The sequence below is a fragment of the Phyllobates terribilis genome, unplaced genomic scaffold (assembly GCF_046119375.1).
Source record: "Phyllobates terribilis strain yellow unplaced genomic scaffold, ASM4611937v1 Scaffold_251__1_contigs__length_2838608, whole genome shotgun sequence".
In the NCBI taxonomy this organism is placed as follows: domain Eukaryota; kingdom Metazoa; phylum Chordata; class Amphibia; order Anura; family Dendrobatidae; genus Phyllobates; species Phyllobates terribilis.
In genome coordinates, this window is record NW_027363011.1 from 2,705,071 (window position 1) to 2,777,159 (window position 72,089).

The 72,089-nt window shown below is 45.1% G+C and overlaps 1 protein-coding gene and 2 long non-coding RNA genes across 3 annotated transcripts; 1 reads left to right on the forward strand and 2 right to left on the reverse strand.

The window, feature by feature from the left end:
• The first annotated feature begins 6,862 nt into the window (after window positions 1–6,862).
• LOC141218914 (uncharacterized) lies at window positions 6,863–7,508 on the forward strand. Its single transcript, XR_012287581.1, has 3 exons — window positions 6,863–6,964; window positions 7,163–7,253; window positions 7,445–7,508. It is a non-coding gene; the product is annotated as an uncharacterized lncRNA (long non-coding RNA).
• A 14,372-nt stretch (window positions 7,509–21,880) lies between these two features.
• LOC141218940 (uncharacterized) lies at window positions 21,881–31,143 on the reverse strand. The gene is made up of 2 exons (XM_073665994.1): window positions 31,062–31,143; window positions 21,881–23,017 (listed from the first exon to the last, which is right to left on the reverse strand). Exon 2 carries the CDS (start codon window positions 22,929–22,931, stop codon window positions 21,894–21,896), a length of 1,038 nt encoding a protein of 345 aa, XP_073522095.1. The 5' UTR covers window positions 22,932–23,017; window positions 31,062–31,143; the 3' UTR covers window positions 21,881–21,893.
• An 850-nt stretch (window positions 31,144–31,993) lies between these two features.
• LOC141218941 (uncharacterized) lies at window positions 31,994–44,138 on the reverse strand. Its single transcript, XR_012287583.1, has 3 exons — window positions 44,055–44,138; window positions 40,508–40,619; window positions 31,994–32,197 (listed from the first exon to the last, which is right to left on the reverse strand). It is a non-coding gene; the product is annotated as an uncharacterized lncRNA (long non-coding RNA).
• Window positions 44,139–72,089: the final 27,951 nt, after the last annotated feature.

The following is a 72,089-nucleotide window of genomic DNA, read 5'->3' on the forward strand; positions in this document are numbered from 1 at the left end:
TAATAATTTGGAACACAGTGTAATGCACAGCCCATGGTCCGTACATGTAGTATAATGCACAGCCCATGGTCCGTACATGTAGTATAATGCGCAGCCCATGGTCCGTACATGTAGTATAATGCGCAGCCCATGGTCCGTACATGTAGTATAATGCGCAGCCCATGGTCCGTACATGTAGTATAATGCGCAGCCCATGGGCCGTACATGTAGTATAATGCACAGCCCATAGTCCGTACATGTAGTATAATGCGCAGCCCATGGTCCGTACATGTAGTGTAATGCACAGCCCATAGTCCACACATGTAGTATAATGCACAGCCCATAGTCCACACATGTAGTATAATGCACAGCCCATAGTCCGTACATGTAGTGTAATGCACAGCCCATAGTCCGTACATGTAGTATAATGCACAGCCCATAGTCTGTACATGTAGTGTAATGCACAGCCCATAGTCCGTACATGTAGTGTAATGCGCAGCCCACAGTCCGTACATGTAGTATAATGCGCAGCCCATAGTCCGTACATGTAGTATAATGCACAGCCCATAGTCCGTACATGTAGTATAATGCACAGCCCATAGTCCGTACATGTAGTGTAATGCATAGCCCATAGTCCACACATGTAGTATAATGCACAGCCCATGGTCCGTACATGTAGTATAATGCACAGCCCATAGTCCACACATGTAGTGTAATGCACAGCCCATAGTCCGTACATGTAGTATAATGCACAGCCCATAGTCCGTACATGTAGTATAATGCACAGCCCATAGTCCGTACATGTAGTATAATGCACAGCCCATAGTCCGTACATGTAGTATAATGCACAGCCCATAGTCCGTACATGTAGTATAATGCACAGCCCATAGTCCGTACATGTAGTATAATGCACAGCCCACAGTCCGTACATGTAGTATAATGCGCAGCCCATAGTCCGTACATGTAGTATAATGCACAGCCCATAGTCCGTACATGTAGTATAATGCACAGCCCATAGTCATCCATGTAGTGTAATGCACAGCCCATAGTCCGTACATGTAGTATAATGCACAGCCCATAGTCGTACATGTAGTATAATGCACAGCCCATAGTCCATACATGTAGTGTAATGCACAGCCCATAGTCCGTACATGTAGTATAATGCACAGCCCACAGTCCGTACATGTAGTATAATGCACAGCCCATAGTCCGTACATGTAGTATAATGCACAGCCCATCCTCTTACATGTAGTGTTATGGCCCAGGGCACCGTGTACTCGCTGATTTAAAAAATACCAAACCATTATCCTCACCTTCTCTCCGCTCCCTCGCCGCGCGGTGTCTTTTTCTGGAGCTGCCGCTGACTTCAGCTGGAAGCGACAGGAGAGGATGATGTTACTTCCATGCGCCCCTAATGACGTACATGCCGATGTCAGCTGCTGGCCTCTGATTGGTCAGCAGCGTGTATTGTGGCACTAAGCTGAATGTCAGTCCAAGAACACACATCCAGCTGCAGCAGGGGTTGGTGGTGGCTGGGCCCGGTCACAGGAGCGACTGCGGTCATTAATCCTCTCAATATAATGCTCTCATAGTACCTCTATTTCCCCACACCGTATAATGTTCCCACAGTACCGCCATCTTCCCACATACAGTATAATGTTCCCACAGTACCGCCGTCTTCCCACATACAGTATAATGTTCTCACAGTACCGCAATCTTCCCACATACAGTATAATGTTCTCACAGTACCGCCATCTACCCACATACAGTATAATATTCCCACAGTACCGCCATCTACCCACATACACTATAATGTTCCCACAGTACCGCAATCTTCCCACATACAGTATAATGTTCTCACAGTACCGCCATCTTCCCACATACAGTATAATGTTCCCACAGTACCGCCATCTACCCACATACAGTATAATGTTCTCACAGTACCGCCATCTACCCACATACAGTATAATGTTCTCACAGTACCGCCATCTTCCCACATACAGTATAATGTTCTCACAGTACCGCCGTCTTCCCACATACAGTATAATGTTCTCACAGTACCGCCGTCTTCCCACATACAGTATAATGTTCTCACAGTACCGCCGTCTTCCCACATACAGTATAATGTTCTCACAGTACCGCCATCTACCCACATACAGTATAATGTTCCCACAGTACCGCCATCTTCCCACATACAGTATAATGTTCCCACAGTACCGCCATCTACCCACATACAGTATAATGTTCCCACAGTACCGCCATCTACACACATACAGTATAATGTTCCCACAGTACCGCCATCTACCCACATACAGTATAATGTTCTCACAGTACCGCCATCTACCCACATACACTATAATGTTCCCACAGTACCGCCATCTACCCACATACAGTATAATGTTCTCACAGTACCGCCATCTTCCCACATACAGTATAATGTTCCCACAGTACTGCCATCTACCCACATACAGTATAATGTTCCCACAGTACCGCCATCTACCCACATACAGTATAATGTTCCCACAGTACCGCCATCTACCCACATACAGTATAATGTTCTCACAGTACCGCCATCTTCCCACATACAGTATAATATTCCCACAGTACCGCCATCTACCCACATACAGTATAATGTTCCCACAGTACCGCCATCTACCCACATACACTATAATGTTCCCACAGTACCGCCATCTTCCCACATACAGTATAATGTTCCCACAGTACCGCCATCTACCCACATACAGTATAATGTTCTCACAGTACCGCCATCTATCCACATACAGTATAATGTTCCCACAGTACCGCCATCTACCCACATACAGTATAATGTTCCCACAGTACCGCCATCTACCCACATACAGTATAATGTTCCCACAGTACCGCCATCTACCCACATACAGTATAATGTTCCCACAGTACCGCCATCTACCCACATACAGTATAATGTTCCCACAGTACCGCCATCTACCCACATACAGTATAATGTTCCCACAGTACCGCCATCTACCCACATACAGTATAATGTTCTCACAGTACCGCCATCTACCCACATACACTATAATGTTCCAACAGTACCGCCATCTACCCACATACAGTATAATGTTCTCACAGTACCGCCATCTTCCCACATACACTATAATGTTCCAACAGTACTGCCATCTACCCACATACAGTATAATGTTCTCACAGTACCGCCATCTACCCACATACAGTATAATGTTCCCACAGTACCGCCATCTACCCACATACAGTATAATGTTCTCACAGTACCGCCATCTTCCCACATACAGTATAATATTCCCACAGTACCGCCATCTACCCACATACAGTATAATGTTCCCACAGTACCGCCATCTACCCACATACACTATAATGTTCCCACAGTACCGCCATCTTCCCACATACAGTATAATGTTCCCACAGTACCGCCATCTACCCACATACAGTATAATGTTCTCACAGTACCGCCATCTACCCACATACACTATAATGTTCCCACAGTACCGCCATCTACCCACATACAGTATAATGTTCCCAAAGTACCGCCATCTACCCACATACAGTATAATGTTCTCACAGTACCGCCATCTACCCACATACAGTATAATGTTCTCACAGTACCGCCATCTACCCACATACAGTATAATGTTCCCACAGTACCGCCATCTTCCCACATACAGTATAATGTTCCCACAGTACCGCCATCTACCCACATACAGTATAATGTTCTCACAGTACCGCCATCTTCCCACATACAGTATAATGTTCTCACAGTACCGCCATCTACCCACATACAGTATAATGTTCCCACAGTACCGCCATCTTCCCACATACAGTATAATGTTCCCACAGTACCGCCATCTACCCACATACAGTATAATGTTCTCACAGTACCGCCATCTTCCCACATACAGTATAATGTTCCCATAGTACCGCCATCTACCCACATACAGTATAATGTTATCACAGTACCGCCATCTTCCCACATACAGTATAATGTTCCCACAGTACTGCCATCTACCCACATACAGTATAATGTTCCCATAGTACCGCCATCTACCCACATACAGTGTAATGTTCTCACAGTACCGCCATCTTCCCACATACAGTGTAATGTTCTCACAGTACCGCCATCTTCCCACATACAGTATAATATTCCCACAGTACCGCCATCTACCCACATACAGTATAATGTTCCCACAGTACCGCCATCTACCCACATACAGTATAATGTTCCCACAGTACCGCCATCTACCCACATACAGTATAATGTTCCCACAGTACCGCCATCTACCCACATACAGTATAATGTTCTCACAGTACCGCCATCTTCCCACATACAGTATAATGTTCTCACAGTACCGCCATCTTCCCACATACAGTATAATGTTCCCATAGTACCGCCATCTTCCCACATACAGTATAATGTTCTCACAGTACCGCCATCTACCCACATACAGTATAATGTTCCCATAGTACCGCCATCTACCCACATACAGTGTAATGTTCTCACAGTACCGCCATCTTCCCACATACAGTGTAATGTTCTCACAGTACCGCCATCTTCCCACATACAGTATAATATTCCCACAGTACCGCCATCTACCCACATACAGTATAATGTTCCCACAGTACCGCCATCTACCCACATACAGTATAATGTTCCCACAGTACCGCCATCTACCCACATACAGTATAATGTTCCCACAGTACCGCCATCTTCCCACATACAGTATAATGTTCCCACAGTACCGCCATCTACCCACATACAGTATAATGTTCTCACAGTACCGCCATCTACCCACATACAGTATAATGTTCTCACAGTACCGCCATCTACCCACATACAGTATAATGTTGTCACAGTACCGCCATCTTCCCACATACAGTATAATGTTCCCACAGTACCGCCATCTTCCCACATACAGTATAATGTTCTCACAGTACCGCCGTCTTCCCACATACAGTATAATGTTCCCACAGTACCGCCATCTTCCCACATACAGTATAATGTTCTCACAGTACCGCCATCTTCCCACATACACTATAATGTTCCCACAGTACCGCCATCTACCCACATACAGTATAATGTTCCCACAGTACCGCCATCTACCCACATACAGTATAATGTTCTCACAGTACCGCCATCCCCCCCACATACAGTATAATGTTCCCACAGTACCGCCATCTTCCCACATACAGTATAATGTTCCCACAGTACCGCCATCTTCCCACATACAGTATAATGTTCCCACAGTACCGCAATCTTCCCACATACAGTATAATGTTCCCACAGTACCGCCATCTTCCCACATACAGTATAATGTTCCCACAGTACCGCAATCTTCCCACATACAGTATAATGTTGTCACAGTCCCGCCAACCCCAATTTTATTTTGTGTTTTAACACTTGGTTTTCTTTTTTTGGTGTTTTTCATGTAATATATGGAAACCTACAGGAAAATGCTAAAAGAAACATAATATCCAGGAAAAAAAACACTGTACATGGAGACATTAGCATCAAATAACTCCTGTCTGTGTTCTTACAAACAAGCTCTTATAAATGAGATCTAACGTGATAAAAGATTATAACCTGGGAAAGACGGGAAACATTCATGTAGACAGTCGGTGATGATGTAGTTAGTGACGGACTCTGGCCAAATTTGTTTCTAGAGCCATATTAGAAGATTAAGATGTCGTCGTCATTATGAAGTTGTTATTTCTCATGTCATGTGTAATGTATATGACGAGAATTAGCGTTATGGAAGATGAGTCTATAAGAAACGTATTCAGCTGCAGACTCCAAGGAAGAAACTGCTTGTTGTCTGTGGCCTAAAATATATAGGTTTTATTATTACGTCAGGGACAAAAGCAGAATGTTGTAAAATAATAAAAATACCATTGCTGCTTGGGTTTCTGGGTGATTCTTACTGCAGCAGTGGCCAACTTAGCCAGTGATTGGAAGTATGGAGGAGATGTCTAAGTCATCAATTCAACTTATGTTCCAGTCCATAAAAGACTAGAGAATACAACATCTACACCTTCTATCTACTGATATATTTCCCTTATTATCTCCAGTAATTGTATTATTACACAGAATTCTTTATGATTTTACATCAGCTCTTTTTCTCATTCAGGTCTCTACAATATCGGATCCTCTCAGTGAAGATCTTCTATATAAGAGAATTTTTCTAAATCACCTATCAAGGATGGATATGGACAGAGACAAGATGGCGGAGAGGATATTACACCTCACCCTAGAGATCCTCTTCCGGCTTACTGGAGAGGTGAGAGATTCTGATGACGTCACATTACATCATTCTTATCTATGGGAATAACAGATGAACAGAACTGGAGAGGTGAGGACTCTGGAAATGTCTGGAGGGAGATTTATTACTGTCTCTCTCCATAACCAGGATTACACAGTAGTGAAGAAGACCTCTAGTGAGCGCTGTCAGGACCCTGTGTCTGAGGGATGGGGAAGACCCCTGAGCCCAATCACGAGGCCTCTATCTCACCCCCTGATACATGAGGACATCAATGACCAGAAGATCCTAGAATTCACCTACAAGATGATTGAGCTGCTGACTGGAGAGGTGACACTGCTGGGAATGCTGGGACATTATACAGTAATGCTATGAAGGGATTGGGGAGATGACGGTATCATTGTATGTGTCAGGTTCCTATAAGGTGTCAGGATGTCGCCATCTATTTCTCCATGGAGGAGTGGAAGTATTTAGAAGGACACAAAGATCTGTACAAGGACGTCATGATGGAGGTTCCCCAGCCCCTCACATCACCAGGTAATAGGACAGGACTAAATACACACGACCTATAATTATCTGTATGTAAAGAATGAATTCAGTCCCTGTATGTGTTTCCTCCAGATCTATCCAGTAAGAGGACAACACCAGAGAGATGTCCCCATCCTCTTCTTCCACAGGACTGTAAACAAGAAGATCCCAATGTTCCTCAGGATCATCAGGTAGATGGAGAGAAGATATCATGAGATCTCCCCTATGATGTGTAGATGGCTGTGAAGGTCTTGTGTTGAGTTTTGTTTTATCCACCAGTATTATATGTTTTATACTTGTGTAATGAGAACGGTGGAGATGGCAGGATTAGAGCTGATTATAGATGTGACTTCTCCATCTGTCTGTGACTTTTACAATATTTGTTTCAGGGTGAAAATCTGACCCATATTAATACTACAGAGACATATGTGAGGGGTGATGAGCAGTGTAAGAAGGAGATTCCTACATATGACTACCCAGGTGAGTACTGGGTACTAAATGCTGACAAGTCACAGATTCTTCTCAGTCACGGGCTGTGGCTGCTTTATCAGTGGTGGAGTCCGGCCGTATCACAATCGTGTGATCATCATTTTACCGCTAGACCACAACATTTTCCTCCATCCGAAAATTTTCACATTACTATGTGTAATTGTAAAATATCTTTTCTGTAGAACTTACAACCTGGAGGATCCACCTCCCCCTGGGATTAGGAGACGCTGACCATTACCTGCCCAGATCTATAAACTACAAAGTCAAATGACAGCGTACATAGAATGTGCTGACAAGTGAGAAAATCAAAATTATGATGGACCTGTAAGAGAAAGCGAAGGGTAATGATGCTGTTGGCTTCCTAGATCCCTGATATCTTATTGGATGAATCTACCTTCTCTCCCTTCTGTGCTGCTGAATGTGCTCATATGGTCCCTACAAGACCAGGTCCAGTCTTTCTTGCCAAACTTCACTTTTATGATCTACAACATTAAATGTGCAGTGAGGCCAAGTGTGAATTTCTGTACAATAACAACAGAGTTTCCCTTTATCCTGACTGTTCAATTTCTTTTTAAACCAACTAACTTCAAACAGGATCTTGATAAACTATACAGAAAACATTACACCTGTGCCATGATATATCTCTAAGCTGTGCCTAGGTGATGGCAAAAATATACATTTATTCACACCTGCAGGAGATGTGTTGGCATGGCTCGAGCCCTGGTTTCATGGATTCACACCGCGTCATAAATTCCATTATGTTTTCAGTCCTAAGGAATTCAGATTACTGCACAATCTCTCCTGAAATGGGGGCACTAATACTTTCTCTACTCTTCTGGTCAGGACTCATAGTAGCTCCAATGGTCCACCATAAATGAGTGTGACTCCGGTTTAGTGTTGGAGCTCTCCCTTGTATAGATGTGGTTGTTGGGGATGAAACATATCTTTTATTCTGTCTTTTTTTACAGGTTCACTTTGTTTGATTTTGGTAGGATCGGCCTGACTCACTTATTTGACTCTGTAACTCCCTGGTAGTCTTTAAAAGAAGGTCTCCATTACCTCTTCCCAATGCCTGAGATCTAAATTTAAGACACCTCATCTCTGCACTATTATAAAAAGTTCTCTTTGAACGTCTAATATTTCTTCTTGACACTCATCTGACAGAAAATATTGTCCCTTACGATAGTTTAGATTGTCAAGAGCCACCGAGCCCCATACTCTAATTACCCCAGAGAGGTTTCACCACTAGTTACTCACTACTTACTGATGGAGACTGTTGAGTTTGATAATTTCAGTAGATGTGTTATTGTCTATACTCACAGTTTTTGACTACAGTAGTTAGTTCCCAAAATACTCCGATTTAACCCCTTCCTGCAGCCTGTTTTGTGTTCCTATCTGGGCCCATTTTCAAATCTGACGTGTGTCACTTTATGTGGTGATAATTTTGTAATTCTTCACAAAGGATAATAGGAAACAAATGGATCTTACAAATTATTTACCAACTTCTCTTGAATCCAACAATACCCTATATATGGTTATACACTACTGTCTGGGCACATGGCAGGATAAGAAGGGAAGGAGCGACATTTAGCTATTTGAATGCAGATCTTGCTGGAATAGTTTGCAGACACAATGTATTGGGGGCACTGTTCATGGTCACCTGGCAGCTTAAAAGATGGCTACCACGAACAGGCTTGGTGCTATCTACTCCATTTTCCTGATCCCAGGGATTGCCTTGCTCATCACCCTTTAACCCCAAGACGAATAGTCTGGTAGCCGGGTCATAACCAGGAGGACCGAGAAAATACTAAATCAGAAGAGTAGTCAGTAAACGGTCACAACAGGAAACAAATACACAAGCCGGGAGCTAAGCACAGAGGACTGAACCAGAGGAGAACAAGGCTGTATCTGGCAGCTTCCGGCAATATGCTCCGAGCTTTAGTAGGGTGCGGTGCTCTCCAATTGGCTGAAGCAGGGAGCAGATTACTCCAGCTGGACAGCACACACACCCATACTGCCAGACTGGATGGTACTACAGGTCCCAGGCACCCTAATCTTAGTGTTTGGACACAGCCTGCGCCGCCCAGAGCTTCTGGTTCTGACGTCTCCTCCATCACCAGCGCCGCCTGCAGAATGATTAAGGCGGCGCCTGGTGACAGAAGCAGACGTCGGGGGAGCAGATCCCAGGGGAGATTGGACACACTATTTACGGAAGCTTTAAAGAAGTTTTCTAGTACTTTTTACAATTGACCAATGTACCCCAATGTATTTACAATGTAGCCTGTGAGTGACGCTATCGGGGGTCACGTTGTGCCTGAGAGCGGCCAGCGATAGCAATGCGCACAGGCAAGAAGGACTGCAGAAGGTAATTGCAAAAAGACTTATGGGCACAGGGTAAAAACATTGGGGGAAATTGGGGCAATTGTAAAAAGTACTGGACAACTTCTTTAATATAACAAAGTGACTCCATTTTGGAAATTATAACCCGCAGTGAATTAATCTATAGACGTAGCGATTATTTTGATTCCAGAGGCACTTTCCGGAAATTAGCACGCAATGAATGGTGGAGAATGAAAATTGCACATTGGCCATTTTATTACCCAACACATAGTGTCCAGATTGTGCTCCAGGAGACACACACCGTAAATTAAGTGGGTTCTTCTCACTATAGTAATACCAAGTACATGGATGCTGAATATGGTTTGGGCACACTGCAAGGCTCAGAAGTGAGGGGGAGATTTGACTTTGAGAGAGCGAATATTGCTGGATTGATTTATGGATGAGAAGAAGTTTTTATTGGTATCATTTTTGCCTACATAACATTTTTTGATGGCTTCTTATTCCATATTTTGGAGACAGAATGAACAAACAGTTGAACACTACGCTCTACTGGTTCATCCTATGAGGTTTTCTATTAGACTGTGAACTGTCATTCTGTCAATAACTTGCCATTTCTACAGGCATTTTAAGTAGAAATGTTCAAAAATATAAATTTCAGGGATATTTTATTCAAAATATAATAATTTGTTTTATTCTTGGCAGATGACTGTACCAGGAGATCAGAGGAACAGCTGACATCTTCAGTTTTTAAATCTGATGATCTTGGGATCCCACAGGATACATATGAAGTGAATGCTATTACTCCAGATATACCATCATTCCTTCACAGCAAAGATCTGTCATCTGATTCATTACCGACTACTAAGGAAAATCAAAATAAAAAAATAAGCATTAAAAAACAAACTGCTCATAAAGGAACAAAGTCATTTTCATGTTCAGAAAATGGAAATAGTTTTACCCTTGAAAAGTATTTTCTTAAACATCAAAAAATACACACAGCGGACAATAAATTTTTTTGTTCCAAATATGGGAAATGTTTTAACCAGAAATCAGATTTTGTCAAGCACCAGAGAATTCACACAGGAGAGAAGCCTTTTTCCTGCTCAAAATGTGGAAAATGTTTCAACCAGAAAGCGCATCTTAATATCCACCAGAGAACTCACACAGGGGAGAAGCCTTTTTCATGTTCAGAATGTGGGAAATGTTTTAACGATAAATCATCTTTGGTTAAGCACCAGAGAATTCACACAGGGGAGAAGCCTTTTACCTGTTCAGAATGTGGAAAATGTTTCAACCAGAAGTCAGCTTTGGTCAATCACCAGAGAATTCACACAGGGGAGAAGCCTTTTACCTGTTCAGAATGTGGAAAATGTTTCAACCAGAAAGCACATCTTAATGTCCACCAGAGAAATCACACAGGGGAGAAGCCTTTTTCATGTTCAGAATGTAGGAAATGTTTTAACCAGAAATCAGATTTGATTAAGCACCAGAGAACCCACACAGGGGAGAAGCCTTTTTCATGTTCAGAATGTGGGAAATGTTTTAACGATAAATCATATTTGGTTAAGCACCAGAGAATTCACACAGGGGAGAAGAGAAGCCTTTTACCTGATCAGAATGTGAAAAATGTTTCAACCAGAAATCACATCTTAATATCCACCAGAGAATTCACACAGGGGAGAAGCCTTTTTCATGTTCAGAATGTGGGAAATGTTTTAACCAGAAATCAGATTTGATTAGGCACCAGAGAACCCACACAGTGGAGAAGACTTTTTCTTAGTCTTTTTTTTTAATCCAATACATTTGAGATTTTTTTCATTAGTTTTTTTTTTAACAAAACCAAGAAACCAGTACATACAATAATAAAGCAACATACCATAGGGATCACATACATTCGTCTCTCCTATATATCCTTTCAGCTTGCCCATTACTGCCTGATAACTTGCAGTTCCTAGATCTTCCACATTCTTGAAATCTCTTACAGTTGTGCTCAAAAGTTTACATACCCCAGCAGAATTTTTCCATTCTTGGCCTTGTTTGAGAGAATATGAATGATAACAAAAAAACTTTTTCTCCACTCATGGTTATTGGTTGGATGAAGCCATTTATTGTCAAACTACTGTTTTCTCTTTTTAAATCTTAATGACAACCAAAAACATCCAAATGACCCTGATCAAAAGTTCACATACCCCAGTTCTTAATAGCGTGTATTGCCCCCTTTTAACATCAATGACAGCTTGAAGTATTTTGTGGTAGTTGTAGATGAGGTTCTTTAATTTCTCAGATGGTAAAGCTGCCCATTCTTCTTGGCAAAAAGCCTCCAGTTCCTGTAAATTCCTGGGTTTTCTAGCATGAACTGCGCGCTTGATATCTCCCCAGAGTGGCTCAATGATATTGAGGTCAGGAGACTGAGATGACCACTCCAGATCCTTCACTTTGTTCTGCTGTAGCCAATGACAGGTCGACTTGGGCTTGTGTTTTGGATCATTGTTATGTTGGAACGTCCAAGTAGGTCCCCATGCGCAGCTTCCGGGCTGATGAGGGCAAATTTGCCTCCAGTATTTGCTGATAACGTGCGGCATTCATGTTTCCTTCAACTTTTACCAAGTTTCCTGTGCCATTGTAGCTCATACATCCCCAAAACATCAGCGATCCACCTCCGTGCTTTACTGTAGGAATGGTGTTCCTTTTTATCATAGGCCTTGTTGACCTCTTTCCAAATGTAACGTTTATGATTGTGGCCAAAAAGTTCAATTTTGGTCTCCTCATTCCAAATTACCTTGTTCCAGAAGTTTTGAGGCTTGTCTCTATGATGTTTGGCGTATTCTAGGTGAGATACTTTGTGGCATTTGCACAGTAATGGCTTTCTTCTGGCGACTTGACCATGCAGCCCATTTTTCTTCAAGTGCCTCCTTATTGTGCATCTTGAAACTGCCACATCAATAGTTTTCAGAAAGTCCTGATGTTCAGCTGATGTTATTTGTGGGTTTTTATTTGCATCCTAGACAATTTTCCTGGCAGTTGTGGCCGAAATTTTTGTTGGTCTGAGCGTGGTTTGGTTTTTACAGAGCCCCTGATTTTCCAATTGTTAATCATAGTTTGAATGCTGCTGACTGGCATTATCAATTCCTTGGATATTTTTTTTGTATCCCTTTCCTGTGTTATACAGGTCAACTACCATTTCCCGTAGATCCATTGACAATTCTTTTGCTTTCCCCATGACTCTCAATCCAGAAACGTCAGTGGCTGGATGAAAGATGCAAGAGTCTGTCTGGATCCCAGAAACTCACTCAGCTTTTATGCACACACTCTGATTGCAAGCAAACAGGTCACAGGTGAGGATGTTACCTTTAGTAGCCATTCAAACCCATTTGGGTCAAATTCTGTGCATGTTATCAGGCCAAAATCACCAGGGTATGTGAACTTTTGCTCAGGCTCATTTGAATGTTTTTGGTTGTCATTAAGATATAAAAAGAGAAAACTTAGTAGTTTGACAATAAATGGCTTCACCCAACCAATAACCATGAGTGGAGAAAACAAAAAAACTTTATCATTCATATTCTCTGAAACAAGGCCAAAACATGAAAAATTCTGCCGAGGTATGTAAACTTTTGAGTACAACTGCATGTGTGTGTATGTGTGTGTGTGTATATATATATATATATATATATATATATATATATATATATAAATATATGTGTGTGTGTGTGTGTATTCAGGAGCTTTGCTATGCTTTATAATTGTTAGTGCTGCACATGACCTAAATAACTTGTTAGCTCTGGTCACCCGGATGTTGTCATGATGACATCGAGTCACCATGGCAATGAGTGGCCCCTGAGGTGTGGGCTAACTAATTTCTGACGACATATGGGACATCACCGCTTTCAGGATATATTATTTAATAAATTATGGGGTTCAGTTTCACCTATTAACCCTTGTGTACCTGACATTTGTAGCAAATACAAAAATTGCATTTTTACCACTAAAATGTCATATTTCCATGACTCAATGTTATAAAATTCTGTAAGGCGCCTATGGGTTCAAACTACTTACTACACCCCTAGATTAATTCCTTAGGCAGTGAAGTTTCCAATATGGGGTCATCTGGGGGGGTGTTCTGCCACCTCAGGGGCTCAGCTAATGGAGCCCACAATCTATTCTAATGAAATTTGAGTTTTGCAAGCCAAAACCCAAAGCAGAAACACCGAACATGACGTCATGGAAGGCATATTACCTAAGTGGTCCAGGGTACAGAGTGTGGCGCATACTCGGTCGGTACCCTGGACCACGTAGAGCAGAAGTATAAGGCATATTACCTATCTTGTCTGCTTGTCTACAGGTTTTGACCTGGCCCTCATGTTGAACACGTCCTCTAACATCTAACCAGCATCTTCTGGGCACTTCTCTCCACAGCCGGTCATTAAGCCCCTTTCTTATATATAACGCTGTCTGCCATTGATCTGGTGTTGTGTCCATTGTTTCCCCTCCCCCCGTTCCCTCTCTTTGGAACACGCCGTACCTTACATTACACATCCTTCATTAGTCATTGACTCTATTTAAATTTTTACAAGAGGGATTCATTCCCTGGTCCCATCAGTTGACTGTGTGAGGCCACTTTATATCTACAATCATCTTATGCTATACAGTTAAGCTCACCTATATGTTATTATTTTTAGGCTGCGCCAGGATCATTGACATGCCGCACTAGGTATATTGCTTTATACGCTTGGCCTCATTCTACTTGTACATACTTGCTCCTTTGTGGTTCAGAATACATGTGTGTGTGTGTATGTATGTATGTATATATATATTATATATTTAACTACTTGTGTATTTATACAATCATTGTATTTTATGTAGTGTGGGCACCAGCTTCTGCAGTGCTACCATGTAACCAATTGCTTGTGAAATAAAGGTTTTTGACTGACCTCATGTTCGGTGTTTCAGGGTTCGGAAGGGAAGGAGCGCCATTTGACTTTTTGAAAGTAAAATTTGCTTGAATAATTAGTGGGACGCCATGTTGCATTTGGAGAGCCCCTGATTTGCCTAAACAGTGGAAACCCCCCCACAAGTGACCCTATTTTGGAAACTAGACCCTTCAGGGAACTTATCTAGATGTGTGGTGAGCATCCTAAACCCCCAGGTGCTTCACAGAAGTTTATAACATTGAGACGTAAAAATAAAATTTTCACATTTTTCCAGCAAAAATGTTTTTCAGCCATCAATTTTGCATTTTCATAAGGTTAGCAGGAGAAATTTCACCATACCATTTGTTGTGCAATTTCTCCCGAGTAAGCCGATACCCCATATGTGGGAGAAAACCACTGTTTGGGTGAACGGTAGGGTACGGAAGGAAAGAAGCGCCATTTGACTTTTTGAATGTAAAATTTGCTTGAATAATTAGCGGATGCCATGTCTCATTTGGGGAGCCCCTGATGGAGCTGTATGGCAGCTTGTCTTTTGCAGCCCAAGATGACGTTTTCAGCGGTATCATTTTTACTTATATTTGTCTTTTTGATCGCGTTTTATTCCACTTTTTGTTCGGCGGTATGATGATAAAGCACCATTTTTTGTTTAGTTTTTTATTTTTACTGTGTTCACTAAAGGGGTTAACTAGCAGGACAGTTTTATAGGTCAGGTCGTTCCGGATGCAGCTATACCAAATATGTGTACTTTTATTGTTGATTTTTTTCCCCACTTTTTTACTTAGTCCCGCTATGGGGACTACTTATAGTACCAGTCTGATCGCAGCTATAATAAACTGCTCAAAAAAATAAAGGGAACACTCAAATAACACATCCTAGATCTGAATGAATGAAATATTCTCATTGAATACTTTGTTCTGTACAAAGTTGAATGTGCTGACAACAAAATCACTCAAAAATAATCAATGGAAATCAAATTTATTAACCAATGGAGGCCTGGATTTGAAGTCACCCCCAAAATTAAAGTGGAAAAACACACTACAGGCTGATTCAACTTTGATGTAATGTCCTTAAAACAAGTCAAAGTGAGGCTCAGTATTGTGTGTGGCCTCCACTTGCCTGTATGACCTCCCTACAACACCTGGGCATGCTCCTGATGAAGTTGCGGATGGTCTCCTGTGGGATCTCCTCCCAGACCTGGACTAAAGCATCCACCAACTCCTGGACAGTCTGTGGTGCAACGTGACGTTGGTGGATGGAGCGAGACCTGATGTCCCAGATGTGCTCAACAGGATTCAGGTCTGGATAACGGGCGGCCATCTTGCAGGAACTGCTGACACACTCCAGCCACATGAGGTCTGGCATTGTCCTGCATTAAGAGGAACCCAGGGCCAACCGCACCAGCATATGGTCTCACAAGGGGTCTGAGGATCTCATCTCGGTACCTAATGGCAGTCAGGCTACCTCTGGCGAGCACATGGATGGCTGTGCGGCCCTCCAAAAAAATGCCACCCCACACCATTACTGACCCACTGCAAAACCCGTCATGCTGAAGGATGTTGCAGGTAGCAGATCGCTCTCCACGGCGTCTCCAGACTCTGTCACATGTGCTCAGTGTGAACCTGCTTTCATCTGTGAAGAGCACAGGGCGCCAGTGGTGACTTTGCCAATCCTGGTGTTCTGTGGCAAATGCCAAGCGTCCTGCACTGTGTTGGGCTGTGAGCACAACCTCCATCTGTGGACGTCGGGCCCTCATACCACCCTCATGGATTCGGTTTCTAACCGTTTGTGCAGAAACATGCACATTTGTGGCCTGCTGGAGGTCATTTTGCAGGGCTCTGGCAGTGCTCCTCCTGTTCCTTCTTGCACAAAGGCGGAGGTAGCGGTCCGGCTGCTGGGTTGTTGCCCTCCTATGGCTCCCTCCACATCTGGTATCTGCTCCATGCTCTTGATACTGTGCTGACAGACACAGCTACCCTTCTTGCCACAGCTCACACTGATGTGCCATCCTGGATGAACTGCACTAACCTGAGCAACTTCTGTGGGTTGTACTGTAGACATCGCAACATGCTACTGTATCTCTAGGGGTGAGAGCAATGGCAAAATGAAAAAGTGACCAAAACAACAGGCAAAAAGGATGAGAACAGAGAAATGGTCTGTGGTCACCACCTGCAGAACCGCTCCTTTATAAGGGGTATCTCGCTAATTGCCTATCATTTCTACCAGTTGTCTGTTCCATTTGCACAACAGCAGGAGAAATTGATTCACAATCAGTGTTTCTTCCTAACTGGACAGGTAGACTTCACAGAAGTGTTATTGACTTGGAGTTACATTGTGTTGTTTAAGTGTTCCTTATATATTATATAATCTCCAGCTTGGGTATAAATATATAATAATATGTGCAGTCATTTTTTTCAGAAAAATTAAAAAAAAGTTATGAAATGTCCTATAAATGTCTGTTCCATTTAGGCTTTTAGTTGAGATTAATCTGTGCTGCACTGTATGCACATGTCATAGAGTTGGGAGTCAGGGAAATTGAGGAGTCTAAGTTGGTGGCGTGGCTTACTGACTCCACAGCACTGATTAGTACACAGTTTTGTCTCAGTTAGTCGTCGTTCTTACAGATATAAGAATATTGAATAGCACAGTGGCTCAGTGGTTAGGACTGCAACCTTGCAGTGCTGGGGTCCTGGGTTCAAATCAAACGAAGGACAATATCTGCAAAGAGTTTGTATGATCTCCCCGTGTTTGCCTGCGTTTGCTCTGGTTTCATCCCACTGTCCTAAAGCCCCCTCTCACATAGCGAGATCGCTGCTGTGTCACGGTTTTGGTGACGCAACAGCGACCTCACCAGCGATGTCGCTATGTGTGACACTTTGCAGCGATCAGGCCCCTGCTGTGAGGTCGCTGATCGCTGCAAAGTGTCCTGGACCATTTTTTGGTCGTTGCCCTCCCGCTGGTCAGCACACATCGCTGTGTGTGACCAGCGATCAGGCTGGTAACCATGATAAACATCGGGTTACTAGGGGCACGCGCGCACCTAGTAACCCGTTGTTTATCATGGTTACGAGCCTGCTAAAGTGAGCGGTAACCTCCCGCTCACTGTAGCAGGCTCGTAACCATGATAAACATCAGGTTACTAGGGGGTACACGCGCACCTAGTAACCCATTGTTTATCATGGTTACGAGCCTGCTAAAGTGAGCGGTAACCTCCCGCTCACCGAAGCAGGCTCGTAACCATGATAAACATCGGGTTACTAGGGGCACACGCGCACCTAGTAACCCGTTGTTTATCATGGTTACGAGCCTGCTAAAGTGAGCGGTAAGCTCCCGCTCACCGTAGCAGGCTCGTAACCATGATAAACATCGGGTTACTAGGGGCACACGCGCACCTAGTAACCCGTTGTTTATCATGGTTACGAGCCTGCTAAAGTGAGCGGTAAGCTCCCGCTCACCGTAGCAGGCTCGTAACCATGATAAACAACGGGTTACTAGGTGCGCGTGTGCCCCTAGTAACCCAATGTTTATCATGGTTACCAGCCTGCTCCTGCTTCAGCAGGCTTGTAACCAGGAGCAGGACATCGTGGAAAGATTCTTTCCACGATGTCGCTGCTCCCCGATCGTTGGTGAGCCTGCCTGTTTGACAGCTCACCAGCGACCACACAGCGACGCAGCAACGATCCCTGACAGGTCGTATCGTTGGCGGGATCGCTGCAGCGTCGCTAAGTGTGACGGGGCCTTAAGACATACTGATAAGGAATCCAGATTGTGAGTAAAATAAATAAATATTTACATATATAAGGAATAGGAAGCGATAAAGCATCACTAATTTGTATAATAATTGTTACTAGTCAAAGCTGACCTTAATCATTAATATCAGACCTCAATAAAAGTGTAGGAGTACCCCTAATATTTTGGTGAGATTTCCCCGTTTTTCTGTTTATTTTCTCCTATCATCCTTTTTGAAAATTGAAAACTTGAAGCCAATATAACATTTTAGTGGAAAAAATGGTAATTTTCCATTCACTCAGCCCAATGTTATACAACTCTATGAATTGCTTGAGGGTTAGAAATGCTCACTACACTGCTATATGAATTCCTTAAGAGGTATAGTTTACAAAATGGGGTCACTTGTGGGGGTTTCTGATGTTTTAGCATGTTAGGGGCTCTTCAAATGTGACATAGCATCCACAATCTGTTCCAGCCAAAATTGTGCTCCAGAATTCATTTGGCGCTACTTCCCTTCCAAGCCCTGCTATACACCCAACAGTAGTTTTCCACCACAAATGCGGTATTGGAATACTCAGGCGAAATTGCACAACAAATTGTATGGTCCATTTTCTCCTGTTACCCTTGTGAAAATTAAAAATTTGTGGCAAAAGGAACATGTTTTTGGGAAAAATTTTATTTTTTAATTTTCAAGGCTCAACATTATAAAATAATGTGAAGCACCTGTGGGTTCAAGCTGCTCACTACTTCTCTAGATAAGTTTCTTTAGGGGTGTAGTTTTCAAAATGGGGTCACTTGTGGGAGGTTTGCTTCCACTGTTTAGGCACATCAGGAGTTCTGCAAATGCGACAAATGCGCTATCTATTCCAGCCAATTTTGTGTTCCAAAGTCAATTGGAGTAAGCCTTGTTAAAATGCAAAGTTTGGGGCTAAATTAAGATTTTTGTGTGAAAAATGAAAATGTTAATATTTTACCTTCCATATTGCTTTAATTCTTGTGAAGCACCTAAAGGGTTAACAAACTTCTTGAATGTGGTTTTGAGCACTTTGAGGTGTGCAGTTTTTAAAATGGTGTCACTTTTGGCCATTTTCTGTCTTATAGACCCCTCAAAGTCATTTCAAATGTGATGTGGTCCCTAAAAAAAAAAAACGGTTTTGTAAGTGTTTTTGGAAAAATAAGAAATTGCTGATAAACTTTTAATCCTTTTGACTTCCTAACAGAAAAAAAAAAAAAAAAAATGATGCAGATGTAAAGAAGACAGTTGGGAAATGTTATTTATAAATTATTTTCTACAGCATGACTAACTGGTTTAAAGGAGTTGTCCGGTCCAAATCGATAAGTCTGCAGAATTATAAATCCCCCCAGTGTGCACTGACTGTTTCAGACCCGGGACTGGAAGGTATGTTTGAGTTATACATACTTCCAGACAGTGGGCGTGGCCTTGCTCCATACACTTGTATTGAGCGAGGCCGCCCCCCCCACTTGTGAAACGTTCAGCTAGTAGGCATGGTTGACTAGTGGACGCCGCCTCACTCCATACAACTGTATGGAAGTGAGGTTATACCCACTGACCGGCAGTATGTATAGCTCATACATACCCTTCAGTACAGAGTCTGAAACCTACAAATTCTCACAGCGCACAGTGACTGTAGATTTATTGATTTGGACCAGAAAATCCCTTTACAGACATAAAAATGGAAAGTTTGAAAATTGCAAAATTTTCGCCAAAATTCCGATATTTTCACAAATAAACTCCACTAATAAACTTCACAAATTTTCCACTAACAAAGTACAATGTGCCTCGAAAAAATTATCTCAGAATCACTGGGATTTGTTAAAGTGTTTCAGAGTTATTACCACATAAAGTGACACTGATCAGAATTGTAAAACAAATTCGGGGGTGAAGGGGTTAACAAGATACAATTTCCGGATAAAACATTTCCAACATTCTGAACATGAAAAAGGTTTTCTTCCCTGTGTGACTTCTCTGATGTGTATTAAGAGTATTTCGGTGTAAAACATTTCCCACATTAAGAACATGAAAAAGGCTTCTCCCCTGTGTGACTGCTTTGGTAACTAAGAAGAAATGATTTCTTCACAAAACATTTCCCACATTCTAAACAAGAAAAAGACTTCTCCCCTGTGTGAGTTCTCGGATGTTTAATAAGCTTAAGCTGCGATTTCTCTACGAAACATTTATCACATTCTAAACATGAAAAAGGCTTCTTCCCTGTGTGGGTTCTCTGGTGTCTATCAAGATGCGATTTCTGTGTAAAACATTTCCCACATTCTAAACATGAAAAAGGCTTCTTCCCTGTGTGGGTTCTCTGGTGTCTATCAAGATGCGATTTCTGTGTAAAACATTTCCCACATTCTGAACATGAAAAAGGCTTCTCCTCTGTGTGGGTTCTCTTGTGCTTAACAAAATTGAATTTTTGGTTAAAACATTTTCCACATTCTGAACAGGAAAACGGCTTCTCCTCTGTGTGAGTTCTCTGGTACTGAACAAAACTTGATTTCTGTGTAAAACATTTCCCACATTCTGAACATGGAAAAGGCTTCTTTTCTGTGTGACTGCTCTGGCGTCTAGCAAGATGTAATCTCCAGTTAAAAAAATGTCCCACATTCTAAACAAGAATACAGTTTATCCCCTGTGTAAGTTCCTTGATGTGTGATAATATTTTATTTCTGTATAAAACTGTCATGCCTCGGGATTTGATCGGCGGTCCTGTTCTTTTCTGTTGCCGTCTTTGTCCACGAAGCCACAGCAGGTTCTGTACCTGTATGGGTGCTGATTACCATTTGCCTTTGTCCATTCATTTTGAATAGCAATTGTTTTTCATTTGTTATCTTGCCTGTCCTACTAGTTAAATCTTCCCCCTGCTGGTCTTCGCTGCTGGTGATAGTCTATAGTGGATTCTGCTTGGAGTTCTGGTCCTACTTCTGAATATCTAGGCCAGTCCAATAAGTGTACTGCTTGGGTTTCTTCCTATGCTGCACGGTTCCTTAGGAGGTACATGATACACTCAACAGCCTTTCAGGGAGCCAGGTCTCAGTTGTCTTCTCTAGTTTTACCTTCAAGATTTATACAGGTCTCCCCTGTGTGAAGTCTGTGGTGTTTAACAAGGTGTGACTTTACTACAAAACATTTTCCACATTCTGAACATGAAAAAGGCTTCTCCCCTATGTGAGTTTGCTGATGTTTAATAAGCTGTGATTTCTTTGCAAAACAATTCTCACATTCTAAAAAGGCTTCTCTTTTGTGTGGGTTCTCTGGTGTCTATCAAGATGCGATTTCTGGTTATAACATTTCCCACAATCTGAACATGAAAAAGGCTTCTCCCCTGTGTGAGTTCTTTGGTGGCTAACAAGATATGATTTATGGATAAAACATTTTCCGCATTCTGAACATGAAAAAGGCTTCTCCCCTGTGTGGGTTCTTTGGTGTCTATCAAGATGCGATTTCTGGTTAAAACATTTCCCACAATCTGAACATGAAAAAGGCTTTTCCCCTGTGTGAGTTCTTTTGTGACTAACAAGATACGATTTATGGTTAAAACATTTTCCACATTCTGAACATGAAAAAGGCTTCTCCCTTTTGTGGGTTCTCTGGTGTCTATCAAGATGCGATTTCTGGTTAAAACATTTCCCACAATCTGAACATGAAAAAGGCTTTTTCCCCTGTGTGAGTTCTTTTGTGACTAACAAGATACGATTTATGGTTAAAACATTTTCCACATTCTGAACATGAAAAAGGCTTCTCCCTTTTGTGGGTTCTCTGGTGTCTATCAAGATGCGATTTCTGGTTAAAACATTTTCCACAATCTGAACATGAAAAAGGCTTCTCCCCTGTGTGAGTTCTTTGGTGACTAACAAGATATGATTTATAGTTAAAACATTTCCCACATTCTGAACAGGAAAAAGGCTTCTCCCCTGTGTGACTTCTCTGGTGCAGAACCAAACTTGATTTCTGTGTAAAATATTTCCCACATTCTGAACAGGAAAAAGGCCTCTCCCCTGTGTGACTTCTCTGGTGACTAATAAGAGATGATGTATTCACAAAACATTTTCCACATTCTGAACATGAAAATGGCTTAACCCCTGTGTGAATTCTCTGGTGTTTAACAAGATATGATTTCCAGATAAAACATTTCCCACATTCTAAACAAGAATACAGTTCCTCCCCAGTGTGAATTCTCTGATGTGCGAGAAGAACTGATTTACCTACAAAACATTTCCCACATTCTGAACATGAATATGGCTTCTCCCCTGTGTGAAGTCTCTGGTGTCTAACAAGGTGTGATTTCTCTACAAAACATTTTCCACATTCTGAACATGAAAAAGGCTTCTTCCTTGTGTGACTTCTTTGATGTGTAGCAAGAGTTGATTTATCTACAAAACATTTACTGCACTCTGAACATGAAAAGAGCTTCTCCCCTGTGTGAGTTCTCTGGTAACTAATAAGTTGCGATTTCTTGTTAAAAAATCTCACACGTTCTGAACATGAAAATGGTTTCTTTGCTTTAAGAGCAGTTCGTTTTTTAATGGTTCTTTCATGGCTTGGATTTTCCTTAGTTGTCAGCAATGAATCAGAAGACAGGAGCTGTTTCGAAGGATCAGATGACAGATCGTTGCTGCAAAGGGATGATTGTATTTCAGGAGTAATGTCATTCATTTCAATTGTATCTTGTGGGATCTCAAGCTCAACTGATTTAAAAATTGAAGATGTCAGCTGTCCATCTGATCTCCTAGTACAGACAACTGCCAAGAATAAAACCAATGATTATTTTTTAATAAAATATCCTTGAAATTAATATTTTTAAACATTTCTACTCAAACTGTCCGTAAAAATGTCAAGTTATGTAAAATATTGAATTATGCACCAAGATGACAGATCACAGTCTAATAGAAAACCTCATAGGATGAACCAGTGGATCGTAGTGTTCAACTGTTTGTTCATTCTGCCTCCAAAATATGGAATAAAAAGCCAAACAATGTTATGTAGGCAAAAATGATACCAATAAAAACTTCTACTCATCTCATAAAAAACAAGACCCTATTCAAGTCCATCATCTGTCAGTGGAAAAACGGATGTTTCCTCATTATTAGTGACTCAAAGGCTCTTGAGAATCAACATGGCTTCCATAACCCAATCCAGCAATATCCGATCTCCCAAAGTCAAATCTCCCTCTCACTTCTGAGCCTTGCAGTGCGTCCAAACCACATTTAGCATCCATGTATTTGGCATTACTATAGTGAGAAAAACCCATTTAATTTACGGTGTGTGTCTCCTGGAGCACAATCTGGGCACTATGTGTTGGGTAATAAAATGGTATATTTCCAATTTTCATTCTCCAACATCCACTGTGTGCTAATTTCCGAAAATTGTCTGTGGAGTCAATATAGTCACTATTCCTACAGATGAATTCACAGAGGGTTATAATGTCCAAAATGGAGACATTATGGGAATTTCTACTGCTGTGTTTTTTTGCCATTTTGTCACATTAGGGCTTCTGCAAATGATGTGTCCCATCTCCTCTGGGATCTGCTGCTGTGACGACTGATTCAGTCACCAGGAGCCGCCTTATTCATCCTGCAGGCCGCGCTGGTAATGGAAGAGACATCTGAACCAAAGCTCTGGGTGACTCATGCTCTGTCTAGCCACTAAGATTAGGGTGCCTGCGACCTGTAGTACCATCCAGTCTGGCAGTATGGTGTGTGTGCTGTCCAGCTGAAGTAATCTGGTCTCTGCTTCAGCCAACTGGAAAGCACCGCACCCTACTAAAGCTGGAAGCATATTGCCGGAAGCTGCCAGATACAGCCTTGTTCTCCTCTGGTTCAGTCCTCTGTGCTCAGCTCCCGGCTTGTGTATTTGTTTCCTGTTGTGACCCCAGCCCGTTTACGGACTACTCTTGTGTCTTCTAATTTTGTATTTTCTCTTCCCCCCCTTGTTCTAACCCGGATACCTGACTATTCTTCTTCCCATCTCACTCCCCAGAACAGCAGGTAACACCTTAGCCCAAGCCTAAGAGTCTCTGTGTAAGTCCAGATCCATGTAGAGGGGATAAAGGGTAGTGAGTAATGATGAGCGAGCATGCTCACTACTGCTCGTTACTCGCCCGAGCATCAACCTGCTCGACATGCTTGGCGAGTATTTCCGGCTTGCTCGGGGGGAGCTCCGCCCCGCATGTTTGACGCTCTTTAGAGAGCCAACGAACATGCAGGGATTCCTGCCATGCACTGTAATGTCGTAGCCATGTTGGTTGTGGCATTACAGGGATTGGCTGGCCGCATAGCGTCATCAGGTCTATATAAGACCTGATAACACTAGGCTTGTCACAGTCTATCCCGGAAACAGGCAGAGTAGGGAGAGGTGCTGCTGTGTGAGGGACAGAATTGGCGGTGTAATAATTAGATATTGGTAGTGGTACTCCAGGAGTATATATATATTCATCTGAACTAACAGTCCTTCTGAGGACTAATCCAGCTGCATATATTCAGTGGTGATAGCAGGAGTTAGGCAATCAGGGTTTGTGGCAGTGTATACAGCACAAGAGGGTCCATTGCACGTTCCGTCTGCTGCTGCTGTTACAGATATCTGTAGATATAGCCCAAGGTATCAGGGGCCAGGGCTAAAAAAAATTTTATCTTGATTATTTGCTTAAAAAGTAATCCAGAGTACACCATTTTACTGCTCCATTTGCTTGTTCGCTGAATACAGCCAGATTTTTTTTATTTTATTCACATTACTGTATTGTGGAAGCAGAGAAACTTTTTTTTTCAATGATCAGACTATTTAAATTCAGACAGCTGTGTTTTGTTGAACCAATTGATAGTTGGTCGCTGACAAATACCATACTATTTGGCAACTACCGGAAACTGTGGCCATCAGACGTGATCCCATATGACTGCCCTAATAATCCAGCAATTTTTGTAAGCGTGTCAAATATTACACTCCATTTAAAGAATTGCAGTTGTGGGTTCAAACATATTCACAATTGGCCGCTGACAAACAATCTGTGAACAATATTGTCAGAGTATTATTACACCACTGACAAAAAAAAAAAACATACAAAAATAAGCTAAAATAGAAACAATTGTTAAGAAACATTCTTTCCAGGGTAATGACTTGTATATAAGGCCAAAGAAATACTAAAAAAAAAAATGTATGGACTGTGGAAGACATTTATGCGACCAAAATGAACTCATCTGGAGCTGATGATACCACCAAGCAGCACCTGTCCCTATTGTAAATGCATCTAACAGCATTATCAATAGGGAGTAGAATAGATTTAAAAATTTTTGGGCAGCACACAGTATAAGGCAATAATACCTGGCTGGATCGGTGTAATACGCTATCCATACTGCGATTCCTCACCCGTAAATGAATTTCAGATAAGACAGTTAATATTCTAGAATATAGAATCTATTTGAATTGTCTTTCCCCTTATTAAAGAGTGTGTCTCCTATACTGTTATTGCATATGCAGCAATTTCAAGGGCTGCCAAAAATTAGGACGGAACCCAATACACATTTGAAATGTCGTAAAAAAAAAAAAAAATAAATAAAAACACAGTAGGATCTTTCATTAGTATAAAAACAAGACTCGCCAATGTACCCTCAATGTAATAACATTGTTCAGCTCATGCACCTCCTCCTCCTTTTCAGCCTCCATCTCCGAAATGACCACATCAGTCCCAAGTTGGAAGCTTGTAGCACTGCCTTGGCCAAGCGGCAAAAGGATGTGCTGAAGATAATATGCTTAATGCTAAGGTGACAAACCACACACCGGTGCAGTTGTTGAAAGCTGTAACACAGCAGCCTGATCTGTGGCTCTCACCGCTGAACATACAGCTAGGCATGGTCATGTGTGACAATGGCCAGAACCTGGTTGTGGGGAAATGACAGACGGGGTAGATACAGTTTCCCTATATGCCAGTCCTTTCATCCAACCTAAAGAATATGGATGTGGTGAAATACAACTCTCTCAGAGAAGCAGCCCTGGCTAAGAAAAGTCTGTGTGAAGGTTCCCTGGCACTCTATGGCTGCTATTTTAATGTGGATCGGACGTGCTTATGCATGTTATTTCTCAAACCGCATTACAGATGAGGCCATTGCCCAACCCTGTAGTCATGAAATTCAAGTCGCAAAGAAAGATCTTTGTGTGTCGAAGCACCACTGAGAAGTGTGAGCTGATGTTGGACGGGCTGCCGTTGCTTATGCAACAAGCTGCATGAGAGGACTTCCTGGGAGAAATGACAGCCGGACTACATACGGTTTCCCTCTATGCCAGTCCTTTCACCGAGCTAAAGAATATGGCTGTGGTGAAATACAACTCTCACCGAGAAGCAGTGTCAGACTGAAGAACATTGGGCCCACCAGAGGATTTGATTCTGAGGGCCCACCTTTCTCCCCAGCTCAAGAGCCCCATAGTAGCTGCAAAGTTTGCGCTATGAACTCTCCTGATGGAGCAGCCAGGGCCCACCGGAGGAGTCTCCTGTTCTCTGGTGGGCCCGTCCAACCCAGACAAGAAGCAGCCCCGGCTAAGAAGTCTGTGGGAAGACTCTCGCCTACTGTCGAAACCTTTAAAAGGAAGCTGAAGACCCACCTCTTCCGACAAGCCTACAACCCCCAGTAACCCTTGCTCCACCATATCGCTGCACGACCAGCTGTACCCTCACCCATCCCTTATAAACTGTTTGTGCACCCTCACGGGCTGGGTCCTCTCTCCTCTTGTACCAGTCCGTAACCTCTTTTCACATGTAAAGCGCCATGGAAAAAATTTCACTATAATAATAATTATTATACTACTTGTACTGTGGGTCAATTGATGGCACTTTCCTGTTGTCTGCCCCTAAATTGATGTGTTTTGCAGCTTTTGGTCCCGTTTGAAGGTGTTGTGTATGCGTTGGGTTTTGACCCCCATTGAATCCAATGGCGTTCGGCAATGTTCGGCGAATACTCGACAACCTATACCTGACTTTTACTAACCTGCCTTTCCTTTACCTGACTTTTACTAACCTACCTATATCTGACTTTTACTAACCTACCTATACCTGACTTAAAAATTTCCTTTTAGTTGGTGCCACCATAACTCCCACTCTGCACGCCTGCTGTCTTGGGTGTCATATTTGACACACAACTATCCTTTATTCAACGTGGAAAATCACTCACTTGCTCATGTCACCTGCACCTTAAAAACATCTCCAGAATTCAACCTTTTTTCACCTTTGATACTGCAAAAACTCTTACTGTCACTCTTATTCACTTCTGCAACACTCTTCTAATCAGTCTCCCTCTAAACAAACTGTCTCCTCTCAATCCCTTCTGAATGCAGCAGCCAAGGTCGTATTTCTATCAAGCTGCTTCACCGACACCTCTACCCTGTGCCAGTAATTGCACTGGTTAGGTTAAACAAGCACTACAGAATACAATACAAACTCATCTCTCTCACCCACCAAGCTGTCCACAGTTCTGCACCGCCCTATATCTCATCCCTCATTTCTGTGTATCATCCCTCCCGTACCCTCCATTCTGCAACTGATCTAAGACAGACATCCTCCTTAATCAAAACCTCACACCTCCGTCTCCAAGAATTCTCTCATGCCATGCCAGTTATCTGTAATGCCCAAAATGTACGGGTACAACATGATGGTTATGGTAAAGGTAGCGGAACATAAAGTCGGCCTTGTGTGCCAGACTGCCAACAGCCAAGACTTCCCTGTTCTCACCAAGAGGACGACTGTCCATGTTCTCCTCCTCCTCTTCCTCATTATCACCCAATCCACGTTGAGATGAGATGAGGCTGGGCTGAGTAGCATCACCCTGTATAGTTCCCTTCTCCGCTTGCAATGTCTCCTCTTTAATTGTGAGCAGTGAGCGTTTCAGTAGACAGAGAAGCGGGATGATGACGATAATTATTGCTTCATCGCCGCTCACCATCTTGGTGGAGTCCTCAAAGTTTTGGAGGGCGGCACAGATGTCAGACATCCATGCCCACTCATCAGCTCTTATGTGCGGAGGCTGACCTGAATGCCAACGGGCGTGTTGAAGCAGGTACTCAACAACTGCTCTCTGCTGCTCAAAATCATTCCAAACATCTGCAACGTTGATTTCCAAAGTGTAGTCACATCACACACCAGTCGGTGAGCTGGAAGCTGCAAACGCTGCTGAAACCCTGCCAGGGCAGTGGAAGCTGTAGCTGACTTTCTGAAATGGGCACACACGCGGAGTATTTTCAGAAGCCGCTCTGGCAGATCCAGGTAGGTTTTGAGAAACCCCTGAACCACTAAGTTGAGCACATAGACCAGGCATGGTACGTGTGCAAGCTTGCCTAGCATCAGAGCCACCATCAGGTTCTCTGATACAGCTTTCAACAACTCTGCAACGGTGAGCGGTTTGTCACCTAAGCATACAGTGCTGCTTATTGTTATTGGCACCCATGAAGTTTAAGTACATAATCTGGAACATCTCCTGAAAAAAATTAACCAAGTGATGGAGATGGAGGGCTGAGGAGGAGGAGGTAATGCAGGAGCTGTAGAATGTGGAGGCAACCATGATTGACCCATGACCCACAATCCTCTGTCATGTGCCTGAGCATGCTGGTGGTGGTCAGGCTGTTAGTTTTGGTGCTCTTACTGATGCTGGCCTGGCAGATGTTGCAAATGCTCTTTTTGGGGTTATCTAAACATCTTTAAAAAAGAACCAGACTCAGGAAGACCTAATATTTGTACTGGCAACTTCCATTGTGTTGGTGTTCCAGGGAACGGCTGCCCGTCTTGTGTCTGTGGCCACCACACTGCTTGTTCTTGCCTGTTGTGGTGCTACGCCTCATTCCCCCTGTGTGCTGCTTTCCTTGATCTGCATGTCCCCTTGCCAGGTTGTGTTAGTGACTTCATAGTCCACAGCTTCGTCTTCCACTTCCGCACCCTGGTTCTCCTACTGACTTTCTGTCCATTGTGCCTTATAATTATCCACCCCTTGCGACAATAATTGCACTTTCCCACTGTCACCTTCGGGTGACCATGGCTGCTCAAATCGCTACATGTGATCTTCTGTTGCCCTGCTTGAAGCTGGCCGGACGAGAGGCCCGAATCTAACAATAGAAAAGTGAACAGCTCTTGGGGTAATCCTGGACTGTAATCTCTCCATCAAACCACATATCCAAGCTCTTTCGACTTCCGAGCAGACCGTGCGAGAGGCCAGAATCTATAAATGGAAAGATGAACAAAACAGCTCTTCGAAGTGTCCAAGTGTGGGATCAGTTGTCTCAGGGAACTTGGAATGGTGGGAGGAAGGAGGATCAGGGTGAAGAAGATGCCGACTCCAAGTAAAAAAAAAGTCTCCCGGATCCGCACATTCCTCAACCACGAATCTACAAAAACACTAGTGCACGCCCTCATCATCTCCCGTCTCGACTACTACAACCTCCTGCTCTGTGGCCTCCCTTCAAACACACTAGCATTCCTCCAATCTATACTAAACTCTGTAGCCCGAAGAATCCACCTGTCCCCTCGCTATTCCCTTAACAAACAAAGTAGCACTCTGTAACGCTTAGTATATAATTAAGAAATATGAATAGCATTACTGCTGTAGAAAATATAAATAAATGAGACATTTTAGCGCATGTAACTATGAAATATGAATAGTATTACTGCTGTGGAATATAGAAATCAATGAGAAATCTTAGCGCATAAATTGGCCAATTCATGTGTACCTGACAGCCGCGATAAGGCGTTTCTCAATGTCAGGACCCTACCAATGTGAATACCTCTCTAAGGGACATCCGTCTGCTCATGTGTGGGAAAGTAAGATCCTACTGCAATTAAAACCACCTGCGGCATCAGGGTGAAGTGCTCAGTCAAACCTTAAACATAGAAACAGAAAAAACTGTCGGCACTTCCAATACAAGAAATAGGTGTGAACAGGTGCTTACTAGGAGGAGCTGCCTGACATCGAGAAATGGGTCCTGACATTGAGAAACGACTTATTGCGGCTGTCAGGTACACATGAATTGGCCAATTTATGCGCTAAGATTTCTCATTGATTTCTATATTCCACAGCAGTAATGCTATTCATATTTCATATTTACATGCGCTAAAATTTCTCATTTATTTCTATTTTCTACAGCAGTAATGCTATTCATAATTATATACTAAGCGTTACAGAGTACTACTTTGTTTATTAATTGTATATGAAGGTAGCTCCTCCTAGTAAGCACCTGTTCACACCTATTTCTTGTATTGGAAGCGCTGTCAGTTTTTTCTATCTCGCTATTCCCTGGCCTCTCCTCTCGGTCAATCCCTTCACTGGCTCCCCATTGACCTGAGACTCCAGTTCAAAACCCTAACCCCAGGAGACCTCCGCCGCCAGAAAAATGCTCGAGTTTCCCATAGACTTAGATTGGGCTCGTTGCTCGGGTTGAGCATTCGAGCATTCCAATTTGCTCAACTCGAGCAACAAGTACCCGAGCATTTTAGTTCTCACTCATCGCTAGTAATGAACAAGGCAATCTATGAAATCTGGAAAGGGAGTAGATAATGCCAAGACTGTTTGTGGTAGCCATCCTTTCTGACCCCAATACATTGAGTCTGCAAACTATTCCAGTAAGATCTACATTCAAATAGCTAAATGCTGCTCTTTCCCTTCTTCAATACCCAAAGTCATTTAAACAGTTTTGGGTGTTGGAGAATGTTGTGGTCTAGAGGCAAAATGGTGATCACACGATTGTGATATGGTCAGGATACACTACCAGCAAAGGTGAGAAGAATCTGTAACTTCTCTGCATTTAGTGGTTACTACTCACCTGGGTAGTCATATGTAAGAATCTCCTCTTTACACCACTCATCACCCCTCACATATATCTCTGTAGTATTAATATGGGTCACATCTTCACCCTGAAACAAATATTGTAAAAGTCACAGACATATGGAGAAGTCCCATCTATGATCAGCTCTAATCCTGCCATCTCCACCGTTCTCATTACACAAGTATAAAACATATAATACTGGTGGATAAAACAAGACTGAGCATAAGACCTTCACAGCCGTCTACACATCATAGGGGAGATCTCATGACACCTTCTCTCCATCTACCTGATGATCCTGAGGAACATTGGGATCTTCTTGTTTACAGTCATGTGGAAGAAGAGGACGGGGACATCTCTTTAGTGTTGTCCTCTTACTGGATAGATCTGGAGGAAACACATACAGGGACTGAATTCATTCTTTACATACAGATAATTATAGGCCGTGTGTATTTAGTCCTGTCTATTACCTGGTGATGTGAGGGGCTGGGGAACCTCCATCATGACGTCCTTGTACAGATCTTTGTGTCCTTCTAAATACTCCCACTCCTCCATGGAGAAATAGACGGCGACATCCTGACACCTTATAGGAACCTGACACATACAATGATTCAGTCATCCCACCGATCCCTTCATAGCGTTACTGTATAATGTCCCAGCATTCCCAGCAGTGTCACCTCTCCAGTCAGCAGCTCAATCATCTTGTAGGTGAGTTCTAGGATCTTCTGGACATTGATGTCCTCATATATCAGTGGGTGAGGTGGAGGCCCCATGATTGGGCTCAGGGTTCTTCCCCATCCCTCAGACACAGGGTCCTGACAGCGCTCACTAGAGGTTTTCTTCACTACTGTGTAATCCTGGTTATGAAGAGACACATTAATAAATCTCCCTCCAGACATTTCCAGAGTCCTCACCTCTCCAGTTCTGTCCATCTGTTATTCCCATAGATAAGAATGATGTAATGTGACGTCATCAGAATCTCTCACCTCTCCAGTAAGACGGAAGAGGATCTCTAGGGTGAGGTGTAATATCCTCTCCGCCATCTTGTCTCTGTCCATATCCATCTTTGATGGGTAAATCGGGAAAATTCTCTTATATAGAAGATCTTCAGTGAGAGGATCTGATATTGTAGAGACCTGAATGAGAAGAAGATGAGCCAATGTAACATAACAATCCTGTGTAATAATACAATTACTGGAGATAATAAGGGAAACATATGAGGAGATTTATTATTTTACAGTATTTAGTTTTATTCTTTACATCTAGTAATAAAACCTATATATTTTAGCCCACAAACAATAAGTACTTTCTTCCTCGGAGTCTCCAGCTGAATACGTTTCTCATAAACTCATCTTCCATGACGCTAATTATCATTTTATTTACAGACACTGGAATCGGCATTAGTAATACTGCAAGAGATATTCATTACACGCGACATGAGAAATAACTACTTCATGAGGAGGACGACATATTCATCTTCTACTACGGCTCTAGAAACATATTGGGCCAGAGTCCGTCACTGACTACATCACCACCGACCGTCTATATGAATGTTTCCCGTCTTCCCCGGACTGTAATCTTCTATCACGTTAGATCTCATGTCTGATTCACATACAGAAGTTTGGGACATTTATAAAAGCTTTTTTCTTTCCACAAACACCTCGGACAGAAATTATTTGATACCAAAGTCTCCATATACAGTGTATTATGGGGTTTATTTCTGGCCTTAGGCTTTCCTATATTACAAGAGAAACGGCAGAAAAAAAGCAGATATTAAAATGCTTCAAAAGAAAACTGGCAACAAAAATTCTTGTAAAAAGAAAAAAACATGCAAAAGCATGAGACATATTTTCTTATTTTTTAATACGTTAAATACAAAAAAAATTAACTCGTTTGAGCACCAGAACATAGATGTACACTGCAGATGCAGCTGCAACACAAAGCCTGGCAGTTTAACCACTTGCTGCTGTCAAAAGCAAACATGGCATCTAAGAAGGTTTGGCAGAGTTATTCTGAATGCTTTTCCTCCTCCAAGGTTTTGATAAAATGGGGCTGCCTAGTTACTATGATATATAAATGCCTAATAATGGTGTCTGGCCCTGCAATGTACTAAATTCTATCAGGCCGGGCCAGAGGCAGCGTCCAATAAGTTACCTTTTAATGCCCCCTACATATTAGACTAAAGGTCATATTAGACTAAAGAAAGCACTATATTTTTTTTTGGGGGGGGGGGGGGGTTTAGACTATATAATGTATTTGGGGGCCTCCTGACAGATGATGTCAGGGCAGAGATAAATCTGGCATCATGAATTTCAGAGGTTAATCAGTTATTGTTCTTCCTGTAGATAATCCTCCGCTAGAGGAGTCTGGAGGTGACTCTCTCATACAGACCACAGGAAAGCTGGAATATTTGTGTGTATGGGGGGAGTCAGGAGAGATAGCCGGCTGCCAAATGACCGATCAGTCAACAATTATCTCATGTGTATAGGGCCGTTAGTATTACACTGACAGGCAGTGATAATACACGGCACTACAGTAGTACAGAGCATCACCGGAGCAATCAGAGGCTTGTATGTTGTATGATCGCACTAATGAGAGCTGTTTAAAAAAGGTTTAACGTAAAAAAAATATCACAGTTTTAGCAACAAGAAATATCCGTCACTATAGGGAAACCAGACACACTGCACAATGTTAGTTAAGTCACGTCCATAACAACTTTACTATACTCTATTATCCTATAGACATCCTACACACAGTGGAGTAGACTGAAATCACAGATCCCAATATAAAACATAAATATAACTATATAACGCAGACCAGATGGTATGGAGATGAATGAGGGAAACCAAAGTCTGAAAATAAACTTTTCTTTACTTTACAAGAACTTGATATACATCAGATGGCAGGCACAACATTTCATGGATGGTTCTTTTGCATTATGCAGAGTCAAGAACTTTCCGCTTATATTTGGCGGTACATAACTTTTGTTACAGGCTACAACAGTCCAAAAAATCATTATAGGTAGGTCCATCATCCTCTATGGGGACCATATGGGTGCCCTCTACTCCCAGTTGATTTGTCAGTACCTCACTGGCTGAGGTATATCGGTACGACTCCTCACTGGTACTCACAAACTACATTCAATACCTCCTTGCTGTGGCTTTTCATCTTCAGTTCTTCGTGGGAGAACTCATGTCCCAGTTTGGTAACACTGTAACTTCCTCTCTAGTATAGACAATTGTTTGCTTAAATGTTAGCCTAAGATAGGGAATCTGTTCTTAACTTATTCCCCTTTAACCCCTTAACGACCCAGGGCGTATTATTACACCCCGGGTCATCACACCCGGATCAGTGAGGGCTCCGGCACTGAGCCCGCACTGAACCGAGCACATGTCAGCTGGTTATTACAGCTGACATGTGCCCGCAACAGCCGCGGGTGGAATCGCGATCCACCTGCGGCTGTTAACATGTTAAATGCCGCTGTCAATCTCTGATCGCGGGTCACCGATGGGTGGTCATGACAACCCTGGGTCTGCAGCAGACCCCAGTGGTGGTCATGCACTGATCGCTATGAGCGCCACCTAGTGGTCAGCACTCATAGTACAGGAGCATTTCTGCTGCATACAGGGGATCTATTCGTCCCCTGTATGTAGCAGAGGAGATCGGACAGTTGCAGCTTGTAGAAGCAAGCAAAAAGTGTAAAAAAAAAAAAAAAAAAAAAAGTTTTTAAAAATATAAAAAAAATGAAAAAAATATAAAAGTTTAAATCACCCCCCTTTTGCCCCATTCAAAGTAAAATAATAAAAAATACACATATTTGGTATCGCCGCGTTCAGAATCACCCGATCTATCAATATAAAAAAAGAATTAATCCGATCGGTAAACGGTGTAATGAGAAAAAAATTTCTAAACGCCAGAACTACGTTTTTTGGGTCGCCGCAACATTGCAATAAAATGAAATAACGGGCGATCAAAACATCGGATCTACCCCAAAATGGTATCAATAAAAACATCAGATTGGTGCGCAAAAAATAAGCCCTCACTCAGCCCCAGATCCTGAAAAATGGAGATGCTACGGGTCTCGGAAAATGGTGCCATTTTTTTTTTAGCAAACTTTGGATTTTTTTTTCACCATTTAAATAAAAAAGAACCTATACATGTTTGTTGTCTACGAACTCATAACACCTGGCGAATAATAATGGCAGGTCAGTTTTAGCATTCAGTGAACGTGGTAAAAAAAAAATCAAAAAAAAAAAAATCTGTGGTACTGCACTTTTTTTTGCAATTTCACCGCACTTGGAATTTTTTTTCCCGTTTTCCAGTACAGGATATGGTAAAACCAGTGATGGCGTTTAAAAGTACAACTCGTCCCGCAAAAAATAAGCTCTCACATAGCCATATTGACCAAAAAATAAAAACGCTATGGCTCTGGTAACAAGGGGAGCAAAAAACAAAAATGCAAAAACGGAAAATCCCAAGGTCGAGAAGGGGTTAATTTCATTTCCATTCCGCTGACAACCCCACTATCATCATGGGTGACTTCATCATCCCCACTGATACTTCCCTCACAGCTGCCTCTAAGCTTCTATCTCTCACTTCCTCTTTCGGCCTCGCTCAATGGTCCTCCGCAGCCACTCACAAAGATGTCCACACACTGGACCTCATCTTCTCCCTTCTCTGTTCTGTATCTAACATCTCTAACTCACCTCTCCCTCTTTCTGACCACAACCTACTTACATTATCTTCCCTCTCCTCTCTAGGTCCACAATCCCCACTCCACAAACCTGCACACCCTCGCAGAAATCTTATGCTCCTTGATCTACATTCACTTTCTGAGTCCCTTCTCCCTCTTTCAAATGTAAGTTTGAATCCTTACACAATGCAGATGCTGCTGCCGCTTTATATAACACCACATTATCTACAGCTCTCGAAGCGGCTGCCCCTCTCACACATACCAAAGCTCGTAAAATTAACAGGCAACCCTTGCACACCAGAGAGACTAGACCAGAGTTGCTGATCGGAGATGAAAAAGATCCCACATCAAAGAGGCACTTCAACGCATTCAAACTATCCCTCACTACTTTCAAGTCCACATTCCCTGCAGAAAAGCAAACATACTTCTCATCTCTCATATCCTCCCAGTCTCACAACCCTAAACAAATATTCAACACTATAAATTCTCTCCTCCGTCCCCAAGCACGTCCTCCCTCTCCACCCATCTTAGCTGAAGACTTTGCCTCATTCTTCAAGCAGAAGATTGATAACATTAGAGAAAGCTTTGGCCAACAACCCTCACAGCACCCGTTGCCTTCCCACCTCATCCCAAATCTCACAACAGAATTTACTCCAACCCTAACCCATTTCTTCAACCTATCACTAACAACTGGTGTCTTCCCCTCATACTTTAAACATGCCTCAATCACACCCCTCCCCAAAAAGCCCTCTGATGACCCATCCTCTCTGTCTAGCTATCGCCTCATATTTCTTCTCCTATATGCCTCAAAAAATTACTGGAACAACATGTCCATCATGAACTGTCCTTCCACCTCTCCTCCTGCTCCCTCTTCAACCGCTTTCAATCTGGCTTCCGACTACACCATTCCACTGAAACTGCCCTGACTAAAGTCACCAATGACCTACTAGCCACCAAATCCAAGCGACACTATTCTGTCCTCTGCTTTTGACATGGTGGACCATTCCCTATTACTACAGATTCTCTCATCACTTGGCATCACAGACTTGGCCGTATCTTGGATTTCATTATACCTAACTGATTGGACATTCAGAGTCTCACACACCACCTCTTCACCTCGGCCCCTATGTGTCGGTGTCCCGGAAGGTTCATGCCTAAAGCTCCTGCTCTTCTCCATTTACACCTTTGGCCTAGGACAGCTTGTAGAATCCCACAGATTTCAGTATCACCTCTATGCTGATGATACACAGATCTACCTCTCTGGACCCAATATCACCTCCCTACTAACCAGAATCTCACAATGTCTGTCCACTATTTCATACTTCTGCTCTGCTAGAATTCTAAAACTTAACATGGACAAAACAGAATTTATCATCTATCCCCCATCTCACTCAACTCCCTCAACAGACCTATCTGTTAAAGTAAATGACTGCTCACTCTCCACAGTTCCACAGACTCGCTGCCTCGGGGTAACCCTGTACTCTGATCTCCCCTTCAAGCCACATATCCAAGCCCTTTCCACTTCCTGCCGACTCCAACTCAAAAATATTTCCCGGATCCGTACTTTTTTTTATAGAAACTATTCACTAAACAGTCCATAATTGACTGACCCTTTCTGAAAGTTATTGTGGGAGTAGATCCCACAGCACCCTCAGGTCCAAGTCAACCACAGGTATATCCCAGTGTTATCTGAGGATATTAAAGATATGGTCACTCTGATTGGCGTAAGTTCCTATTACTTGTGTTATCCCATCCTTTTCTTGATCTCTTGGTTAGGTATGGAGTGTCTCTCTCTCCTGTTTTTCTGCAAATGATCATGCGGAATCCAAAATGTACTGTGGATATCTTTTTTCCCTGAATCTGGTATTCATGTCTATTGCCTGCATATTAAAATCTGTGACATTAGAACAGTTCCTTCTCAGCCTTAAAAACTGTCCCTTTTGCATTCTTTTTTTTTTTTTTTTTTTTTTTTTTTTTTTAGGGGGGATGGGGTGGTGGCTAACCCACTTGAATAGATTATTAGTGCTTTGTAGGTTTATGTTTCTAGGGTCCCATCCCGTTCTTTCTTGATTAGTATATCGAGGAACTGGTAATAATTAAACTTGGATATAAATCTAAAGCCCACTCTATTGATGTTGAGTTCCTTGACAAATTCAAGAAATTGTTCACTCGTCCTTGACTAGATGACAAAAATGTCATCAATATATCTATCTATACCATACCCCAATATATGGATGTCACCACTTATTATTCTCAATGATATTGTGGTTTCCTTTCACCAGTTACGCGCGCCATGGCAAATTTTGGTCATGCCCCTGGCCACACCCCAATCCACGCCCATTTACAATCCCCCCCCCCCCCCGTAGAAAGAGTTGTCAGAGGGGCGTTGGTAGTGAGGAGCCTGAGACTGTAGGGTGTAGACCCAAATCCGGGACTGTCCACTGTATCTGGGACAGAGATAAGCAGATGGATTCCTGGGTCTCTGGTCCAGAGTCCAGGTCAGTGCCACCTGGTGGGTCGATGAGAGGCCATGAGTCTTATCTTTCGGGGCAGCGCGACGTCATCTGTGTGTCTGCAGATGTCCGCACCAAACTACACAAGAACAATTTTCTTCCCCTTATTTGATGCGTTTTGGTGCAGATGTGAAGCCGTGTTTTTAAGGTGCTTTCTATAGGACAGAAAAGCTTTGATTTTGAACATAACGAAGTATCTGCATTTTTTAGGCTCCACATAGAAGCGTTTGAAGAGCGAGATGAGTGAGTGTGTATTGTTAGCACGCTTGGTATTAATCTTAGTGCCGTCACACACATGCAGCGGCTCAAACATAGATGCCAAACACGCTGAAAATACTCTGCAAGCACCAGAGCGTGCTTGCCGAAAGGGTTAACAATACACCCTCATCACTACTCTGCGGTTTTGGTGCATTTTCTCTATATGCTTCTTCTGAAAAAAACGGATGAAGAAAAAAAACTCAGCTGCGTTTTTAAGCGCAGAATCAAAGCTTTTCTGTACTATTAAAAAGCGTTAAAAACTCTGCTTCATATCCGCCCCAAAATCACATCAAATAAGCAGGAAAACGCATAATAGAAACGCAGCAAACACACAATAGTCAGAGAAGATTTTTATTGCGCCATTTACCGATCCCCATAAATAATCTGATCGCTGTGTTCTGCAGGTCGTTACGATTACAGGGACACCAAATATGTCCATGTTATGTGCGGATTTGTGATGTTCATTATTTTTTACAAAACTCATTAAAAATTACAATTTTTATTTAATTATCAAGTGTTTTTCTATATTATTTTTAAGAAATTTTATAGGATGAAAAAAATCTCGGGCAGGTGCGGTCACAGGAGAATGAAGAGGCGTGTACAATGTGAGTATAGAAATCCATTCATTCTGCTGTGTCTGTAATGTTTTGAGGTTGAGGGTTCAAAACCAGGGACTCTCAGAAAAAACATAATTTGTAATAGCTCATAAATTTACCACTTTTCATTTATAGGACCAAAATAATCATTTTCTTCTGCTCAGTATACAGGCACCATAAAAATACTGCTATACACAATGTATTTCTATGGAATTATATGAGCTGCTTCTGGATGCATTGACTGCACTGTAAAGTCAAGTTAACTAAATCCTCCTATGTTCACCATTTGGAGCTGTAGCTCAATGGTTAGATCTTCAGCCTCTGGATACTGAGTTCCTGGTTGGAGTCGCGGGCAGGTGTGGTCACAGGAGAATGAAGAGGCATCTACTGAGTAATATAATTTAACTTATTCACTGACACCCTCCCCCCATACCCCCACTGAGCAGGAGGAGCTACAGCCCAACATCGGAGCGGTGAGTATAAGAAGCCGGGAGAACAGCTGAGCCGTGACGGGACAGTCCCGCAGGAGAACAGCTGAGCCGTGACGGGACAGTCCCGCAGGAGAACAGCTGAGCCGTGACGGGACAGTCCCGCAGGAGAACAGCTGAGCCGTGACGGGACAGTCCCGCAGGAGAACAGCTGAGCCGTGACGGGACAGTCCCGCAGGAGAACAGCTGAGCCGTGACGGGACAGTCCCGCAGGAGAACAGCTGAGCCGTGACGGGACAGTCCCGCAGGAGAACAGCTGAGCCGTGACGGGACAGTCCCGCAGGAGAACAGCTGAGCCGTGACGGGACAGTCCCGCAGGAGAACAGCTGAGCCGTGACGGGACAGTCCCGCAGGAGAACAGCTGAGCCGTGACGGGACAGTCCCGCAGGAGAACAGCTGAGCCGTGACGGGACAGTCCCGCAGGAGAACAGCTGAGCCGTGACGGGACAGTCCCGCAGGAGAACAGCTGAGCCGTGACGGGACAGTCCCGCAGGAGAACAGCTGAGCCGTGACGGGACAGTCCCGCAGGAGAACAGCTGAGCCGTGACGGGACAGTCCCGCAGGAGAACAGCTGAGCCGTGACGGGACAGTTCCGCAGGAGAACAGCTGAGCCGTGACGGGACAGTCCCGCAGGAGAACAGCTGAGCCGTGACGGGACAGTCCCGCAGGAGAACAGCTGAGCCGTGACGGGACAGTCCCGCAGGAGAACAGCTGAGCCGTGACGGGACAGTCCCGCAGGAGAACAGCTGAGCCGTGACGGGACAGTCCCGCAGGAGAACAGCTGAGCCATGACGGGACAGTCCCGCAGAATTCAGGACGGTTGGGAGCAGAGTAAGGCCTGCTCCCCTACATGCTGGAGGAACAAAAAAATAAAAAACAATATATCCAGCTCACTCACTATTTCTGATGAAGTCCATCGGTAGTGCCCGAGCTGAAAGCTTGTATCAGCCACAAGTAATTAGAGCAAAAAGAGGCAGGTGAATAATCCAGCACCATTCACGTGGAAATATCTGAAAAATAAATAAAAACAACCTTTAATCCAAATGAAATTGCAATTCTAGGAGTAAGAACTTTATTGGTTCAAAACGAGTCAGTTGAATGCATCTGAATCAGCGCTTGTTTTAAGAACATGAATTTTTAATCCATTTGGAATAAAGGTTGTTTCTATATACATGCTTGAGGGTCTACATGTAGGGGAGCAGGCAGAGGGAAAACTATTTTCCAGAGATATTATTCCAACTGCAGGACTTCAGACGGAACATTATACTGTGGGGGGCATCATACATCCTGCATAAGGGGCATAATGGGGGCATTACACTGTGTGGGGATATCATACATTCTGCATAAGGGGCATAATGGGGGCATCATACATCCTGCATAAGGGGCATAATGAGGGCATTACACTGTGTGGGGATATCATACATTCTGCATAAGGGGCATAATGGGGGCATTACACTGTGTAAGGGAATCATACATCCTGCATAAGGGGCATAATGGGGGCATTACACTGTGGGGGGCATCATACATACTGCATAAGGGGCATAATGGGGGCATTACACTGTGTGGGGGCATCATACATCCTGCATAAGGGGCATAATGGGGGCATTACACTGTGTGAGGGAATCATACATACTGCATAAGGGGCATAATGGGTGCATAACACTGTGTGAGGGAATCATACATACTGCATAAGGGGCATAATGGGGGCATTACACTGTGTGGGGGCATCATACATCCTGCATAAGGGGCATAATGGGGGCATTACACTGTGTGAGGGAATCATACATACTGCATAAGGGGCATAATGGGTGCATAACACTGTGTGGGGGCATCATACATCCTGCATAAGGGGCATAATGGGGGCATTACACTGTGTGGGGACATCATACATACTGCATAAGGGGCATAATGGGGGCATTACACTGTGTGGGGGCATCATACATCCTGCATAAGGGGCATAATGGGGGAATTACACTGTGTGGGGACATCATACATCCTGCATTAGGGGCATAATGGGGGCATTACACTGTGTGGGGACATCATACATCCTGCATAAGGGGCATAATGGGGGAATTACACTGTGTGGGGGCATCATACATCCTGCATAAGGGGCATAATGGGGGAATTACACTGTGTGGGGGCATCATACGTACTGTATAAGGGGGGCATCACACTGTGTGGGGACATCATACATACTACATAAGGGGCATAATTGGGGCATTACACTGTGTGTGGGGCATCATACATACTACATAAGGGGCATAATGGGGCATTACACTGTGTGGGGGCATCATACATCCTGCATAAGGGGTATAATGGGGGCATTACACTGAGGGGGCAGCATATATACTGCATAAGGGGCATTACACTGTGTGAGGGCATCATACATCCTGCATAAGGGGTATAATGGGGGCATTACACTGAGGGGGCAGCATATATACTGCATAAGGGGCATTACACTGTGTGGAGGCATCATACATACTACATAAGGGGCATAATGGGGACATTACACTGTGTGGGGCATCATACATCCTGCATAAGGAGCATAATGGGGGCATTACACTGTGTGGGGGCATCATACATACTACATAAGGGGCATAATGGGGTCATTACACTGTGTGGGGGCATCATACATACTACATAAGGGACATAATGGGGGCATTACACTGTGTGGGGGCATCATACATTGTGCATAAGGGGCAATACACTGTGTGGGGGCATCATATATACTACATAAGAGGCATAATGGGGGCATTACACTGTGTGGGGCATCATACATACTGCATAAGGGGCATAATGGGGGCATTACACTGTGTGCGGCATCATACATACTACATAAGGGGCATAATAGGGGCATTACACTGTGTGGGGGGCATCATACATCCTGTATAAGAGGCATAATGGGGGCATTACACTGTGTGGGGGCATCATACATACTACATAAGAGGCATAATGGGGGCATTACACTGTGTGGGGGCATCATACATACAACATAAGGGGCATAATGGGGCATTATACTGTGGGGGCATCATACATCCTGTATAAGGGGCATAATAGGGGCATTACACTGTGTGGGGGCCTCATACATACTGTATAAGGGGCATAATGGGGCATTACACTGTGTGGGGGCATCATACATACTGAAAAAGAAGCATAATGGGGGCATTACACTGTGTGGGGGCATCATACATACTGCATAAGGGGCATAATGGGGGCATTAAACTGTGTGGGGCATCATACATCCTGCATAAGGGGCATAATGGGGCATTACACTGTGTGGGGGCATCATACATACTGCATAAGGGGCATAATGGGGGCATTAAACTGTGTGGGAGCATCATACATACTGCATAAGGGGCATAACGGGGGCATTACACTGTGTGGGGGGCATCATACAGACTGCATAAGGGGCATTACACTGTGTGGGGGCATCATACATACCACATAAGGGGCATAATGGGGGCATTACACTGTGTGGGGCATCATACATACTGCATAGGTGGCATAATGGGTTCATTACACTGTGGGGCATCATACATACTGCATAGGGGGCATAATGGGGGCATTACACTGGGGGCATCATACATTCAGCATAAGGGGCATAATGAGGGCATTACACTGTGTGGGGCATCATACATCCTGTATAAGGGGCATAATGGGGGCATCATACATACTGCATAAGGGGCATAATGAGGGCATTGCACTGTGTGGGGGGCATCATACATCCTGTATAAGGGGCATAATGGGGGCATTACACTGTGTGGAGGCATCATACATACTGCATAAGGGGCATAATGGGGGCATTACACTGTGTGGAGGCATCATACATACTGCATAAGGGGCATAATGGGGGCATTACACTGTGTGGGGGGCATCATACATCCTGTATAAGGGGCATAATGGGGGCATTACACTGTGGGGGCATCATACATACTGCATAAGGGGCATAATGGGGGCATTACACTGTGTGGGGGCATCATACATACTGCATAAGGGGCATAATGGGGGCATTACACTGTGGGGGGCATCATATATACTGCATAAGGGGCATAATGGGGGCATTACACTGTGGGGGCATCATACATACTGCATAATGGGGGCATTACACTGTGTGGGGGCATCATACATACTGCATAAGGGGCATAATGGGGGCATTACACTGTGTGGGGGGCATCATACATCCTGCATAAGGGGCATAATGGGGGCATTACACTGTGTGGGGCATCATACATCCTGCATAAGGGGCATAATGGGAGCATTACACTGTGGGGTCAGTAAAGGGGTCCTGTACTATGAGAACAATACGTTTCCTCCTTCCTGTCTCCATAGTTGGGTCTTATGTATCTATTACAGGAAACAGAACAAAAACCTTATGATTCTTATAAAGAGTCTCCGTGCTGAAGGGGTTAATGCCCCCTGCGCCCAGTAATGGGGTCTCCACATACCTCCACCTGCAGAGCCGCCACCACATATATGGCTGCTCTGTGCGCACAGGAGCTGTGATGAGGTCACAGGAGGGGAGGAGTCAGGGGTCACATGATCAGGGGCCTCAGTGGATGCAGGACTCTGCTGTGCTGGTTGTCATGGTGCTGGATGAGCTGAAGTTTATGTGTGGGGTCAGGAGGGGTTTACAGTGTGGATGTAGCGGAGCCGCGTGTGTACGAGGTGTACGGAGCAGAGCCGCGCGTGTACGAGGTGTACGGAGCAGAGCCGCGTGTGTACGAGGTGTACGGAGCGGAGCCGCGTGTGTACGAGGTGTACGGAGCAGAGCCGCGCGTGTACGAGGTGTACGGAGCGGAGCCGCGCGTGTACGAGGTGTACGGAGCAGAGCCGCGTGTGTACGAGGTGTACGGAGCAGAGCCGCGTGTGTACGAGGTGAACTTAGCAGAGCCGCGTGTGTACGAGGTGTACGGAGCGGAGCCGCGTGTGTACGAGGTGTACGGAGCAGAGCCGCGTGTGTACGAGGTGTACGGAGCAGAGCCGCCTGTGTACGAGGTGTACGGAGCGGAGCCGCCTGTGTACGAGGTGTACGGAGCGGAGCCGTGTGTCTACGAGGTGTACGGAGCAGAGCCGCGTGTGTACGAGGTGTACGGAGCGGAGCCGTGTGTGTACGAGGTGTACGGAGCGGAGCCGTGTGTGTACGAGGTGTACGGAGCAGAGCCGCGCGTGTACGAGGCGTACGGAGCGGAGCCGCGCGTGTACGAGGCGTACGGAGCGGAGCCGCGCGTGTACGAGGCGTACGGAGCGGAGCCGCGCGTGTACGAGGCGTACGGAGCGGAGCCGCGCGTGTACGAGGCGTGCGGAGCGGAGCCGCGCGTGTACGAGGCGTGCGGAGCGGAGCCGCGCGTGTACGAGGCGTGCGGAGCAGAGCCGCGCGTGTACGAGGCGTGCGGAGCAGAGCCGCGCGTGTACGAGGCGTGCGGAGCAGAGCCGCGCGTGTACGAGGCGTGCGGAGCAGAGCCGCGCGTGTACGAGGCGTGCGGAGCAGAGCCGCGCGTGTACGAGGCGTGCGGAGCAGAGCCGCGCGTGTACGAGGCGTACGGAGCAGAGCCGCGCGTGTACGAGGTGTACGGAGCGGAGCCGGGCGTGCGGAGCAGAGCCGCGTGTGTACGAGGTGTACGGAGCGGAGCCGCGTGTGTACGAGGCGTACGGAGCGGAGCCGGGTGTGTACGAGGCTTGCGGAGCCGGGCGTGTACGAGGTGTACGGAGCAGAGCCGCGCGTGTACGAGGTGTACGGAGCGGAGCCGGGCGTGCGGAGTAGAGCCGCGTGTGTACGAGGTGTACGGAGCGGAGCCGCGTGTGTACGAGGCGTACAGAGCGGAGCCGGGTGTGTACGAGGCTTGCGGAGCCGCGCGTGTACGAGGTGTATGGAGCAGAGCCGCGCGTGTACGAGGCGTACGGAGCGGATGCTGCCCCTCTCCAGGAGCGATCACAGCAGCACGGCATGAGACGTTCTTGTACTACACAGACTGTCTTGTCAGAACACAGCTCGTCAGGACATAGCCCCGACCTCCAGCGACAGCCGGACAGTCCCATTGGATCTGGGATGGTTGGGAGGTTTCTGTATATAAGTTGTGTGTGATAATTGTAGAATTATTAATGTCTTACATAAAAGGATGTACCGGAGTGTTTGTGCCGGGGTCCACATGCATGGAGGGGTTGAGGCGGTGCTGGCTGTATTATGCAGACGGCATCTGCCTGTAACAGTAGTAACCAGAAACTACTAGAAACTCTGCACCAAAATGAAGCAAATCCTTATTCTGGGAGCTTCGCCTTGTACGTAACACCCCCGGATCCGGTACAAGCCGGGCAGATGTTCTCATTCATGTCATTTTCTGCTTAAGGTTCTGCAGTTTTCTGGCCAACTATAAAAAAGAAAAAGCGTAAAACAATATTTGTTGCTGCTGCATTGACATAAGTACAATCTTTCATTACATATAAATCTATTACACGTCGGGTCAATGCTGTAAAGGACAGTAAAGTGCCATGGTTGTGGTTGTGGTTTTTGGGTCTTTCTACTTCCCTCCCAAAAATGCAATCAGAAACTTGTAACTACTGATCTCTCCACAAGAAAAAGCCGACAACTCCATCAATGGGATCACTTTATAAAATTAGGTCTTCACAAGATGAAAATGGTCTCACAAACCACATTTTTTTTAAATGTTCATAAAAAAAACCAAAAAACCAAAAATAATAACCTTACTTTGATTTTTTCCCCATTTTTCAATACTTTATGTGGTAAATTGAATGTTCTCATTCCAGACAACAACTAGTCCCACAAAACACAAGCCCTCCGTCTGTTAATGAAAAAACAAAGTTATATTTTTTGGGAAAAGGGGAGGAAAAAAAAACAAAAAATTGGTCTTGTCAGAATACTATAATTGCTATATATATATTTTTTTTTAAATTGAATAATTTTACCCCAAAATTGTGATCTGTTATAATATTATCATTCTTCATGCGAGATTAATCATTAGTCTGTAAATAAATCCAAACATCTGGAAGATGTAGAACAATATATCTGTGATTCTCCTCTGCCAGGATAAGCGCCTCCTTTCTGTCCTTTCTGTGATGGAGAAAACGCTTGAAAGATTCAGAAAGTCCGATGAGTTTTTGGAGCTTATTGTAAAGGGCCTTAATGACGACCTGGGAAAGAAACCACCAGAAACAAAGGATCCAACCAGGTAAGTTCTAATGATCCCGTCTGATAAAATGATCAGCTTTATTTCCATGGGATTGTTCTGTAGAAGAGATGGGACCTGCAGCATTTTCATCCTGAACTTCACTATGTATAGATGTAGCAAAGCTTAATGTGACAATTCACACAGCGCATTGATAAACTGTCTCAGAAGGTTAGCTCTCATAACAGAATTAACATCACTTATAGTGGAACTAAACTTACAATTTATTTTCAGAATTGTGAAAATTCTGGCACTTTGCAAAGCACTTCATTAGTTTCTTTGGCGTCATATCCGTAAAATGATGATATTAAAGTGGCCTCCAGACCCTGCTTTTCCCCAGTGCAGGAGCGTTGCTGGGGTCCTAAGAGATCAGGGACCCCAGCCCCAAAGTACATGTTTCCCCATATAACCTACCCGCCACTTAAAAGAGGATTTATACATCTATAATTACAGTATACGACTGTTACTAATCTAAAATACACTATACAAAGACCAATATTCCCAAAATTTCTACTATACAAGGCCAAAATGATCCTCCTACACAATGTCCTCTACCATCACCACCACACAGCGAGTCCATATATGAAAGAAAACCCCGCAGGGTAAAAGACCATCAAAGGAGTCCAGGGAGTATAAAATCTATCATATTTATTCAGCAATAGAAGAATAGGATGATGGGGGAAGGGACACAACACATATGTGATTGTTAGACATGTAAGCGAAAAAAAGCAAGGCACGCAAGGAAGGGGCCATTCCAGGTATAATGGCTGTCTATAGTATCATCATGGGTGTACTAAAATATCCCAAAATAGACACCGCATATATTCCACTGGGGGCAACAGTCATCATATGCAGGTGCATCTCACTAAATTAGAATATCATCAAAAAGTTAATTTATTTGAGTTCTTCAATACAAAAAGTGAAACTCCTATATTATATAGAGTCATTACAGACAGAGAGATCTATTTCTAGTGTTTATTTCTGTTAATGTTGACGATTATGGCTTACAGCCAATGAAAACACTAAAGTCAATATCTCAGTAAATTAGAATAATTAACAAAAAGCACCTGCAACGGCTTCCTAAGTGTTTAAAAATGTCCCATAGTCTGTTTCAGTAGGCTCCACAATCATGGGGAAGACTGCTGACTTGACAAATGCCAAGAACGCAGTCATTGACACACTCCACAAGGTCCCAGAGTTCCAATTTTCCTTTGGAAATCAAGGTCCCAGAGTCTGGAGGAAGAGTGAAGAGGCCACAATCCAAGCTGCTTGAGGTTTAGTGTGAAGTTTCCACAATCAGTGATGGTTTGGGGAGCCATGTCATCTCCTGGTGGAGGTCCACTGTGTTTTATCAAGACCAAAGTCAGCGCAGCCGTCTACCAGGACATTTTACAGCACTTCATGCTTCCCTCTGCCGACAAGCTTTTTGGAGATGGAAATTTCATTCTCCAGCAGGACTTGGCACCTGTCCACACGGCCAAAAGTAAACCAATACCTGGTTTACACACAACAGTATCACTGTGCTTAATTGGTCAGCAAACTCACATGACCTTAACCCCATAGAGAGTCTATTATAGAGAATCTATGGGGTATTGTCAAGAGGAAGATGAGAGACACCAAACCCAACAAAGCAGACGAGCTGAAGGCTGCTATCAAAGCAACCTGGGCTTCCATAATACCTCAGCAGTGCCACAGGCTGATCGCCTCCATACCACACCGCATTGATGCAGTATTGATACAAAAGGAGCCCTGACCAAGTATTGAGTGCATTTACTGAACATACATTTCAGTAGGACAACATTTCGGATTTTAAAAACATTTTTCAAGCTGATGTTATGAAGTATTTTAATTTACTGAGATAATGACTTTTGTGATTTCATTGGCTGTAAGCCATAATGAGTGGCGTACCGCCAATGGTGGCAGGCCACACCACTGCTATGGTGCCCGTGAGCCTCGGGGGAGCAAGGAGGATAGGTGAGTATTGGGGGGGTGGGAGGTTGCGGCAGCGGAGGAGCGGGCACACGCAGTAGCGGCTGCTGTAGCTACCACGTGTGCCCGCTGCTAAAGGGACATGAATATTCCCTCTTCTCCACTTCCATGGGTGTGGAGAAGAGGGAATATTCATTCTCTTTAGTAGCGGGCACGGAGGAGCGCTGAGCCGTGGCTCCTGCTTACAGTGCCCGCTACTAAAGAGAATGCATATTCACGCTTGTCAACGCTCATAGTCCCGGCGTGGAGAGGAGTGAATATGCCGGCAGCAGGAGCAGCTCACCTCAGCAACTGAGAGCGCACGCTGCTCAGATACCAACATGAGCTGCTGGCAGACAAAACACAGCAGCTCTGGAGCAGAGGTGAGGAAGGAAGGTGAGTATAAGTGTTTATTTTTTGTGTGTGCAGTGATGGGGCCACACATACCAGGATTGGGGGGGTGAGGAGGCCATACATACCAGGATTGGGGGATGAGGGGGCCATGCATACCAGGATTGGGGGATGAGGGGGCCACACATACCAGGATTGGGGGATGAGAAGGCCACACATACCACTCCTGACCCCATTTCTGGCGATTGGATATTTCCCTGCATTTCCCTGTGTATCCTGCTGCATATTGCTGTATATAACATAGGCTTGCGTCATGTGAACAATGGCCAAATAGCTGTTGGCTGAGAACTCGTCCTGTATGATAAAATCTGCGATGGAGGTTCCTAATACGGCTTCCAACGAAGATGTGACATCATCCAAATGTGTATAAGAACTAGCGAGTGATAAAGGAGACAATGGCTGGTAGGTAATAAGTCATTACCTGTCTGCCAATATCTTCTTCTGGAAGACTTCAAGATATCATGTATTACATATTACATATTATTCTGAAAGAGCACCATGTAATACCACATGTGTCCTGGAGAGGCCACTACGTCCAGCAAAACACAGCTGATTGCTGAGGGTGGTCACTGCCAGACCCCCGACTATCAACTGATCGCCTGCAAGTCCTCATTTGGGGACAGGAGTTGTTCACACTTGGCATATTTTGTGATTCATGAGGGGGGGACAGTAGCCGGATATAGACTTTTTCTATAAAGTCAGATTAAAGGGGTTTTCAGGAATGTTTTTATGTAATATATAGGAGGGTCCCAGTGGTAGAGAAAACACACAGAGCTTTACTTTCTCCTGCTGCTCCAGCTCTGGATCTTCAGCGCTTCCTGTGCTCTATTGTGACAGGCTGCAGGGGTGATGGCTCAACTTCAGCACACATCATTGCTGCAGCCAATCACTGAGCTTAGAAGCTCTGTCAGCATGGCCCACTGAGCCAAGTGATTGGCTGCAGAGCTGCAGTCATGATGTCACCCTAGATGCCAGTGACTAAAGATCAGCGGCAGCGGTGAAGTGCTGGAACTGGAGCAGGAGGTAGTAAAGCTTCATCTCTTCTACTTAAGTGACGATTTATAGGATTTATATTTAAGTGATGAAAAAAAATTCTGAAATTTGTAAAAATAATAAAAATAATTTGCTTGTGTCGCCACTTTCCGAGATCTGAAAGCCGCGGCGTTTTCATGTTTCGGGAATGGGGCTGCGTGAGGGCTAGTTTTTTGCACCACAAACTGATGGTTATATTGATATCATTTTGGGGTATATACAATGTTTTGATTGCCTGTTATTATATATTTTTTTAAAAAAATTCTGTAATTCTGGCATTTTATGTAATGTTCTAGTTACGCCGTTTACTAAATGGATTAATTTATTTTATATTTTGATGGATCTGACTTTTACAAACGCAGCGATACCAAATATGTGTATTTTTTAAATGTTTTATATTTCTTAATTTTAAATGGGGGAAAACTGGGATGATTTGAACTTTTATACTTTTTTCAATTTTTTTTTACTTTTCACTGTATTTGTTCGTCTCTTTAGGGGACTTGAACCTGCAGTCATCTGATTGCTTGTGCTATATACAGCATTGCTATATATAGCAGAAATCACGGTCTCCTATGAACACTAGCAACAGGCTGGCTGTCACAGGAATACAGTGATGACAGACAGTGTGCAGTGATGGGGCCACACATACCAGGATTGGGGGGTGAGGAGGCCCCACATACCAGGATTGGAGGATGAGGGGGCCATGCATACCAGGATTGGGGGTTGAGGGGTCCACACACACCAGGGGATTGGGGGATGAGAAGGCCACACATACCAGGATTGGGGGATGAGGAGGCCACACATTCCAGGATTGGGGGATGAGGAGGCCACACATACCGGGATTGGGGGATGAGGAGGCCACACATACCAAGATTGGGTGATGAGGAGGCCACACATACCAGGATTGGGGGATGAGGGGGCCACGCATACCAGGATTGGGGGATGAGGGGTGCCATATGTACCAGGATTGGGGTATCAGGGGTGCCATACATACCAGGATTGGGGGATGAGGAGGCCACACATACCAGGATTGGGGGATGAGGGGTGCTATGCATACGAGGATTGGGGGATGAGGGGGGGCCATGCATACCAGGATTGGGGGATGAGGGGGCCACGCATACCAGGATTGGGGGATGAGGGGTGCCATATGTACCAGGATTGGGGGATGAGGGGTGCCATACATACCAGGATTGGTGATGAGGGGTGCCATACATACCAGGATGGTGAAATTTTCCAGTAGCTGCTGCATTTCCCACCCTAGGCTTATACTCAACTCAATACTTTTTCCCAGTTTTTTTGTGGTAAAATTAAGGGCCTCGGCTTATACTCGGGTCGTCTAATTTAAAACATACGGTATTTTAAAATCAGTGAGTACGTGGTGCCCATAATACTGCAGGACTGTGTGGTGCATTATACTATATGGGGGCTGCATTTTGCCCTTTGGGGTGTGAAATATACTGTATGGAGGACTATGGTGAGTGCATTATATTCTATCGAGGACCATGGGAAGTTCATTATACTATATGGAGGATTATGGGGGATGCATTATACTATATGGAGGATTATGGGGTGTGCATTATACTATATGGAGGATTTTGGAGGGTGCATTATACTATATGGAGGATTATGGGTGGCATATTATACTATATGGAAGTCTATGTGGGGCCATTATGATATTTTGAGGGCTATGTGGGGGGCCATTATACTGTATGAAAGCAATTATACGGTGTGAAGGTTTGTGTGGGGTCCATCATACTGTTTGGAGGGCTAGTGTTGGCCATTATAGTGTATGTAGGCCCATCATACTGTTTGGAGGGCTGTGTGGGGCCATTATACTGTTTGCAGGGCTAGTGTGGGCCATTATACTGTATGTAGGCCCATTATACTGTATGGAGGGCTGTGTGGGGCCATTATACTGTATGGAGGGCTGTGTGGGGCCATTATACTGTTTGGAGGGCTAGTGTGGGCCATTATACTGTATGTAGGCCCATTATACTGTATGGAGGGCTGTGTGGGAGTCACAGTTGGGGGAATCATACTGTGTTAGGGTCACCATACTTTGCCTTGGGAGTTGAAGTGGGGTACAATAAGGTCATTATACTGTTCATGTAGAGGCTAATGTGGAGGAATGCACCATGGGGGTATCATACTGTGTTTGGGGGGCACTTTTATTGGCATCATACTTCATGGGGGCAATGAAAGAGGGATCTAGGACTTCAGTAGGAGGAAAATTAGAAAAACGAAGTAAAGGCTGGAAAGTTGTGAGATCGGCTCTTCTGTGACACAGACAAATATTTCTTTATTTTTTTGGTGGGGGGGGTCCAATTAGAGCTTCTGCTATGGGGCCTCATGATTTCTATGTGCACCCCTGCCATAATCATCAACATTAACAGAAATAAACACTTGAAATAGATCACTTTGATTGTAATGACTTTATATAATATATGAGTTTCATTTTCTGCATTGAAGAACTAAAATAAATAAACTTTTTGCTGATATTCTAATTTAGTGAGATGCACCTGTATATATAAGGGGTGTGGGTGCCATCATACTATAAGGGGCTATGGGAGTCATCATGCTATATATAAGGGGCAGTGGGGCCATCATATTATATAAAATGGGGAGTGGGTGCCAGAATACAGTTTATAAGGGGCTGTGGGGCCATCATACAGTATAAAGGGAGCTGTAGGGGCCATCATACAGTATATATTGGGATGCGGGGCCATCATACAGTACTGTATATATGGGGCTGTGAGGGCCATTATACAGGATATAGGGAGTTGTAGGCACCATCATGCCAGTTATAAGGAGTTGTAGAGACCATCATACAGTGCATAAGGAGCTGTGGGGACCATCAGACAATGCATAGGGAGCTGTGGAGACCATTATACAGTGCATAGGGAGCTGTGGGGACCATTATGCAGTGCATAGGGAGCTGTGGGGACCATTATGCCGTGCATAGGTAGTTGTGGGGACCATCATACAGTGCATAGGGATATGTGGGGACCATCAGACAATGCATAGGGAGCTGTGGGGACCATTATGCAGTGCGTAGGGAGCTGTGGGGACCATTATGCAGTGCGTAGGGAGCTGTAGGGACCATTATGCAGTGCATAGGGAGTTGTGGGGACCATCATACAGTGCATAGGGAGTTGTGGGGACTATCATACAGTACATAAGGAGCTGTGGGGACCATCATACCGTGTATAAGGAGCTGAGGGGACCATCATACAGTGTATAAGGAGCCGTGGGGACTATCATACAGAGCGTAGAGAGCTGTGGGGACCATCATACAGTGCATAGGGAGATGTGGGGACCATCATACAGGGCATAGGGAGCTGTGGGGACCATTATGCAGTGTATAGTGAGCTGTGGGTTCCATCATTCGGAGCGTAGAGAGCTGTGGGTTCCATCATACAGAGCGTAGATAGCTGTGGGGACCATCATACAGTGCATAGGGAGCTGTGGGTTCCATCATACATGGCATAGGGAGCTATGGGGACCATCATACAGAGCATAGAGAGCTGTGGGGACCATTATGCAATGCATAGTGAGCTGTGGGGACCATCATACAGTGCATGGGGGAGCTGTGGGGATCATCATACAGTGTCTAGGGAGCTGTGGGGACCCTCATCCAGTATCTAAGGAGCTGTGGGGACAATCATACAGTGTGTATGAAGCTGTGGGGACCATCATATAGTGTCTAGGGAGCTGTGGGGACCATCATACAGAGCATAGAGAGCTGTGGGGACCATTATGCAATGCATAGTGAGCTGTGGGGACCATCATACAGTGCATGGGGGAGCTGTGGGGATCATCATACAGTGTCTAGGGAGCTGTGGGGACCCTCATCCAGTATCTAAGGAGCTGTGGGGACAATCATACAGTGTGTATGAAGCTGTGGGGACCATCATATAGTGTCTAGGGAGCTGTGGGGACCATCGCACAGTATCTAAGGAGCTGTGGGGACCATCATACAGTGTGTAGGGAGCTGTGGGGACCATCATACAGTGTATAGGGAGCTGTGGGGACCATCATACAGAGCGTAGGGAGCTGTGGGGACCATGTTACCAGTGTATATGGAGCTGTGGGTACCATCATACAGTGCATAGGGAGCTGTGGGGACCATCATACAGTCCATAGGGAGCTGTGGGGACCATCACACAGAGCGTAGGGAGATGTGGGGACCATGATACAGTGCATATGGAGCTGTGGGTACCATCATTCAGGGCATAGGGAGCTGTGGGGACCATTATGCAGTGCATACGGAGCTGTGGGGACCATCATACAGGGTATAGGGAGCTATGGGGATCATCATACAGTGCGTAGGGAGCTGTGGGGACCATCATACAGTGTCTAGGGAGCTGTGGGGACCATCATGCAGTGTATAGGGAGCTGTGGGGACCATCATACAGTGTGTAGTGAGCTGTGGGACTATCATACCATATACAGGGTGCTATGGGGGCACTCAGGACATTATTTCTTTTAAATGGGTGCATCATCAGAAATTTCTTCTTTCACCTCCCAGAAATCATCGTCCATAGACTTGAAGAAGAACTTTGTAGTTGGGTGTAGTTTGATTGTGGCTTTAAGGGGGCATTATTACTTAAAGGGGATTCTCAACGGTATTTGTTGCTTGGAGGGAACACTTCAGATATTGAAACTTTCATAAGAGCATATCTGGCATTATTACTTGCTAGGTAGCACAGTGGGGTCTTTACTACTTTCTATGGGACGCTATTATTTTTATAGGTCCCCTCTATCTGGCACACAGTCTTTGTAGCATTAATTGGTGGAGGGTAATCATAGTAATGACATAATTTTTGAAGTATTGAGGTTCCTATTCCACATCGGAAGAGCAGGCAGCATGGGGAGGTTGTGCAGGGTGGGAATAGATGGGGACGGTGCTGGAAATGTGAGAAGTCAGATGGTCTTTGTACAGTGTGTTTTTTTATGTAGAGGCAATGGTCATATCATAATACTATGTACTCACTGTGTAGTGTTGATGGTAGAGGGCATTGTGTAGCGGGATTATTATTGCCTTGTATAGAAGTAATTTTGGGAATATTGGTCTTTCAGTTGTGTATTTTAGGTTGGCAACAATGGTGTACTGTAATTATATATGTATAGGTCCTCTTTTAAGTGGCGGGGAGGTTGTATGGGGAAACACCTACTTTGGGGCTTTGGCCCCTGATCTTTTAGGACCCTAGCAACGTCCCGGCATACAAGGGATATCGGGGGGCACAAAGTGTTCTGGAGGTTTCCTTTGCAGTATGAAGCATTTTCCACACAGTATCCTTCCTCTGTAATATACTCCAGGACTGGTGAGGCGCACTGTCGCTCCCTATTTCACCATAACTCGGCCTCAGCACTGCAGTGCTGATCAGCCGGTCTGCTTACTTGTTCTTCGGTTTCGCGCACTATGTCTTCCACTACTGGCGCCCTTGAACCCTTGCACTGGTGACTCCCACTAGTACATCATATTCAGTGCTGCTTTGGGGTCCGTAACTCGGCGTCCAATCCAAGGACCCTTTTCAGTAAGGCCACTCTGTCTCATCGGTCCAAAAAAGTCGGGCGCACTTCATGGCCGCCTCATATAGAATGAATGGAGCAGCATTTTAGCATGCGGACCACCGTTCCAATTTAAAGGGGATGAAGGTTCCTGTAGATTGGAGCTTGTTTCCATTGGACAACCCCTTTAATTTTTCACACACTGTTTCTGCATTTAAGTCTATTTTTTGATAAGTATTCGATGACCTGGTGTAATTTGTGATGTGTTGTTCTTCACCTGAGGTTGTATTGACCTCATTTTATAACTTCTAAGGACCAGACTTTCTTTAATATTTCCTGAATAGAACACAATAGAATTGTACGGAAAACATTATTGTGTTCTTCACAATTCAAGGCAACGTGTCCTTATGAGATCTTTTTCTTGAAGGTATATGGCCCTCAGGTTCTTTATCACCAGGCAATCTGACGAGCCAACTTAGACTAAGAGTGGCCACCACTGGGCATACACCATGGTGCAGCAAGGGCTAGCAATCTGTCCCTCCAATTGTGTGGGTACTTATTGCTTAGGGAATGTCAGTCCAATTCTTCTTTTTAAGAGGGTTCACTGTCTGTGCATCTCTGTGCCCGAAGAATATTAACCTGGTGTTACTGTATTGCTGCTGTTCCAAGTGGCAAGCACATGGTTCTCTTAGAGACAGGACCCTTGTTTAACCCCAAGTAGACTTGACTTGGAAAGGCCACTGGTCTGGACCAGGACTCTGGTTGTGTCCGGTGATGGCGGCATGCACGGTGTCTATGTACGTGTCTGTGTGTAGTCAGAAAAGAATTTCAGTGGTGGCCTAATAACTGCAAGGACCGACGGAGGTGTTGGACAAAGGTAAACGAGTGGCTGCAGAACGGTTGGTAAATGTGGCCACTTCATGGGAATATTGGCCACTGATGACTGAGGCCTCCCTCCTGGTTTGGTCCTGGAGCCCCCCGGCCACTTGTTGAACATCTTTCCTGTTTTTTACTGTTACACAAGACCCTGTGTCTCCTGTATTCTGCGGCTGCGTCCCGTTCTTCAGTCTTCTTTCTGTAGCATGGTGTGTACGACGTCCTGGATACAATGTTACTGCTCCATCACAGACTGAACCCCAGAACAATTGTCATGGAATTTGGTACCAGAGTTCTCTCTGTGTATGGAGCCCCCATATTTTGTGATTACTCTTATCATTCTCACTGTGTAAGGTGAAATCCAGGAAAAAAAAAACACACAAAACAATATATATATATATAATTAATTTTTTTATTGAAATAGCAATAAGCAACATTGTAATGAAAATATTACTAGTCCTTTAAGAAATTAAACTATGGTCACAGTCACTCTCAGATTGGCCCCGGTGGAGACCACAAAACGAGCTGCGGTCATTGGGGACCACCTGAGAGTCATTGGACCCAAAGATCCAGAAGAAGGCAAAGAAACCCCCCCAAAAGAATTCTGATTCAGGGGGGAAAAAAATTCCTTCCTGACCCCATTTCTGGCGATTGGATATTTCCCTGGATCTCGTGTATCCTGCTGCATATCGCTGTATATAACATAGGCTTACGTCATGTGAACAATGGCCAAATAGCTGTTGGCTGAGAACTCGTCCTGTATGATAAAATCTGCGATGGAGGTTCCTAATACGGCTTCCAACGAAGATGTGACATCATCCAAATGTGTATAAGAAGTAGCGAGTGATAAAGGAGACAATGGCTGGTAGGTAATAAGTCATTACCTGTCTGCCAATATCTTCTTCTGGAAGACTTCAAGATATCATGTATTACATATTACATATTATTCTGAAAGAGCACCATGTAATACCACATGTGTCCTGGAGAGGCCGCTACGTCCAGCAAAACACAGCTGATTGCTGAGGGTGGTCACTGCCGGACCCCCGACTATCAACTGATCGCCTGCAAGTCCTCATTTGGGGACAGGAGTTGTTCACACTTGGCATATTTTGTGATTCATGAGGGGAGGACAGTAGCCGGATATAGACTTTTTCTATAAAGTCAGATTAAAGGGGTTTTCAGGGATGTTTTTATGTAATATATAGGAGGTTCCCAGTGGTAGAGAAAACACAAAGAGCTTTACTTTCTCCTGCTGCTCCAGCTCTGGATCTTCAGCACTTCCTGTGCTCTATTGTGACAGGCTGCAGGGGTGATGGCTCAACTTCAGCACACATCATTGCTGCAGCCAATCACTGAGCTTAGAAGCTCTGTCAGCGTGGCCCACTGAGCCAAGTGATTGGCTGCAGAGCTGCAGTCATGATGTCACCCTTGAAGCCAGTGACTAAAGATCAGCGGCAGCGGTGAAGTGCTGGACCTGGAGCAGGAGGTAGTAAAGCTTCATCTCTTCTACTTAAGTGACGATTTATAGGATTTATATTTAAGTGATGAAAAATAATTTTCTTGTGTCTCCACTTTCCGAGATCTGAAAGCCGCGGCGTTTCCATGTTTCGGGAATGGGGCTGCGTGAGGGCTAGTTTTTTGCACCACAGACTGATGGTTATATTGATATCATTTTGGGGTATATACAATGTTTTGATTGCCTGTTATTATATATTTTTTCTTGTTGCAACAAATGTAAATCTGTAATTCTGGCATTTTATGTAATTTTCTAGTTACGCCGTTTACTAAATGGATTAATTTATTTTATATTTTGATGGATCTGACTTTTACAAACGCAGCGATACCAAATATGTGTATTTTTTAAATGTTTTATATTTCTTAATTTTTAATGGGGGGAAAACTGGGATGATTTGAACTTTTATACTTTTTTAATTTTTTTTTTACTTTTCACTGTATTTGTTCGTCTCTTTAGGGGGCTTGAACCTGCGATCATCTGATTGCTTGTGCTATATACAGCATTGCTATATATAGCAGAAATCACGGTCTCCTATGAACACTAGCAACAGGCTGGCTGTCACAGGAATCCAGTGATGACAGACACAGGGATCTTCAGTGATCAAGTCACGGGTGCGCCAATGAAGAGATGGAATGGTGCACCCCCTGCTGGCGCACATTAAATGCCGCTGTCACACACTGATAGCAAGATTTAATAGGCTAAGTGTCGTGGGCAGAGCTCCGCTCAACCTGCGACTGTTAGAGGCATATGATTGCTGAATAACACAGCCATCATCTGCCGAGAAAGATGCAGACTCGGCGTGAGAGCCTGCAAGAAATGCGGGGAGCAGAATTATGACGGATATAGTCCTTCATAAGTTAAGATGCATTTCTTAGTTAAAGAGTGACCGTCATTAACTGTATTTTCTAGACTATATGACGCACTTTTTAACAACAAAAAATCTTGCTCAGTATTGTGTGCGTCCTATAGACCAGAAGCAGCGTCCTATCAAGTATGCTTATCATGTGTCTGGCACCTGCCGGAGCAGATTTCAGCTGATCGTGGGGGTGCCAGGTGTCAGACCCTCCGATCTCATACTGATCAGCTATCTTACAGATAGGTCATCAATTCTTAAGTCCCAAATAACCCTTTAAGGGGACTGGGAATGAAATCACCACCAAGGCACCAACAGAATAATAAATATGTCCTTGTATAAACTGTTGGTTCATTATAAGCTCATTTTCTACACAATGCAGAAATGAATGATTTATACAGGGGCATCTTTATAAACTCATTACACAGTGGTATTTCACAATGGTGGTGGTTTAGGGGCCTGAAATGAAGTGATGGGTTACCTTTAATACATCCATGAACATTCACACACATACACACTCACCTCAACACACACATACATACACACACAGACACAAATACACACTCACCTCTATACACATACAATAAACACACGTGCACACACCCCTTCAGTGCTGCAGTGCTCGGTAGACAAACACACAGACCAGGGACACACAAACCATCACACAGCCAATAACCCCGTTATTGATGGGGTCACAGACACACACATCTTCAGTGCTGGGGTCACAGACACACATCCCTTTGGTGCTGAGGTCACACAAACAGACACAGACACACACCTTCAGTGCTGGGGCCACACACACAGCCCTTCAGTGCTGCATTTCAGGGGACATGTACACTTGTGCCAAACACAAGTGCACACACCCCTTCAGTGTTGCAGTGATGAGGAAACAAGCACACACCCCATTAGTGCAGGGACACGCAAACCATCACACAGCCTCCCCGTTATTGATGGGGCCATAGAGACACACATCTTTATTGCTGGGGTCACAGACACACATCCCTTTGGTGCTGAGGTCACACAAACTGACACAGACACACACCATCAGTGCTGGGGCCACACACACAGCCCTTCAGTGCTGCATTTCAGGGGACATGTACACGTGTGCCAAACACACGTGCACACACCCCTTCAGTGCTGCAGTGTTGAGGAAAAAAGCACACACCCCATTAGTGCAGGGACACGCAAACCATCACACATCCACCCCTTTATTGATGGGGTCACAGAGACACCCCTTCATTTCTGGGATCACAGACACACATCCCTTTGGTGCTGAGGTCACACAAACAGACACAGACACACACCTTCAGTGCTGGGGCCACACACACAGCCCTTCAGCGCTGCATTTCATGAGACATGTACACTTGTGCCAAACACACGTGCACACACCCCTTCAGTGCTGCAGTGTTGAGGACACAAACACCCACCCCATTAGTGCAGGGACACACAAACCATCACACAACCATCCCTTTTATTGATGGGGCCATAGAGACACACCCCTTCATTGCTGGGGTCACAGACACACATCACTTTGGTGCTGAGGTCACACAAACAGACACAGACACACACCTTCAGTGCTGGGGCCACACACACAGCCCTTCAGTGCTGCATTTCATGGGACATGTACACGTGTGCCAAACACACGTTCACACACCCCTTCTGTGCTGCAGTGTTGAGGAAACAAGCACACACCCCATTAGTGCAGGGACACGCCAACCATCACACATCCACCCCTTTATTGATGGGGTCACAGAGACACCCCTTCATTTCTGGGATCACAGACACACATCCCTTTGGTGCTGAGGTCACACAAACAGACACAGACACACACTTTCAGTGCTGGGGCCACACACACAGCCCTTCAGTGTTGCATTTCTGGAGACATGTACATGTGTGCCAAACACACGTGCACACACCCCTTCAGTGCTGCAGTGTTGAGGACACAAACACACACCCCATTAGTGCAGGGACACACAAACCATCACACAGCCACCCCTTTATTGATGGGGCCATAGAGACACACATCTTTATTGCTGGGGTCACAGACACACATCCCTTTTGTGCTGAGGTCACACAAACAGACACAGACACACACCTTCAGTGCTGGAGCCACACACACAGCCCTTCAGTGCTGCATTTCAGAAGATATGTACACGTGTGCCAAACACACATGCACACACCCCTTCAGTGCTGCAGTGTTTAGTAAACAAGCACACACCCCATTAGTGCAGGGACACGCAAACCATCACACAGCCACCCCGTTATTGATGGGGTCACAGAGACACCCCTTCATTTCTGGGATCACAGACAGACATCCCTTTTGGTGCTGAGGTCACACAAACAGACACAGACACACACTTTCAGTGCTGGGGCCACACACACAGCCCTTCAGTGCTGCATTTCTGGAGACATGTACATGTGTGCCAAACACACTTGCACACACCCCTTCAGTGCTGCAGTGTTGAGGACACAAACACACACCCCATTAGTGCAGGGACACACAAACCATCACACTGCCACCCCTTTATTGGTGGGGTCACAGGCACACATCCCTTTATTGGTGGGGTCACAGACACACATCCCTTTATTGGTGGGGTCACAGACACACATCCCTTTATTGGTGGGGTCACAGACACACATCCTTGTAGTGCTGGGGTCACAGACACACTTCCCTTTAGATCTGGGGTCACACAAACCTTCAATGCTGTGCCTACACACACACTCACATGCACGTACACCTACCTTCTTGCTGAATCCCAAAAAGTCTTCTCAGTTGATAGTTACTCCACAGATCTCAGAACAGCCTTGAGGAAGGTCAGGAAGAAAGAAAACAATGCAGCTAATAATCACTGGAAATATCATGGGGATGAGGACACAGTCCATACAGCACACACTGCAGATCTCTTCCTGATCTTGCTCTGCTGTTTGTGCTGTGACACAATGCTGTGCAGCCAGTCCTCCTCCCTTTCCGATGTGACCCGATCCCCAGCGTTCAGTGATGAGCTACTTACCTGGACTGGTCCTCTTCAAGCTGTGACACAAGATGGCTCAGGAATAGAACTTTATACATTCTGTAGCAGTTATGATGTCATGTGAGGTCTATGATGTCATGTTCTCGGTGCTGTCATGTGCTTTGTGATGTCATCATAACGGACACTGCTGTTTTATGTATCAAGTTTACACTTCAGGAAATAAATTACTAAACAAAAAAGTCACAGACTGCAAATATCCCACAGCCCCATGTTATAATTCATGACAGCTATTTAAATGAACCTTTATTTTAATCCATATAACCTAGTGCTATATGAAAAAAACCTCGAGACCTGAACTGGAATTTAAATTGTCATGCATGCAGCATGTAAGAGCATGTTCACACATGGCCACTAACCAGAAAAAAACTAAGACAGAAATACAATACTCAAACACCCTGCAGTAAATAAATCGCGATAGTGCATGAAAATAATAAAGCGTACTTAGTTAACATAATTTTGATCTAAATAATGCGAAAGCCATCCCGCCTCGTAACGGTGACCCTTATGGGACAGTCCTAACTCTAATATTTAAAACTTTACCGTTATTTGTGTATTGTGTTTCTGTCTTTGTCTTCTACTGCTATGTGAGTTACAGGAAAACACTGGACTAAAATCACTGACTGCGGTGGATTCCCCAATAAAATGTACATTTTATTTCCTTAAATAACATTTTCCTATACACACCTTACCTAATAATCGTGACATTTTGTGGAGCGTGCCAAATATTACCCTCCATTTAAAGTCTGCCAGTTGTGTTTTGTTGAACCTATTCACACTTGGTCGCAGACCAATACCACACTACAAGACCAGTGCCGAAAACCGTGATTTATACAGCTGACATGTGCCCCCAACAGCCGTGGGTGGAATCGCGATCCACTTGCGGCTGTTAACATGTTAAATGCTGCTGTCTGTAGCGTCGGCGTCCCTGCCTCCAGCTAGGCAGGGACGCCGTTTCCCTCACCTCTCCGCTCCGTGCCCGGCAGCTTCCTCCCACTCTGCTGGCAGCGCGCTCTGCTTCCCAGCCTCTGTGCTTAGGGCACGCGCGCGCGCGCTCTCCCTCTCTTAAAGGGGCCGCGCGCACCGTCCTAAGGAGTCCCCGGCCAATGGCCGGAGGACCTCACCATATATAATGCACCTCCTCCAAAATGGAGGTGCCCGAGCAATGTTGTTGCAAAGCCTTTCAACTCAGCCCTCAGGTCCCGTTACCAGATACCTGCCAGTTACCTGCCAGATCTCTGCTTGATACCTACCTGATTCCTGTCTATCTGCTTGCATTCCTGCTGTCCGACAGTCTGCCTTCCAACACCTGTCAGTCTGTCTATGGATCTGCCCGCCTGCTCACCTGGGAGCGCTCACCTGCTACCTGCCTGCTAGCCTACCTGGAGGCTCTGCCGTCACTTGCCGTGACCACCTGCCTGTCCAGAGACTCCTGCCCGCTCACCTGGGAGCGCTCACCTGCTACCTGCCTGCTAGCCTACCTGGAGGCTCTGCCGTCACTTGCCGTGACCACCTGCCTGTCCAGAGACTCCTGCCCGCTCACCTGGGAGCGCTCACCTGCTACCTGCCTGCTAGCCTACCTGGAGGCTCTGCCGTCACTTGCCGTGACCACCTGCCTGTCCAGAGACTCCTGCCCGCTCACCTGGGAATGCTCACCTGCTACCTGCCTGCTAGCCTACCTGGAGGCTCTGCCGTCACTTGCCGTGACCACCTGCCTGTCCAGAGACTCCTGCCCGCTCACCTGGGAATGCTCACCTGCTACCTGCCTGCTAGCCTACCTGGAGGCTCTGCCGTCACTTGCCGTGACCACCTGCCTGTCCAGAGACTCTTGCCCGCTCACCTGGGAGCGCTCACCTGCTACCTGCCTGCTAGCCTACCTGGAGGCTCTGCCGTCACTTGCCGTGACCACCTGCCTGTCCAGAGACTCCTGCCCGCTCACCTGGGAGCGCTCACCTGCTACCTGCCTGCTAGCCTACCTGGAGGCTCTGCCGTCACTTGCCGTGACCACCTGCCTGTCCAGAGACTCCTGCCCGCTCACCTGGGAATGCTCACCTGCTACCTGCCTGCTAGCCTACCTGGAGGCTCTGCCGTCACTTGCCGTGACCACCTGCCTGTCCAGAGACTCCTGCCCGCTCACCTGGGAGCACTCACCTGCTACCTGCCTGCTAGCGAACCTGGAGGCTCTGCCGTCACTAGCCGTGACCACCTGCCTGTCAAGAGACTCTTGCCCGCTCTCCTGGGAGCGCTCACCTGCTGCCTGCCTGCTAGCCTATCTGGAATCTCTGCCGTCACTTGCCGTGACCACCTGCCTGTCCAGAGACTCTTGCCCGCTCACCTGGGAGCGCTCACCTGCTACCTGCCTGCTAGCCTATCTAGAGACTCTTATCCTGCTGTCGCTTGCCGTGACCACCTGCCTGTCTAGAGACTCTTACCCTGCTGTCACTTGCCGTGACCATCCGCCTGTCAAGAGACTGTCCCTGTCACTTGCCGTGACCTCCTGCCCTTCTACCCAGAGACTGTCCCTGTCACTTGCCGTGACTACCTGCCCGCCTTCCCTGGGAGCCACCCGCTTCCTTACAAGGACTGCCCCTTTGTATAGTTGCTCTGAGGTTCCACCTCCCAGACCCGTTACACTGTCAATCTCTGACAGCGGCATTTAACAGCGCCGCGCCGGAAGCGCGTCACTTACCCCGCCCATCTGTGACCCCGTCACGTAATCGCGGGTCACTGATGGGTGGGCATGACAACCCTGGGTCTGCAGCAGACCCCAGTGATTGTCATGTACTGACTCTATGAGCTCCACCTAGTGGTCGGCGCTCATAGCACAGGAGCATTTCTGCTACATAGAGCTGATCTGCTCATCCCCTGTATGTAGCAGAGGTGATTGGACAGTTGCTGTTTCTAGCCTCCTAATGAGACTATAGAAGCAAGCAAAAAGTGTAAAAAAAAAAATGTTTTTAAAAATATAAAAAAAAATTAAAAATATATAAAAGTTTAAATCACCCCCCTTTCGCCCCATTCAGAATAAAATTCTAAAAATACCACCCACACACACATATTTGGTATTGCCGTGCTCAGAATCGCCCGATCTATCAATATAAAAAAATAATTAATCCAATCGGTAAACGGCGTAACGAGAAAAAAATTCTAAACGCCAGAATTACGTTTTTTGGTCGACGCAACACTGCAATAAAATGCAATAACGGGCGATCAAAACATCGGATCTACCCCAAAATGGTATCAATAAAAACTTCAGCTCGGCGTGCAAAAAATAAACCCGGCCCCAGATCCCGAAAAATGGAGACGCTACGGGTCTTGTAAAATGGCCCCATTTTATTTTTTTAATTCTGGCACTTTGCAAAGCACTTCATTAGTTTCTTTGGCGTCATATCCGTAAAATGATGATATTAAAGTGGCCTCCAGACCCTGCTTTTCCCCAGTGCAGGAATGTTGTTGGGGTCCTAAGAGATCAGGGACCCCAGCCCCAAAGTACATGTTTCCCCATATAACCTCCCTGCCACTTAAAAGAGGATTTATACATATATAATTACAGTATACCACTGTTACTAATCTAAAATACACTATACAAAGACCAATATTCCCAAAATTACTACTATACAAGGCCAAAATGATCCTCCTACACAATGTCCTCTACCATCACCACCACACAGTGAGTCCATATATGAAAGAAAACCCCGCAGGGTAAAAGACCATCAAAGGATTCCAGGGAGAATAAAATCTATCATATTTATTCAGCAATAGGATGATGGGGGAAGGGACACAACACATATGTGATTGTTAGACATGTAAGCAAAAAAAAGCAAGGCACGCAAGGAAGGGGCCATTCCAGGTATAATGGCTGTCTATAGTATCATCATGGGTATACTAAAATATCCCAAAATAGACACCGCATATATTCCACTGGGGGCAGCAGTCATCATATGCAGGTGCATCTCACTAAATTAGAATATCATCAAAAAGTTAATTTATTTGAGTTCTTCAATACAAAAAGTGAAACTCCTATATTATATAGAGTCATTACAGACAGAGAGATCTTTTTCAAGTGTTTATTTCTGTTAATGTTGACGATTATGGCTTACAGCCAATGAAAACACTAAAGTCAATATCTCAGTAAATTAGAATAATTAACAAAAAGCACCTGCAACGGCTTCCTAAGTTTTTAAAAATGTCCCATAGTCTGTTTCAGTAGGCTCCACAATCATGGGGAAGACTGCTGACTTTACAAATGCCAAGAAGGCAGTCATTGACACCATCCGCAAGGTCTCAGAGTTCCAATTTTCCTTTGGAAATCAAGGTCCCAGAGTCTGGAGGAAGAGTGGAGAGGCCACAGGACATTTTACAGCACTTCATGCTTCCCTCTGCCGGCAAGCTTTTTGGAGATGGAAATTTCATTCTCCAGCAGGACTTGGCCCCTGTCCACACTGCTAAAAGTACCAATACCTGGTTTAAAGACAACAGCATCACTCTGCTTAATTGGCCAGCGAATTCACCTGAACTTAACTCCATAGAGAAACTATGGGGTATTGTCAAGAGGAAGATGAGACACCAGACCCAACAATGCTGTCGAGCTGAAGGCTGCTATCAAAGCCACCTGGGCTTCCATAACACCTCAGCAGTGCCACAGGCTGATCCCTCCATGCCACATTGCCGCATTGATGCAGTAATTGATGCAAAAGGAGCCTGACCAAGTATTGAGTGCATTTACTGAACATACATTTCAGTAGGCCAACATTTCGGATTTTAAAAACATTTTTCAAGCTGATGTTATGAAGTATTTTAATTTACTGAGATAATGACTTTTGTGATTTCATTGGCTGTAAGCCATAATCAGTGGCGTACCGCCAATGGTGGCAAGCCACACCACTGCTATGGGGCCCGTGAGCCTCGGGGGAGCGAGGAGGATAGGTGAGTATTGGGGGGGTGGGAGGTTGCAGCGGCGGAGGAGCGGGCACACGCACTAGCGGCTGCTGTAGCTACCACGTGTGCCTGCTGCTAAAGGGACATGAATATTCCCTCTTCTCCACTTCCATGGGCGTGGAGAAGAGGGAATATTCATTCTCTTTAGTAGCGGACACGGAGGAGCGCTGAGCTGTGGCTCCTGCTTACAGTGCCCGCTACTAAAGAGAATGCATATTCACGCTTGTCAACGCTCATAGTCCCGGCGTGGAGAGGAGTGAATATGCTGGCAGCAGCAGCTCACCTCGGCAACTGAGAGCGCGCGCTGCTCAGATACCAACATGAGCTGCTGGCAGACAGAACACAGCAGCTCTGGAGCAGAGGTGAGGAAGGAAGGTGAGTATAAGTGTTTATTTTTTGTGTGTGCAGTGATGGGGCCACACATACCAGGATTGGGGAGTGAGGAGGCCATACATACCAAGATTGGGGGATGAGGGGGCTATGCATACCAGGATTGGGGGATGAGGGGGCCATGCATACCAGGATTGGGGGGATGAGGAGGCCACACATACCATTCCTGACCCCATTTCTGGCGATTGGATATTTCCCTGGATCTCGTGTATCCTGCTGCATATTGCTGTATATAACATAGGTTTACTTTATGTGAACAATGGCCAAATAGCTGTTGGCTGAGAACTCGTCCTATATGATAAAATCTGCGATGGAGGTTCCTAATACGGCTTCCAACGAAGATGTGACATCATCCAAATGTGTATAAGAACTAGCGAGTGATAAAGGAGACAATGGCTGGTAGGTAATAAGTCATTACCTGTCTGCCAATATCTTCTTCTGGAAGACTTCAAGATATCATGTATTACATATTACATATTATTCTGAAAGAGCACCATGTAATACCACATGTGTCCTGGAGAGGCCACTACGTCCAGCAAAACACAGCTGATTGCTGAGGGTGTTCACTGCCAGACCCCCGACTATCAACTGATCGCCTGCAAGTCCTCATTTGGGGACAGGAGTTGTTCACACTTGGCATATTTTGTGATTCATGAGGGGAGGACAGTAGCCGGATATAGACTTTTTCTATAAAGTCAGATTAAAGGGGTTTTCAGGAATGTTTTTATGTAATATATAGGAGGTTCCCAGTGGTAGAGAAAACACACAGAGCTTTACTTTCTCCTGCTGCTCCAGCTCTGGATCTTCAGCGCTTCCTGTGGTCTACTGTGACAGGCTGCAGGGGTGATGGCTCAACTTCAGCACACATCATTGCTGCAGCCAATCACTGAGCTTAGAAGCTCTGTCAGCGTGGCCCACTGAGCCAAGTGATCGGCTGCAGAGCTGCAGTCATGATGTCACCCTTGAAGCCAGTGACTAAAGATCAGCGGCAGCGGTGAAGTGCTGGAGCTGGAGCAGGAGGTAGTAAATCTTCATCTGTTCTACTTAAGTGACGATTTATAGGATTTATATTTAAGTGATGAAAAAAAATTCTGAAATTTGTAAAAAAAATAATAAAAATAATTTGCTTGTGTCGCCACTTTCCGAGATCCGAAAGCCGTGGCGTTTTCATGTTTCGGGAATGGGGCTGCGTGAGGGCTAGTTTTTTGCACCACAAACTGATGGTTATATTGATATCATTTTGGGGTATATACAATGTTTTGATTGCCTGTTATTATTTATTTTTTTCTTGTTGCAACGACTGAAAATCTGTAATTCTGGCATTTTATTTAATGTTCTAGTTACGCCGTTTACTAAATGGATTAATTTATTTTATATTTTGATGGATCTGACTTTTACAAACGCAGCGATACCAAATATGTGTATTTTTTAAATGTTTTATATTTCTTAATTTTTAATGGGGGGAAAACTGGGATGATTTGAACTTTTATACTTTTTTGATTTTTTTTTTTTACTTTTCACTGTATTTGTTAGTCTCTTTAGGGGGCTTGAACCTGCGATCATCTGATTGCTTGTGCTATATACAGCATTGCTATATATAGCAGAAATCACGGTCTCCTATGAACACTAGCAACAAGCTGGCTGTCACAGGAATACAGTGATGACAGACAGTGTGCAGTGATGGGGCCACACATACCAGGATTGGGGGGGTGAGGAGGCCCCACATACCAGGATTGGGGGGTGAGGGGGCCATGCATACCAGGATTGGGGGTTGAGGGGTCCACACACACCAGGGGATTGGGGGATGAGGAGGCCACACATTCCAGGATTGGGGGATGAGGTGGCCACACATACCGGGATTGGGGGATGAGGAGGCCACACATACCAAGATTGGGGGATGAGGGGGCCACGCATACCAGGATTGGGAGATGAGGGGTGCCATACATACCAGGATTGGTGATGAGGGGTGCCATACATACCAGGATGGTGAAATTTTCCAGTAGCTGCTGCCTTTCCTACCCTAGGCTTATACTCAACTCAATACTTTTTCCCAGTTTTTTTGTGGTAAAATTAGGGGTCTCAGCTTATACTCGGGTCGTCTTATTTAAAACATACAGTATTTTAAAATCAGTGAGTACGTGGTGCCCATAATACTGCAGGACTGTGTGGTGCATTATACTATATGGGGGCTGCATTTTACCCTTTGGGGTGTGAAATATACTGTATGGAGGACTATGGGGAGTGCATTATATTCTATCGAGGACCATGGGAAGTTCATTATACTATATGGAGGATTATGGGTGGTGCATTATACTATATGGAGGATTTTGGAGGGTGCATTATACTATATGGAGGATTATGGGTGGCATATTATACTATATGGAAGTCTATGTGGGGCCATTATGATATTTTGAGGGCTATGTGGGGGGCCGTTATACTGTATGAAAGCAATTATACGGTGTGAAGGTTTGTGTGGGGTCCATCATACTGTTTGGAGGGCTAGTGTGGGCCATTATACTGTATGTAGGCCCATTATACTGTATGGAGGGCTGTGTGGGAGTCACAGTTGGGGGAATCATACTGTGTTAGGGTCACCATACTTTGCCTTGGGAGTTGAAGTGGGGTACAATAAGGTCATTATACTGTTCATGTAGAGGCTAATGTGGAGGAATGCACCATGGGGGTATCATACTGTGTTTGGGGGGCACTTTTATTGGCATCATACTTCATGGGAGCAATGAAAGATGGATCTAGGACTTCAGTAGGAGGAACATTAGAAAAGCGAAGTAAAGGCTGGAAAGTTGTGAGATCGGCTCTTCTGTGACACAGACAAATATTTCTTTATTTTTTTGGTGGGGGGGTCCAATTAGAGCTTCTGCTATGGGGCCTCATGATTTCTATGTGCGCCCCTGGCCATAATCATCAACATTGTAACGGATCTGGGAGGTGGAACCTCTGAGCAACTATACAAGGAGGCAGTCCTTGTAAGGAAGCGGGTGGCTCCCAGGGAAGGCGGGCAGGTAGTCACGGCTAGTGACGGGGACAGTCTCTGGGTAGAAGGGCAGGAGGTCACGGCAAGTGACGGGGACAGTCTCTAGACAGGCGGGTGGTCACGGCAAGTGACGGCAGAGCCTCCAGGTAGGCTAGCAGGCAGGTAGCAGGCGAGCCCTCCCAGGTGAGCGGGTAAGAGTCTCTGGACAGGCAGGTGGTCACAGCACGTGACGGCGGAGCCTCCAGGTAGGATAGCAGGCAGGTAGCAGGTGAGCGCTCCCAGGTGAGCGGGCAAGAGTCTCTGGACAGGCAGGTGGTCACAGCACGTGACGGCGGAGCCTCCAGGTAGGCTAGCAGACAGGTAGTAGGTGAGCGCTCCCAGGTGAGCGGGCAGGCTGGTCCATAGACAGACTGACAGGTGTCGGAAGGCAGACCGTCGGACCGCAGGCTTGCAAGCAGGTAAGCGGATATCAGGCAGGTATCAAGCAGGAATCTGGCAGGTGACTGGCAGGTAACAAGCAGGAATCTGGCAGGTGACTGGCAGGTAACTGGTAACGGGACCTGAGGGCTGAAGCAGAGTGAAGGCTTTGCAACAACATTGCTCGGGCACCTCCATTTTGGAGGAGGTGCCTTATATATGGGAGGTCCTCCGGCAATTGGCCGGGGACTCCTTAGGACGGCGCGTGCGGTCCCTTTAAGAGAGGGGGAGCGTGCGCGCCCTAAGCACACTGCCGGGGAAGGAGCGCGTGCCGGAAGCAGCGGGGAGAGAAGCGCTGGAGGATGCCGCGCCTGGAGCGGGGAGGTGAGAGGGACGGCGTCTCTGCCTAGTACGGGGCAGAGACGCCGATGCTACAGTACCCTCCCTTTAGGCCCCCTCTTTTTTTGGCCAGAAAGAAATTTTTCAAGGAGAAGCGGGGCGTTGATGTTCTCCCTGGGTTCCCAAGTTCTCTCCTCAGTACCAAACCCCTTCCAATCCACCAGAAAAAAGGTTTTTCCTCTTACCCTCTTGGAGGCCAGAATACTCTCTACCTCAAAGACGTCATCAGCGGAAACCGGAGCAGGAGGGGCACCTGGATTATTGGAAAAAGAGTTAAAGACAACGGGTTTGAGGAGAGATACGTGGAAGGAGTTGGGAATCCGTAGGGTGGCCGGGAGTTTTAATTTGTAGGCCACAGGGTTAATTTGCCTGAGGACTTCGAAGGGACCGATGAATCGAGGGCCCAACTTGAAGGAGGGTACTTTGAGCCGCACATGTTTGGACAAGAGCCAAACCTTGTCTCCCGGACGGAATTGAGGCGGATCCAGACGTCTCTTATCAGCATATCTCTTCATCCGCTCAGAGGACAGAAGAAGAGCGGACCTGGTTCTCTCCCAAATAGTAGAAAATTCGCTGACAAGAGACTCCGCAGCAGGGTTGTCCACAGAAACGGAGACAGGAAGTGGAATCCGGGGATGTTGGCCACCGACTATAAAGAACGGGGATTTGGAAGAGGATTCGCTCTCATGGTTATTGTAAGAGAACTCGGCCCATGGTAGGAGATCCACCCAGTCCGAATGGTGTGCATTAACGAAGTGCCGGAGGTAACTGGTCAGGATCTGATTGATCCGCTCCACTTGACCATTGGACTGTGGGTGGTAAGCGGAGGAGAAGTCCAAGGTGATGTCAAGCAGCTTACATGTGGCTCTCCAGAAGCGTGAGGTGAACTGAACCCCACGATCCGACACGATGTCGAGGGGCAGGCCATGGAGACGGAAGATGTGGCGGATAAAGTCTTTAGCCAGCT

Excerpts from the sequence above, each read along its gene's own strand:
- LOC141218940 (XM_073665994.1), bottom strand. The coding sequence starts at position 22,931 with ATGAATGACATTACTCCTGAAATACAATCATCCCTTTGCAGCAACGAT.